This window comes from Zingiber officinale, chromosome 1A (genome assembly GCF_018446385.1).
Source record: "Zingiber officinale cultivar Zhangliang chromosome 1A, Zo_v1.1, whole genome shotgun sequence".
NCBI classification, from domain to species: Eukaryota; Viridiplantae; Streptophyta; class Magnoliopsida; order Zingiberales; family Zingiberaceae; genus Zingiber; species Zingiber officinale.
Window position 1 is genome coordinate 182102420 of NC_055987.1, and position 72089 is coordinate 182174508.

At 39.8% G+C, this 72089-nt stretch overlaps 2 protein-coding genes across 3 annotated transcripts; both read right to left on the reverse strand.

Annotated features, from left to right (window-relative positions):
* Nucleotides 1-1656: 1656 nt before the first annotated feature.
* Nucleotides 1657-5473, reverse strand: LOC122038570 (auxin-responsive protein IAA17-like). 2 transcript variants are annotated; one of them, XM_042598369.1, is made up of 5 exons: nucleotides 4899-5473; nucleotides 3926-4155; nucleotides 2810-2951; nucleotides 2446-2507; nucleotides 1657-1997 (listed from the first exon to the last, which is right to left on the reverse strand). In XM_042598369.1, exons 1-5 carry the CDS (start codon nucleotides 5357-5359, stop codon nucleotides 1966-1968), a joined length of 927 nt encoding a protein of 308 aa, XP_042454303.1. In that variant the 5' UTR covers nucleotides 5360-5473; the 3' UTR covers nucleotides 1657-1965. The 2 variants fall into 2 exon arrangements, with proteins under 2 accessions (XP_042454303.1, XP_042454304.1); XM_042598370.1 differs by having other exon boundaries at nucleotides 2433-2507.
* A 3195-nt stretch (nucleotides 5474-8668) lies between these two features.
* LOC122038571 (D-amino-acid transaminase, chloroplastic-like) lies at nucleotides 8669-30048 on the reverse strand. Its single transcript, XM_042598371.1, has 5 exons — nucleotides 29710-30048; nucleotides 29268-29323; nucleotides 28470-28648; nucleotides 9901-10574; nucleotides 8669-9011 (listed from the first exon to the last, which is right to left on the reverse strand). The coding sequence occupies exons 1-5, from the start codon at nucleotides 29912-29914 to the stop codon at nucleotides 8917-8919; spliced, it is 1209 nt and encodes a 402-aa protein (XP_042454305.1). The 5' UTR covers nucleotides 29915-30048; the 3' UTR covers nucleotides 8669-8916.
* Between the last annotated feature and the right edge of the window lie 42041 nt (nucleotides 30049-72089).

Here is a 72089-nt window from a genome sequence, read left to right on the forward strand (position 1 = left end):
GCCACCAGCGCATCACTGACCAACCGGGACGACATCGCCGGCCACGGAATACCTTCACCGGCATTCCCCGCGGCCCGAGCCCGGCTCTGATGGAAATCGTGCCCCTGTCGCGATTTTGGCGCAGTGCGCTGCTCGGCAGCGATGCTAACCCCGGTGGTGACTCGATCGGAGAGGTGCAACCCTGTCGTTGGTCTTCCACTGCTGTGATATAGTCGCCGACGCCTGTCTACTATGACACATTAACCGTGCAAACGGAGAAATCGTAAATAGGTATAATTCCTAATGCTCTGCTATCAATGAAGGAATTATATCTATTAATTATACAAAACAATTAAATATTTACAGCGATCTCCCGTAGATCTACAATCAACGACGACAAAACTTACTATCGGAAGAGTGATCATAAAGTCAAAAAGCTCCCCACAATTCTATGAACCAAATTCCATCATCACAGATATTCTTCTTCCTCCCTCATTTACAATCCTATCCCTTGGGCATGTGACTAATAATCATAGGAGAGATAGTTGTGATTTAGAGAAGATGTATAGGTTAATTTATTGGAAAGAATTTTAGGCCTAGAGTTTCGAAAGTTTGGAAGAGAGCTCGGAGTCTTGGGAGAGACAGTGGCTGCATTGTTTTTTCTGAATTTTTTTTATCATATTTACTTTTTTGAGAATAGTTAGGAGAGCCTTAAGCACTCACGTTTTGTTTAAGTTAAAATGGATTTTATATCTAAAACTTTAATAATTTTTAAGACCCTTCCCAAGTGCAATAAATTTAAATTGTTTTTAAACACATATAGCGCATATGGCTGTTGGCTTACGGATGAGGGGACTTATCAGCAACCAATTTATAATCTTATGGAAAAACTAAGGCAAAATAAAAGTTTCTTCCGAGATTATCAGCACAGTTAGGACCTTTTCTACTATCTAACGGGTGGGTGTTCACAGAAGAATCCAGGATAATTAATTTTAGCATTCAATGAACAAATAGTTGCCATAATTTGGCAGTATAATCAATCATTTATCAGGAGCTAGCAATGGCCTCAAGCAATCATCTTTTAAAGCATTCAGCCAGCCAACAGGATTTTCTGAGATCTCCTTTAGAAAAACAACAGTATGATATTAGCGCACAGAAAATGAAAGCCTAATGGAAGCAACAAGCAAGGAGCCTCAAAGAGTAAAAAGTTAAATGGCCACCAACAAGTAGATAGATCATCATGAGGAAAAGAAGTGGAGTGCATTAGAAAGCCTGATTCCCTGGGGAAGAAATAGGTAACAGCTAAACATGGAGCACAAACCCCCCACCACAATAGAATCATGGTTCATGAAAAGATAGGTAATGAATGCTTGCCCCCCACACCCGACATGGTTTATTCTAAAAGCTGCAGATTTCACCATGCATGCCTGGTTCTGAGATGTAAGAAATAAGCATGCATGACACTTTTCCCACGAACACTTGGAGCATTTGTACCCTGTTAAGAAGCAAGTCGAAACTTGAGCATGGCATAGGAAGGGCATGCAATAGGCTTCACATGAACAGTACGAGCAGTACACAATCCCCTATGGAAGTCAAACACTGATATGAACTAGTAATCTCCTTGTCCAAATTATAAATGGATAGCTAGAATTTAAATTAGAAAAAAAAACAATGAACTTTTGAACAGCATTCTCAAACAAGAGCATATATGATATAGCAGTTCCAAACAGCAAGCCTAGTGTTTACAGATGCAGTAGCAAGCTAAGAACACATACAAACACTGAATACACATTCACAGACAGCTTAGGTCACTAGAAAATCTTAGCTAACCGAGTCTTAAATACATGTAAACAGAGAGTAAAGTAGATAATTTACTAGAAATGCAGCCAATCTACCAAGAACCTTGTTAAACCTTTCAATCGCAGTCAGGGCCTAGTGATATCGTCTGGTTCACATTTGCTTTCATGAAAAAGTTGTCATTTGCCCTTAGTTCTTGCATTTCTCATATGGCCTTGGAGCTGCGAGAAATATTTAAAAATTTGGAAGAGTATACATTTATTAAGCAGTGAATTAGGAAAAGGCGAACAGGAGTTACACTATCAAACTTGCATTATAGTATTTGATCTAAAAGGTTCAAGATAATCATGCTTCACAACATACTCATGTGAGTGAATAAGTATATAAATTTTATGGTGAAATAAGTATAATAGATTAAAAGTACAAAACATGAACCTAATTATCATTGTTGAAGTTTGTTCTCTTGGTACAGTCTGCAGTAGTCTATTGTTCCATTTCATATGAGGGTAGAAAAAATCAACTTCATGAAAGATTATCAGTACTTAGGTTAATGTGGTCAAGTAACCAAAACCACAGAGCCCCTTTAAGACCATATATGTGCAATCACATATAATTTTATACAATTTGACAGATAAAAATTGTTAAATGTAACTAACAATTTATGCTCACCAAGTCCAATTGCATCTGAACCCTTCATTATCCTCAACCTTCTGCAAGAGCCAGAGAACATCCTAAAATTTCAAATCAAAGGTAAAAAGACACATTTGTCAAACAATAAGTCAAAGATGAAAGCTGGGGCAGAGAAGGGAAAAAGTAGAAAGAAAGGAGGATAATTTAGAGCAAGTTTAGGGGAAAAATGATTCTAATCAGACATCCAATAGTTAAAATAGGAAAATAATACAAATGAAAAAGTGACTTGGAACCTTAGATCAAACTATATGGATAAATGAAAAATAATCAACATTAAAATGTCAATCTTTATTATTTTGAAAAAATAGCTACTGAAATCACATTTAAGAAATTTGGCACTTACTCCCATGGCACATCCCCAACAAGCATCCAATCACCATCTTTGTCCTCATATGTGAGGACATATTCCGATTCACTCAAAATATCAGTCAACTTGCTCTCAGTTAATCCATCTTGTCCTGGTACCGCATGAGAATCATATTGGCCTGAAATAAACTCAATTTTTTTTTTTACAAAAAAAAAAGTAAGATCCTCCCACGGCAACAGAATTTGACAAGTGGAATTTTCTATTCAAGAAACTGACAAAAAAAATCAGACAAATTTTGCTTCAGCATTAAGAAATATGTTTTACATTTTTTCACCAAGTATAGCATTGTTGCTAGTCTTTCAAATAAGTACATTAAAAAGGTAACAAAATTATTGTGTAAATTTCCATTTGATTTGGACATTACTAATTAATTACCATGGTTAAATTAAATACAATTTCTTCACCATCGCACAAATGGTTTATACTCAATTTTTTTAGTTGATTTGAAGGGCTGAATACCTGAATTACCAAAAAAAAATAAAAAGGTTTATACTCATGAACATTAATAGATGGTTTGATCTATCCAAAGCTCATGCTAGAACTATTATTGACCATTTATTAAAGTTTTATCCAGATGAGGGAAAGAGAGAGCCCCAACCAACATGGAAAACAATGAAATTAAAGGATCGCTATAAATATCACTTCTACTTATATGTCAGTGATACTAAATTCATGTATGTACACATTCAATATGTCAAATAATAAGGCAAATACAAATTTGTCATGGACTTTTGACTTCATCAACTGTTTGTAAAAGTAAAATGAAGAAAGCGAAAGGTGTTCAGAAAAACAATAGATCTTTAATTGATGTAAATGATTATTTTCAAGTTAATGACACCCATATCAAAGTGTCAATATATTAGCGCTAAAAGCATGTTATGACATGAAGAAACTAATATTTAAGCAAATACAATTCAAAGACAATAGGAAATAGATGTGTTTCTTCCAACAAGGACTCGACTAATATGTTTATCAAGATATGGAACTAGGAAATGTCCAAATTAAATTAGAATGGACAGATAACCAAAGCATTATTTTTTTTTTTTTGTGAGTTAAAATGAAGAAATTGAAGAAAAAAAAGTCGAAGCGCACCGATGGTGAAGCCACTAAACATCTGCTCAAGTGCTGATGAAAATTCCTTATAGTTGCTATACAGTTTCAGATCAACTTTCCTAAGGTATGGTGCTCCATCCATGCTAACCTTCACGTAAAGGCATCCCAAGCCTTGTTTTCCTTCAGTATCTTCTTTGTTCTTTGATGGATTTGTAGCCATACTGTTCTTTCGGTAACTACGTATTGGTGGCCAACCTACAACCTGTGCCCTGTTACAGCTTATACTAATCATTTCACATTCTGGACAAATTTATACTACAGTGGCTAAGTGAAAAATCTTGTTGAGAGAGAGGCTACAAGCACAAACAGGTGATCTTTCTAAGCACAATCAGGTAGGGTAGAAAATTTTTCCAGAGTGTCTTTGTTTTTCTTTTTATATGTTTTTGGACAATGAAGCAAACAAAAGGAAGTGTGTAAACAGTGCCCTATATCATAGGAAAGTTATAAGCAGTAGTAATTCAACCGGGCTTTGAATTATTGAGAAATAAACAAAAACTAAAGCAAGTAATCAAAATGTCATTACACGAAGAAATTATGAAAACTTCAGCAAGACCAACCAATTATTTGATAAGTGCAACAAAGAAAAAAAAATTAAATTATAGAAAAAAATCAGACCAATGAAATATAAATAAAGTAGCGAAGAACAGTCACCTAAGCGTCTAGTGAAAATATCTAAAAGAAAGTTCAAAGCATACATTCGTGAAAAACTTCGTTACAAAGTACTATAAGATCTTCTTCTTTGGGGAAATCGAATAAATATAATATACATTTAATAGAGAAAAACAACATCATCGTTTCTCAACTTAAACTCAAAACATCTGCCTAAAATAAACGTAACGTTCTTGCAAGAAGTGGAACCGACAAACAGGACCGAAGAAATATGATAAAAGATTGAAAAATTCTTCTCAAATTTCTTCGATCAAAGGATCCAGTAGAAGTCCGAGACACTTACTTTGCAGCGGGGGCGACGCCACGCTCACTTCCAGCGGAATTCTCAACCTGGATGGCGTCCTTCTTCTCCAGCGCCACCGCCTTCGACACCGTGTCCTTGGCCGCATTCCCCAGTCCGGTCAGCTTTCCGCCTCCTTTCTCCCCCATGGAGGAGAAGAAGGCGCATCCTTTTCCAGCATCCACCTCGAATCCGATCCCGCCTGCGATAAGTCCCCACTTCCCGGCCCCGTTCATGGCGTCGGAGAACCCTCGCTTGGCGCCGGGTACGAAGGGCTTGGAGAGGAGTCCCGGGGTGGTGAGACCTCCGACAAAGTCCTTCCGGTCGGGGGACTCGGACCCGGGCGGACCCAACCTCAGCTCCGTCTCCTTCAAGTTGAGGACCCCATCCCCCGCGGTGGCTACCGCCGCGGATGGCTGGAGTTCCGAAAGGCCTATGTAGTTATGCTCAAGAGGCGGTGACATCAGCCTCCGGCGAGGATTCAAGCGGCGAACTTGAGAGAAAATGAGAGAGAGAGAGAGCACGAAGCGAGCATAGCGGAGAGAGTAGTGCGTGCGAGTGTGAGAAGGATCATTCTGAAGGCCGAGGAAATAAATAAATAAAAAAAGATTAGAAAGAATAAATTTGTTTTTTATTCATTTTGTATTTCATATATTTTTAATTTATTAATATTCTTTTAAAATTTTAATTAAATAATTAATAAGCTTTAATAAATTAATTATGTACTCCACATCCTATCTAAATTCATAATTAATCTTTTATGCCTATAAATTTTTATCTAAAAATTATTAATTTATGAAATTTATATATCAAATTATCACCTTAATATATCAAACAATCATATAAAATCATCCAGATTTGTTTTTCTGTATAATATGATTGAAAAACTAATGTGAGTGTGTGCTTTTGTGGGCGAATGCAATTCGCAATGCCTTAACATGTGAGCCTGTTAATATTTATTTTTTATTTTTTTTTGAAATATGTAGATATTAACGTGTTCAAACGTGTTAATACTACAGTACAATAAAAAAAATGTTACGTCAATATTAACATTCTAAGTTTAACATGAATGCATATGTTCTTATAGATAAGACGGGTAAAATCTAGATTAAATTAAAATAATCAATGAAATTAGTTTATTTTAAAATTTAATTTGATTAATTTAAAATTTTAGATTTTTTAAAAAAATTGAATATTTTAATTTACTCAGTTGATTATAAAATTTAAAATTTAAATTGAACTATCATCAAACTATACATTATTATCAATTTAATTTATAAATCAAATCAAATGTAATAAGTTTAAAATTTTATTATTGCGGTCAACTATCAGTAATATCAGTCTATTGTTAATAACAAAAAAATAAATTAATTTAATTTTGATTAATTTAATTCGATTACCCGTGGAGGATGGGTGTTGGAGTACCTCTCTTGGTGGTAGGTTAAAGGAAGAGTAATCTTGGAACCTTGACCAAAGGGGTGAAGGTGCGTTTGAAAAGGTTTTGTCTTCATGTGCTTGCTTAAATAAGAGGAGTATTCTAGCCTACCCAGGGGCAGGGTAAAATCCTCCTGTCTTCACTTCTCTTCTGCTACGGCCGTCATCAAGCTAGTGCATGTGCACGTGTTGTCGAGGCTTTACTAGCGGACCTACCGACCTCGAAAACACAAGTTTCCACTGCTTTGACACATGCCAAACTTCTACTGACCGGATTCAGTGCACACAAATGGAGCCCTACTCTCGGCGCAGTCCCACTCAAAGCACATCGCCATTTTCCTGACCATCCAGGACTCCTATATAATTAATTTCACTGATCATCTTAGCAAAAAATACAGTTGCAAAATGGTCTGTCTGTTCTGTCTGCCTGTCAATAATTTCACTCCATTTTTCAAGTGTTATTTCCCTTGTTTCAGATGCATGCATCAGCATTATTAGTTGGTGGGCAACCTATTCCATTGCACCCATCTTCAATGCCTTGGATTAATCCAACAAGACTATGATTTGCCGAGATAAAAAAATAAAAATAAAGGAAGAAAGAAAGCAAGAAGATCTAGTGAAGATTGACATTGGTAATGGACAGCAGTTGAATCTGGAGAAAGATTTGAGCTACATGATTCTGAATTGTAGGTGGAAGGGGCCCTCACCTCCCTGTTTCCAATAGTTGCTCATCGACTTGGCAATTATTCCCTTGTAGTGAACGAGATGGCTTCTGTTTGGGAACATCTTCTTCTTGGCTGATGAGATGAGACAAGGGCCAACTTCTTTAGTGTGATCAGCTGTAGCATCAGCAACCACCAATGTGTCGATAAACTTGAAGGAAGCTCATGTCTCCGGTTCTTCTCTATACAACATTTACGCCCTACCGAACGGCTGTCTTGCCTTTTCGATCATGTTAGGTGTGCTAGCTTTCGGTTCGATCGACAACCAATTGTTGGTTTAAGATGAAATGAAGTGCTCCATCATAGAGCTGAAGGATGCATACCGATCTATTTGTCCTCGGTCGGGTCCAACCTATAGCTAGTGTGGCATTTGTCATTGTTGTGGTGGGGCATCAAGAGGAGGACCACAGGAAGGGTTTGATTGAATCAAGAAGTGGAGTGCCATCATATCACATGGATTCTTAAGATGGAGGGCGAGGAAGTGGTGGCAGGGCTCCATGCTGTTGCTTCAATTGGCCTGCATTCATTGCAGTTTAGACCAATTCACCACAAAAGACTTTACAGATTTAAGAAAGCTAAAGAAGAAATGACCCCCCTCCAATTCCAGCTTTCTCATCACAATTCATTCGAGTTCGTGTCGCTTTTTCGTCGAATGATCACCTCGCACCGCTTGCCTTTATTGGCATTCTTGGTCAGATCTTCTGCATCAGTGTGCCACAATTTATTCAGGCTGAGATAGATAAACCACTGAATCCCTTTACTTGCCCACAATTATCTGAAGATTCTGAAAACAACTTAGCTGAATTTGGTGGAAGAGAAGAGCACAACCTTCTGTCGCGTCCATCGGAATGGCAATCTCATCAAAAAAGTATCGGTTATGAGGCAAATTCTATCTGATAAGTTATTAACCAAAGAAAGAAAGAAAGATGGCGAAAGGGACATTTAATTATTCAGTGGAGGAAGGATTTGGCTCCATTGCTTTCTAAGATCCTTTCACTAAGAGAGAGGTAGGATTTGGCTCCATTAACTTAATATTATTTCAATGAAGAAATCATAAGTTCTTTGAGAAACTGTGATAATATAAAAGGTAGATGCTCAGTGGGTTCCAATTTGGCTGCTAGTGCTTGTAACTTCTCATGTTTTGGTTCAAGTTACACTCGCTAAATATATCTGTCTGCAGTCTGAAGCTTGATTCATTTGAGATTGAACACTAGCAATTACATGTTTTCTACTGTGAGAGAAAAAAAAAGAAGAAAAAAACTTGTTCAAAATCAATTTGTTCATACATTCAAAATTAATTGGGTTTAATTTCATTGGTCAATTTATAGGTCTAATTAGCTTGTCCGATTCATTGCAACAAAAACCTATGCAGGTACCAACTGCGCTAATCCGTGAGGACAGCTTGTCCAATTTGTTGAATCATGCTTAGTTTGCCTAGCTTACTCAACTCGTTTAGCTCATGGAATCAATTAGCTTATCAGCATTCAACCTACCCAATTTAGTCTCCCTCTTGCTCATTTGTTCAAATGCTTTATCTACCTAGCCACACTTGAAAGGAAGGAACAAATACGAAGGATTACTAATGAATAAACAAAAATGCCATAATAATATGTCAAATTTCATCTGTAAAATTCAAACCAGCAACTTAACTATATAAGCGAACAAAACAAACCATGAGTATGTGCAGATATTACATGATTAAAGTTTATCAGATTCTGCTGTTCCACTTAATCATCCCTCCCAAATCATGCAGTCCCATCAAACAAATATACCATTCCCATTGCATTACGCAAACTATATGCCATGGTAAATAGGTTATTAGGAGCCACTGATTGGTGCATCTTGAATTTATTTCTAGTATAGTTTCAATATGGAACTGGTATCCTTACTGTAGGTGGCCCATATTTCATGTCATCCAAAATCAGTTTAAATAGAGCTTGTGCAACAGGACCTTCCTTACCTACAACAACAAAAGCAGTTTAGAGCCAGAGCTGTAGAAATGTGATGCCTGCTACCATTATAAAGCTACTGAACATGATCCAGTTGAATGAAATAAATGAAACAAAATATAAACTGAGGAAGAAGGCAAAGAGTGGAAGATTTTCAACTTGATTTTCTGAGCTTATCAAAAAGTCTATCATAAGTTAAGTCTTTCGAGTATGATTCATTGTTGTTCCTACAATGTAGCAAATGAAAACATGAGCTTCAATATAAATCCCTCAATGCTTGCATTCACAAATGACCACCAGTTGTCCAAACTCCTTCCCTAAGCATGGCATTAATCAAGTACAGTAATGAAAAAAAATCCATATGGAATTAACAGAAGCAGTCGTTAATATATCAACTCAAACATATACAGCCTTTTGATTCGTAATGGTCAATTGACCTTATGAAGGGTTGAGTCAAAGTTTACACGACAATAAAAGTTTAGTAAGTAGTTGAGGCATTAGAGTGGTATGCTATGTTGTTGGCTCTTGGGATCTAGTAGGCCAAGTTGATCCAAGACTGGTATGATGTGTTGCTAAACCTTGAGGTAGGCAAAACAAGTTTAGGTCAAAATTGATTTTCTAATGTTGTCGATCCTTGAAGTCAAATAAACTGGGCAGGTTCCAACTTGCTAGATCAGCAATAAAAAGTGAACACCCTCTAGAGCAAGTGAGCACCAATTTCGTGCGCACATAATCTTTGATGCATGACGCAGATACTAAGGCCCACGATGGCATAGAAAAGACATCACTTGCGCTTAGTCCTTTGCAAGCCATACTAGTGATATTAAGTTTCAAGCAGATATTTGCTTAGATATATAAGTGTGAAGATGCAAGCTTCTTACATAAGAAAAGAAGACTTACCAGAACCAATGGGATGTTCATCCCATTGAAGAACAGGCTTCACGAGTATTCCACTTCCAATAAGCATCATTTCATTGGCCGCCTTTCCTTCCTGGACTGTGACATTCCTTGTATTAATTGCACTTAGCCTGCCATCTGCTAGAAGTTCTTCTGCAAGAACTAATACTCTTTTGGCTGTACATCCACTGAGAATTTTGTCAAACCGAGGCATGATTAGTTCTCTGTCTTTTGTCACAAATGCCACATTCATGTTGGGACCCTCAGCAATAAAGCCTTCATCATCTAGCCAAATTGCTGCAAATGCCCCATTCTCTTCAGCTTGCATTTTTGAGAGTGCATTAGGGAGATAATTAACATTCTTCATCACAGCGAACTGAAGTGGTTTCATAGGGATGGTAGATGTTACTACTTTATCTCCGCTACAAACTGGTAAGGATGGAGCTTCAATCACGATAGCATAAAGAGCAGGATTTAAACAGCCGGATGGAGATAACTGGAAATCTCCGGGTCCTGGAGAGAGCCAATATCTTAATGACCCTTGCATGCATTTCGACACTGCTACAGTTTGTGTAAGGATATTCTTAATTGTAGGTTGATCAAAAGGAAGCTGGATTTTTGCCATTGATGCAGATTTCAAGAAACGATCTAGATGTTGATCTAGCTCATAAAGGTGCCTAAGTAGGAGAGATGAAAAGAAAAGGCGTGAGGTTGGAATTTGACCTGAAGATTGACTATATTTTTAGTTTCAACACATACAAAGTCATAAGAACCAAAAGTTTAGAATTCATTTTTAAGACTCATTTTTACTTGAATAAAGAAACAACATTAAATATGAAGGATTGTGAGAACAATCCTACTGAAAGAATTTACTGTACTTCTCACTTCTTAAAGAAAATTCAATTTATTTGTGTTGAAAACATAAAACATGAGACTTTTCAAATTTTCTTCTTGATAGACTCATTGGTGGTCAGCCGTGCCAACTTTTTTCCTGTTACAAACTGTTTGACGTGGGTATACTAGCCCAGAGAGCCTTTCAATGAACAACATGGTCATTTGAGAGTTCACAATATGGATTGCTTTGGATCCATGCACTCTCATTTTGACCATGAGTAAACAGACATATCTGACTTAGCCTACAGGCCGAAACCATACTTCTAAAAGAGGACTAGAAATTGAACCGAAAGTGGGATCACTAGTTCACTAGTCAAACTAGTGGGTCAATTGATCGAATTGCATATCAAACTAAAAATACAAGCTAACTAATCGGCTCCAATTGCATAATTATAACAATAATCCTAAATTTTTATTTACAGAAATCATATTTATATATTAGCCATCAATACAAATACATCTAGTCTACAAAAACCTTAAAAAAAAGTATTGATAAAAAGAGGTCTTTACTCATCTAATATTCAGTAGAAAACCAGGTAATCAGGTGAATGACTTGGGTTTTGGATTTTTATGCTATTGGTTATAGTTATTTCGATATTGTGAAGTGGCATCTCTACCAATATAATACTAGACTAAATAAATGAGTATTTTAGGGGTTTTAGGAGAATAACAAAATCATTTTGGTCTTGTATGTTATTGGTTCTCTATGTTTGATAAAAAAAATCAATTCCACCGTGTTTATGTAGGTCAAATGCAAATATGATTTCATTGTATTAATAGATTGGATTGGAACCTGAGTCTTAATTTTACCACACAAACTGATAGTCTGTTGAGACTGGCTAACCACAGGGTCAAGCATCATTAATAGGTTCTACATAAAGAGACACCTGTTGGTCGTATTAGCAGACCAACTATAATTGACAAAGGGCAAAAACTACTAGCCATGTCGTTCATTTCATAGTTGTTTCTTCATTTCTTGCCATTTGTTACTATCCATATGATACCCTAAAGCCCCACTTCAACCCTAGGTTCATCTCTAAACTCTACATCAATTGTACAACCGCATGATCATCCTAAATTCCAGAGCAATTCTCTGTTCTCTAAACAATCTCTCACAACTTGCTTCAGAAGAAGTTGATAGCTCAGTTAGACACAATCCATTTATGCCGAACTCAAAATACCTCGACTGAGCTAGAAGAAATTAAATCGATTTCAACTCACTCCGTGCTTCAACTGAACCTAGTTGAGCTCTTCTCACCTTAACCACCTCTAGCCTATTCTTCACCATATGAGATCCCAAAAATCTAGTAGACTTCTACATATACTGGGTTTTGACCACAACAGATTAAATTAGTGTTATCTCCAAAAAGTTGCTAGACATGGATACAAGAGGAAAGAAAGAGAAAAAATAAATCCATAACTCACCTGATTCACCAGTGACGCAAATGTTCAAACTTCTAGCTAGCCAAGGAGGGGTCGAGCTTGTAAATTTCCATATTATAAATGAAAGAATTGTTTAATTCTAGGGCCACAAGTTCAAAATTTTCATTGGACACAGTGGTGGTAGGTAAGGAAACATGAAACGATGAACTCACAAATAAAATCCAAGAAAGAGTGATTAGGAAGATATTTCTTGAGCTAATGATAGAGGAAAAGCCAAAGGTAGATGTTAGAGTGATGGAAGATTTGAGGGAGAAGTATGGCATCATTGTGGAGGAAGAATAATTTAAGCACCTAAGGGAAAAAGAAAAAATTATCTTGGTGTGAAAGAACCAACAAATGTAGAGGAGGGAAGAGTTAAGGCAACAAAAATGAGGAGTCCAAAGACTTGAACACCCTTCACTTTGAGATTCAAAAGGAGCATGCCCCAAAGAATTTTCACAAAAATGGACACTTACGATGAGAGTATAGATTGTCAGAGAATATCAATGATTTTAATTCCCATACGCCCTTTTATAAAAAATGTATGATGCACTAATGTGCCAAGTTTTTCCAACAACATTACGAGTGGCAGCACGCTGATGGTTTGCTAGTTGTCATTAGGAAAATGTCTATTTTAGAACTCCCCAATGTTTTAAGGCTTATTCTGTTAGCATTAATTGAATAATTCAAGCTGCAAATAGCCTGATAACATTGAAGAAAGGGATGAGCCACTTTCGAAAAATTTTAAATATGTTATCATGGTGACAAGGTAAATAAGTGGTTTTTATCCAACTATCCTAATGACTATCTTCAAGTTTGGCTCAATAGATTTTTATAATATTCACATTCTATATCTAAGAACTTCCAAAGGATTATGATAAAATGTTGGAGAGAGAGAGTAGATAATGGGACAATGTAATGCAAAATAAGGCCACAAAGATAAAACCCTAAAGGATTGAGCAGCTGAGGAGCTTTTGACAAGTAGTCAAGGGAGTTTAACAGACACAACCTGTAATGAGAAGGCTCAAAAGAAGAACCCAAAACACCCCACAATACAAATTACTTATGAAAATCAAAGATTAAAACCTGCAACTGCCTAAGCCACGACCAATTTGACCTTTATTCAGTAAAAAAGATAGAATGAAGCATTACTGATATCACCAGGATCATGGGCAGGACATAGACAAATGCATTCAGCTAAATTGTCAGATTGAGAAATAATCAGGAAATAGCATATCTGCAAGTTTGTCAGTCAAAAGGAGAAGGAACAGATTTAGGACACCCAGAAGCATCTCCTTTGATAGATAGAGAGTCAACTTCACGAGGTAAAAGTAGTGATAAGTCAGTCTTATGCCGGAAGGAAACCTTCATCTTTTGCTTTGCATGTAGAACATGAATACTGATGTGGGGGATAGCAGAGGCCTACACGTGGCAAGATTTGGCCTCACTGCCTGATCAAAGGTCAAGAAGAGTTGGAAGTTAAAGTGGACCTCAGCACCAGACTCCTCCGATTCAGTCTACCTTAACACCTTGGACTCGGCTCACCTGACTCCTCCGGTTTAGTCTACCTTGACACCTTGGACTTGGCTCACCTGACCCATTCGGTCCAATCTACCCCAACACCAAGGACTCGGCTCGCTTGACTCCTTCGACTCGGCTCACCCAAATTCCCTTGAATGGGAATTCACATATTACGCAGCTCATTGAGCTGTTGCTCCTAGATGCTGCGGACAACATAGTCATTTCCCTCCCAGAGGACGTGAATAACGTAAGCATTCATCTTGGAACACGTGGAGAACGTGTAGATACAACCGCAACTATATAAAAGGTTATCTGCACATGCAAGCTAAGATACGCACACACAACCAGCGACACTTTTTTGACTACTTCATTTCCTTGATCCTCCCTAGCCCCTTGGCTGACTTGAGTGTCTGAATGGTCACGCTGAGTCCATCCTCAACACTCATTCTAACCTCTTGCTGAGTGTTTGTAGGGAGCTTATGGGTCTTCCTCGCCACCGTGCCCCTGCTACCTTCCCCTCAGCAGTTTCCTTTCGCTATCAATTGGCGTCGTCTGTGGGAATGACACTTGAACTGAGATGTTGAGATGGTCAAATCCGAGAGTACGGTCAAGGGTCCTAATTCCACAAGTGACATGGCTTATAGGGAAACTGTGGCCATGCCCCGAGCAGACTTCCAAAGGCCAGTCGATCAAACGGTGCGGAGGGTTCTTCAAAGAATACCGTTGGTGAACCCGACGCTTAAAGAAGTACTTGCTCTTCAACGGAGGTGCCTCCCATTCCCCTCCATGTATCGATGGGTTTGATGGGTCCTTCCCTTGCCGCATTTGTGGCTCCACAGGCTCAACCGATGGTCCGACCCGAGGAGCACTCACTCGAATCCGAAGTGAGAGAGACCTCCGTGGAATTTGAATAAGAAAAAGAGGCCTCTGCCCATTGATAAGAAAGGGGCAAATAGTACACCTTTTGCAAAAATTATCTTGGAAGATGAGTTGCCACGTAACTTTTGAATGCCTTAGCTCGGAGAATACACCGGGTCAGCCAACCTAGAGGATCATTTTGGTCGGTTAGAGAATGTCGCTCTGCTAATACAGATGATGTCAAGTGCATAGTCTTCCTAACGACTTTGTCCGGCTCTGCCGCAAGGTAGTTTAATCGATTGTCACCCTCTTCTATCCGAGCCTTCACCGACTTCAAGGTAGCGTTCCTGCACCACTTCGCCAGCAGTACTACAAGACGTCCCTCAACCTTTTGACCTAAAACAGACAACCAAGGAAATTCTGAGAGAGTACATACAACGATTTAATGATATTGCCTTGGATATGCCCTCAACCACCTCCAAGGTGCATCAGCGCCTTCTTGCAAGGCCTATAGGAAGGAGACTTCTTCCGATCTCTAGCGAAGAAGCCTCCAACGAACTTTGATCATCTCTTGGGGTGAGCGGCGAAATACATTAATGTCGAAGAGGTTCAATCGGCAAGGAAGAAAGAAGTTGGTGCGCCGATGCATGTGGAGGCTCGACCTGAGCGCAAAGCTCCTCCCTCACCTTTGCGGCACAAGGAGTCGTTCACCAATCACCATTACCCCCAATTCTAGGCGAGTGCGAGAATGGTACAAACCGTGGAAGTAGTCCTGACATCCGACCTCTAGTCCCACATGTCGAATGGTGAGGCCCGGAGCAATATTGTGCTTTCACCACTTCACCCATGAGTGAGCAGTATGCTAGAGAAGTTCGTCAAGCCGCGGAGGAGTGCCAACCTACTCAAAGATCACCTCCAAGGTCAGCTCGATGCTCACTTGCCCAACACAGTCATGGTGAGAATTCGAAGCACCAAACCAATCGCTGAAATGACGGCTCCTCGATAAGGAGATCTCGATCCTGGTCTCGGTCTCAAGAGTCAGATCGGAGTCGGCAACAGACTCGTCCCGAGAACACTAAGGAAAATCCCCCACCCCGCGGTGACATTCACATGATCTCGAAAGACTCAACCGACAGAGACTCAAATCGAGGTCGGAAGACTCACGACCGAAGACTCGAAAGCTACAGAATCGGCACCAAATCTCGGGCGAGGACGGGTCCCTCGATTAGCTTCAGCCCTCGAGACTTGGAGGGGGTAGCTACTCCCCACGAGGATGCACTAGGGATATGGGCTGTCATGGCCAATTGCATGGCAAGGGTCTTTGTTGACATCGAGAGCTCGTTGAATGTATTGTTCAAGCAGGCCTTCGACCAAATGCAGATAGACCGACATGACTTGCAAACCATTTCTATAGCGTTGTTCAATTTTACCGGACATGAGGTCGAGCCGCTCGAATAGATCTGTCTCTCACTGTCCATGGGAGAAGAACCTCGGAAGCGAACTCGGACCACTATCTTCACAATGGTCGATGCTCTGTTCGCCTACAACGTCAACCTAGGCCATCCCACCTTGAGCTCATTCTGAGCGGTGGTGTCCACGTATCATCAAAAGATAAAGTTCCCGGTGGATGACAAAATGGGTAAGGTCAAGGGCAATCAGACAGTCGTACGAAAGTGTTATGTTGAGGTGGTGAAGGCCGACTCTCAGAAGAACAAAAGAAGTGTCGATGTCCAGCTCGTCCACGACGCCCCTACAACTCATCCAATCGAGGGACCAAAGAAGTAGCGATAGTACCCGAGTGGCTGAATCGAACTACTCGAGTGGCAACCGACCTCTCCCTTGAGTTGAAATAAAAGGTAATTACTTGTCTCTCTCGTAACCAGGATGTCTTCACTTGGTCGATAAAGGAGGTCACGGAGGTATCACCCTCAATCATGTAACACCGACCCAATACCGACCTAGAAGCTCGACCGGTCTAACAAAAGAAGCGACACTTTGGCCGAACGGAACAAAATAATCAAAGTCGAGGTCATCAAGATAATGGAGGTTGGCCATATTTTGGAGGTTCATTTCCTGATTTGACTCACTAACGTGGTGGTGGTCCCCAAGGCCAGAGGAAAATGGAGGGTCTGCGTGGATTTTCGGGAGCTCAATAAAGCATGCCCAAAGGACTGCTATGCCCTACCTTGAATCGACCAATTGGTGGACTCGACCTCCGACTGTAAGCTCATATGCATGCTGGACGCATTCCAGGCATACCATTAGATCCCCTTGATTGTCGAAGACTAAGAAAAAGTTAGCTTCGTCACCTAGATTTTTTGTTACATCGTTATGCCCTTTGGACTAAAAAATGCATAGGCAACATATTAACGATTGATGGATCACATCTTCAAGTAGCAAGTCGGGAGGAATGTTGAGGATTATGTGGACGACATTTTGATCAAGAGCACTCGGGCTGACGACCTGATTAGGGACATCATCAAGACTTGCGACACGCTATGTCGATATGGTTCAAACTAAATCCGAACAAGTACTTGTTTGGAGTAAAAAATGGTCATTTCCTTTGTTACATTGTAACCGAGTGAGGGATTGAGATTAATCTAGAGAAAGTCCAAGCGTTGCGAGATATGCCCTCCCTAAAACCTCAGGGAAGCTAATCAAGCAGATCACCGCCCTCTCTCGATTCATATCTAGATCAACTGACAAGAGCTTGCCCTTCTTCGAAGTTCTCTAGAAGTCAACTCGGTTTGAGTGGGACAATAAGTGTGAACAAGCCTTCATGGAGCTCAAGGCATACCTGACTAGTCTTCCCCTACTCTCTAAGTCTGTCAAGGGGAAACCCTCTAGCTATGTTTGGAATCGACCGAAGGAGCAACTAGCTCGGTTCTACTTCGGCAGGAGGGTGGCATCCAACACCTCATTTATTGCACCGCTCATCTTTTGAAAGACGCCGAAATTAGATATACCACCTTGGAGAAGCTAGCTTTGGCTCCGATAATGATGGCTCGAAAACTACGACCGTATTTCCTATCTCATACCATCATCGTACTCACCAACAACACTCTAGGACGGATATTAACCAACACCGAGGCTTCAGGACGACTTATCAAATGGACAACAGAACTTAGCCAGTATAATATCCAATATCAACCTAGAACGACCATCAAGGCACAGGCATTAGCCAATTTCTTAATTGAGACCCCCGGTTAAGAATTGAAGGAGATTTGGAGGGTCTTTGTAGATAGGTCATCAACAAAACTAAGCAGCGGAGTAGGGGTGTTACTGATTTTGCCCGGGGAAGAAATCTTGCAAATAATCATTCAGCTGAGCTTTTAAGCCTTCAATAATGAGGCCGAATACGAGGCGCTATTAGCCGAGCTCCGAGCTGCCAAACAAGTGGGTGCCTCTCAAGTTGTCATTCATTCCGACTCCCAATTAGCGACACAACAACTCGAATGGGCGTTTGAGACCAAAAATGAGCAACTCCGGGATTATACCGCTGCTTTTGGAAAATTAAAAGTTGAATTTCATGAAGTTGTCATCTAGAAGATACTCCAGAGCAAAAATCAAAAGGCCGATGAGCTTGCCAAAATGGAAGTGCCTGGGCTACATAGACATTGGACGACCCGGTTGCCCGAGTTTAGTTAGTTTCGCAAATAGACCAAGTACCTTTGCAAGAACCGTTAACCGACTAGAGAACTCCATTTGTTTCCTTTCTAAAGGAGGGGATCCTATCCGGATCAAACCTGACTTCTCAAAAGGCGGGCCACTCAGTTCACCCTGATTGGAGACTGTTTATACAAGAAGGTCATCCTCTGCTTAGATGCCTTGGCCCTGAAGATGTTGAGTATATTATACGTGAGATCCACGAAGGCAGTTGTGGCAATCACATGGGCAGTCGGACGCTTGCCATAAAGGTGCGGGATACTTTTGGCCAACCTTACAAGCAGACACATCTCAACTAGTTCACACTTGTGCTAGTTGCCAAAAGCATCAGAACATCTCCCAAACCTTGGCCGAATTATTGAAGGCATCTAGTACGTCCTACCCTTTTGATAATAGAGGATGGACATCATTGGCCCATTCCCAATGGGACCTAGCCAAAAGAAGTTCCTCTGGATAGTGGTTGACTATTTCTTCAAGTGGATGGAAGCTGAGCCCTTTGCCCGGATAACGGAAGAAGTTATACTAAAATTCCTATAGAAGAATATCATTTATCGATATGATCTCCCTCATAAATTGGTGTCGTCAATAGCCAGTAATTCCAACGAAGCAAGTTCAGAGAGTGGTGTGAAGACTTTAGTATTCAGCAGACCTTCACCTCTGTTACTTACCCTTAGAGTAACAAGCAAACAGAGATAACCAATCGAGAGATCATCCAAGGCCTTAAGATCAAGTTTGATCATGTCGGTGATAGTTCGGTAGAAGAGTTGTCAAATATCCTTTGGGCTTATAGAACTACTCCTCGAGAAAGTATGAGGAAGACTCCTTTTCATCTCGCATATGAAGGAGAGGTGCTCATCCCCGTCGAGATTGGCGTAGAATCTACTTGAGTACCAGCATATAATTCTAATAATCTCGACAAGCGACTACTCAAGCTGGACCTGATCACTGAAACTAGGGAGAAGGCAGCAGCACAGCTCATAGCCTATTAGCAACGAATGTGCCAAACCTACAACAAGCAGGTCAGCCCTCATGCCTTCCAAATCGGTAACTTTGTATGAAAGAAGGTTAAGTCAGTCGGTGATGTGAGGAAGTTGGAGCCAAAATGAGGAGGACCATACCGGGGTCACTCATAAGTTGAGCTTGGGAGCATTCTATTTGGAGGATTTGATTGGCAAAGAACTTGGCCGACCATGGTCGGTTGCGCATCTACGACCTTATTGCGTCTAGGGGCTCTAGGTACCTGTCATTTTCTATTTTGATGCAAGTATTTACTTTACTTTGTATCTGCCTTTTCCCTTCATCAATAAATGGTTGTCTTGCTTTTTGCAATAAATGACTCTTTATCACTCGGGCCCCTACACCAAGTCCAAGCGTGCTCCCATGCAATTGAAGGCACTCAGGCCCCAACATGTGCTCCCATACAATCGAAGACACTCGGGCCTTGACATTGAGTTTAACTGAGTCTAAGGATGTCATGTGTCGAGCATTCTCATGGATTCGAAGCTTTGCGACTCCCGCTACCCACGACTGACCAAAAACGATTCAGAGACCATTCAAAAGGGTTTGCTTTTTCATTTCATTTCAAAATTTTGTCTAAGTACACAGCTGAAGGATTACAATTCGCAGAATATAGTCAAACTATGCTAATTGGCAAGCTCCTCCTCGGGGATGTTGTTACAGACTCTTCGCATGCTTATAGTGTTCTCAAATAAATGGCAAGTGTCTGGCCTTGTGAAGCTACTTGACGGCACCACCAATCTCATATCGAACCATCTTGAGGGTGTGACTGCCTAGTAAATCATAGAATTCCTATGACCACATAAACTATTCCTTCTTAGTGGCCCAACGGTCCTCTTCTCTAGCCAGATTGCCTTCGAACTCTGCCTCCATATTCTCTAGTTGGCCCCTTTCGGCCTCCCACGTGATCTTCAGGACCTCCGTCTCAACTTTCTGAGCCTCTGATTCAGCCCTCCCGGCCTCGAGTTCGAACCTCATCCCCTCCAGCTCTACCTTCTGAGTTTCTGAATTGGCTTTTATCGCCTTCAGGGAAACCATAGCTTTCTTCTGCTATTTCCTCTCTGATGAGTCCTACAATTTCAGTTCTTTCAGGTGGGTGTCAGCTTAGCCCAATTGCCCTTGGAAGGAGGCCAAATTAGCTGAAGCTGAGTCTATCATCTCCTACGTCAAACGCAGCTGCACTGCTTGGGCGACGACTTCAAACTTCAATATGTTAGCCTCAGTCCTCGTCAATTCTCAACTAGAGGGAGTCGGCTAACTTTCTAATTCGGCCACCTGAGCTTGCATGTCTCGGAAGGATTAGAGGATAGCGGGGACTCAGGTGGACAACTCCATCATCACAACCCATAACTGCAATAAAGAGAATGTAGTGGTCACCAAAATTGAAAGTCTAACCCTGCCTTGACACGGTGAATTTTACAAATCCTTACTCTAGTTGAGTCTTGCGCCACCGACTCCGCCAGGGAACTGAAGGATTTGCGCTGCTCTTTAGTCTCGCGCCACATCGTGGTCAATCGGTGGGTTAATGTTATCACGACGGGGCTGGACTTTGGAGCGATCTCTTATCCTTGAGGCATATCCAATATAGAAGGCGAACCCCTAGCTACTCTTGGAGGTGAAGTGGTCGACTCGGGGTCTCCAGCCGACCTCATCAGAAGGTCGCCCAAAGAGATAGGGCCATGAGTTGAATGCAAAGAACTCGGGTCAGCTTGAACGGACTCTATCTCGAGGGTCAGTATCAGGAACGCTACCGGCAAAGTGGTCAATCGGAGGATCCATTGATTGGTGCCTTTTTCGAGTTACTCTAAAAGCCTCCTGCAATTCCTAGAAGGGGACAGACGTAATCGGCTCTGTGGGGCAGGGGGCGACAACTCTTTCACAGGTATGGTCGCCTCACCCGAGGAACCAAGGAGCATAGTGTCGCGTGCCTCTAGCTCAGCCTCAGCCAATTTGAGAGACTTGTTGAGGGAAGCCCTCCACATCGTTTGAGCTACACAAAGAGGCAAATCTTCAATTAGCAATCATATATGACAGTAAGTGGAAACTTTTTACCAAAGGAAGCATGGAGCTCAGCGCCAATCGAGCTTCCGAGTGGTAGAGAAGACCCTTGAGTAGGCCGGAAAGAATGTTTATGGTTGTGAGATAGGTGGCCTCTGACTTGTACCGATTCAAATTCAGCGGTCGGGGCAACTTTATTTGCCATCAAGTCGACCAAGTGAACAGAGTGGGAGGTCGGATAAACAGATAATGGGATTTTCATCCCTTATGTGAAGTCGGCATCTTGTCTAGAAAACTACTGGTGTTGGTGTTGGTGTTGCCACTGGGAGCACAACTTTTAACCCAGAATTTTGATGTACGACTAAAATTAAAGTTAGGTTAGTTGTAATCTAACAATTTGTGTCAAGTGTGCAGGTTACTTACAAGTGGTGAAGTCCTGGTTGGGTAGACAGCGACTAAGTTCTAGTGGGACTAGGCAACTGAAGACTTGATTGGGAGTCAAACATGAGCTAAGTCTTGGTTAGAACCAAGCAAAAAAGTTCTAGCCGGATGTTAGGTGAATCAAGTCCAAGTGGAGCTAGCTGGGAGCTACAAGCATGGCAAACAAAGACCAAGTGAAGTAAGCTAGGAGCTGAAGCTTAACGGACAAGACTAAGTAGAGTAAGTTGGGGGTTGAAGCTTGGCAAGCAAATCCAAGTAGAATCAACTGGGACTTTAGCTTGGCAACTCAGTCTAGATGAGTCAACTGGAGGCTAAATATATAGATCCAAAGTAAGTGCGAGTAACTTATAAATTTTTTATACTACTCATTACGTTTTTTATAAAGTGCGAGTAATAATTGAAGGCAAGTAATGTTCGACGGTTCCAGGCGACCAGAGGGAGTCTGGGGCGACTAGTTGGTGATAACTCTCGACAAGGGAATTCGAAGGTCCAAGCGATCGGAGGATACGGGTGACCGGAGCAACTTCCAGGCAACCGGGAGATAACGTTATCAATAATCCGAGCGAGTCGGGTCAAGGTTGACCCCTCTAGGCGACTTGGGGACTTCTAGGTGACAAGAGAGCTTCGTTAACATTATCTAACGGATAACAATTGCAGCCACGTCAATACCTTTCTAAGCGATTGGAGAAGGGTTATAAAAATAGCTTCGAGGTAGAGCTTGAAAATCACTCATCTACACATAATTCACTCTTGTTCTCATGATCTAAGTGCTCTCTTGCCTTCTGTGTTGCGACACGCTGCAATTATGCTTCATTTCTGATCGACAACACTTGAGTAATATTTTCATTGAGTTTTTGTGTTTGCTATATTTTTGTTTGTGTTTAACATTTTAGATTCTTTTTCTTAAGGTTTTCCCACCTCCAAAGGGTTTTTGGAAAGGGAAAATTAGAAATAAAAATCGCATTTTTATAGCTGTTGCATGTGTCTACATTTCTGATTTGGTTGATCAACTGCTTGCATATTTACATTGCATTATCTCCACTGTGCTCTATTGATTTAATTATTTCTGATATTATCTGCTCATTAAATTCATAACGTTATTCACTGAAGGGTTGACTCCTCTCTAGGCAGCATAATTTCCAAATTGCGCTTCATTTCTCTAGAGTCGAGTTCAATACTACAATTGGAAGGCTTCACTGTAAAGTAGAAGACCACAGCATCCATCTTCTTCAGATAGAAAAAGTAGTGGAAGAATCAGGGTGTGAGGGGGATTTGGTACAAGCGAAAAATGATGACTACTCCGCAGAGTAGTCCGAAAGCATTGGGATCAATTGTTGAAGGAGAATGTAGAAATATTGAGAGACTTCGACAAAGAACCTTGGAATGGGAAATCAAAAGTCACCTAACAGTTGACCCTTAAAAACAGTGATGAAACCGATAGGGGGGAGTTGAGGTTGGTTAAGAGCATTTAGGATTATTACTCGATAGTCCACAAGAATTTCATACTACAAGCGTAGTTGGTTTAAGTCCCCTCTGTTAAAATCAGACGTCATAGAGGTGTACCAGAGAGGAGAAATCGCTTCAATCGCCATGGGTGTAATGGGAGACTAAGGAAGATGGAGACGAAAGAGAAAGCAAAAGTCGGAGTACATGAAAGGTGAAGGAACTTACAAGAAAAAAGAAGTTCGTGGGGCCGCAGAAAATCGCCGCTGGAACTCGAACAAGACGACGATAAAAGTGATGTCATTCTCCCTTCATTTATCTCAGTCGTCCGATCCAGAAGCCAAAAAAGCGGGCTATTGCACGGAGCTGTTAGATCAAGCTCCTGAATCCACAGAGTCCCAATAGTCCCTCGAGTTGATATCCTCGGCATGGCATCACCACTTGCCAAGTGTCAACCTCGGACGACGAGTCAACATTGATAGCTAACGGGACGGGCTAATCGTGATCTAGATACGTCGTCACGTATATCACTCGCATTAACGACGTCTGATTCGCAGATTCCCAAGGCAAGTACAAGTGGAATGGTACGGTTCTTCGGCTACGTTAGCCCTAGAGTTAAATCGGTTGGCAGACCAAATCACGCTACAGTCCGGTCAATCGGACTCGGGCCTCCTTCGACAAGACTATGCGAGGAGGCTTGTGATGTGGGGCACAACAGAGGCCTACACGTAGCGAGGTCTACCGTTATTGCCTGATCAAAGGTCAAGCAGAGGTGGGAGTCAAAGTGGATCCGGATACCAGACTCTTCTGGTTCAATCTACCCCAACACCTTTGCCTCGGCTCGCCCGACTTCTTCGGCTCAATCTACCCCAACACCTTAGACTCGGTTTTGTAGGATCGAAATGAACGATTGGGGGGGGAGGGTGAATCTCATTTCTAAAACTTTTCTTTTTCAGCTTTAAAAACTTGTTAAAAACCAAATTGCATAGTGGAAGAAAACAATTAGCCGAAAAGCAGAAAGAAAAAGACTCATTTGTTTTTATTTGGTTCGTAGCTCTGCAATTACTACTCCAAGGCCCACGATCATTTAGACCGTTGCAATTGGACAATCTACTAAATTCTCTCTAAAAAAACCTTCGGGCAAAGAGGTCGAATACACGAATAAAGAAAGTGTAGCACACTATACTTTCTTATGCAACAACAATAATAAATAAGAAGCAACACTTTGAATTTTACCGACACTTATGTTTGATTTTTTTTTACTTGTTTAAGATGGATTTGGTATTTTATGTTTACTTTTTGTTTGTAATTGATGTAATATGATTTTCTATTCTAGGATTTTTTTAATTTTTAATTATATATATATATATATATATATAATATTTTTATACTTTTTACTTTTTAATAATCATCATATCCTAGTCGTATTGTGTCTTATCGTGTCGTGTCTGATATGATATATGTACCTGTATCCATGCAACATAGGTTGATTCGATTCAAGATGTGCGGCCTTTATCCACTTGGGGGTGCCTTCATTCGACCGAGGGTGCCTCTAGTCAGCTCTGATGCGCCTCCAATCAACCCAGGGCGCCTCCAATTGTTGAAACTTCATCCTCAAAGTTTATCTCCTCTAGAGCATCTCAATCCATCTAGGGTGCCTCCAACCCTTCACTCAAGGCGCTTTTAATCAACTGAGACACCTCGAGTACTGTTCATCCAAACTTGATTTTTTACTCTAAGATCCTACAAAACATGTTAGTCTAAAATAACAAAAATATCAAAACAGAGTTAGCACATATAATAAAATTATGAATTAGATCCTGTCTAACACAACCAGGATCTAGTCTTCAACTTAGATTTTCAAAATGGATCTAAGTTGGATCAGCGCCTATGGTCCTACTGGACTCGTTCCTAACTGGATCTTTCTGTTGGAACCCCAAGGTTGTTTTGGGTGCCCCGACCAAGGCTATAAATATAGCCTTGGTCTAGAAGCTTTAATAACGAACTCTGAATTGTAATTCCAATGCTTGTAAGCTTTAGTCTAGAGTTGAACTTCTGTTTTCTGCGCTTCAACGCTGTACGAGGCTTCTCCGCCTGAAGGAGTTTTTAGTGAGCTTAATCTTCCTTGGATTAACAACCACATCGGTTGTAACCAAGTAAATCCTTGTGCCTCACTTTTTCTTTATGCTTTTAATTTATCGGCTTACTTTATATATACAAGTGTTAGCTTAAAGAGTTCGAGGAAGGGTTGTTTTGTTTTTTATTTTACAGGACTATCCAACAACCCCCCTTCCAACCGGCCCAACGGTCCTACAATTGGTATCAGAGCCGAGGCGCTTCAGGAGGACTAACCGCCAATCGAAACAACGATATGGCCGGAGCTAACATCTATCCACCAACATTCGAGGGGGAGTTCGCATTCTAGAAGCGACGAATGGAGGTTTACTTTAAACCTGATTTCAATATGTTATTAATAATGAAGTATGGTTTTATCATGCCCAAAAGCGAAGAAGGAGAAGAACTTAAGGAGCATCAATGGACTGACGAGCAGCGCGACAAATTCATGGCAATGAAGTATGGTTTTTTTATTGATGACGAATACTTAGAAATTTTTTTAAAGTTATTTCTTGACTTAGGAATTTTTCTTAACTTAGAAATGTTTTCCAGAAAATCATTGAAATAAATTTTTATAATGTTTCTAAGTATCAACCCTTAGATTTTTCTTGCAACCCCAATTTTTTACGTGATCAAAAGGGAAGAAGAAAAAGTATAAGTCTAGGGGGAGGTAGAAATTGAAAATTGAAATTTTTGAAATTTAATTTTTTCTATCATGTTGCATGTTATTGCAATAGAAATTATTTCATTTTTCATATATATTTTTGTCCCTATCTTAACTTGGGTTGATCACATCAAAAAGGGAGAGATTGTTGGAACCCCAAGGTTGTTTTGGTGTGATTAATAAGTTAAGTTAGGTCATGTGTTGTTTTAACCTTGTGTCTAAGTGTGCAGGAGCTTAGGAGCACAGGTACTCGAGTGGAAGACGCAGCTAGCGAGAAGGGACGCAGCGTCCGAGGACGAGATCTTGCGAAGAGTACCCGGTGGGCGAGAAGGAAGCGCAGTGGTTCCGAGGGACAGCCGGAGCGGAAGATCGCTCGGGAGCAAGAGACGCACTAGCGAGAAGGCTCAAGACGGGTGCGACAGAGAGACAAGATCATGAGTCTGGTAGAAGGAAACACACAACGATTCCGAGGGATGAGAAGCCGAGCGGAAGGCCGCCCGAGAAGACCGGAAGTTCACCCAAGTAAGCGGATCCGGAGCGGAAGACCCGGACCGAGGCGGGACTGAAACGGAGCAGAGGTCCCGGACGAAAAAGTCAACCAAAGTTGACTTTCGGGGTCCGGGGCACCCGGAGCTGTCCGGGGCGCCCAGACCCCTCCGGGGCGCCCGGAACCCTTCCGGGCGCCCGGACCAGCCTTTTGACCAGGATCGAGTTTTGACTCGATCTGATCGTTGGGGAATAAAGTTTATCCCCCCAGGGCGTCCGGAACCCTTCGGGGCGCCCCGACCAAGGCTATAAATATAGCCTTGGTTCAGAAGCTTTAATAACGAACTCTGAATTGTAATTCCAATGCTTGTAAGCTTTAGTCTAGAGTTGAGCTTCTGTTTTCTGCGCTTCAATGCTGTACGAGGCTTCTCCGCCTGAAGGAGTTTTTAGTGAACTTAATCTTCCTTGGATTAACAACCACATCGGTTGTAACCAAGTAAATCCTTGTGCCTCGCTTTTTCTTTATGCTTTTAATTTATCGGCTTACTTTATATATACAAGTGTTAGCTTAAAGAGTTCGAGGAAGGTTGTTGTTTTGTTTTTTATTTTGCAGGACTATCCAACAACCCCCCTTCCAGCCGCCCAACGGTCCTACACTTTCTTCTTCTCCAATTGCTTACCTAACTTACTATTTACAAAATCACTTGACTCGATGTCTGCCCACCGAGTCTTCCTGCCAAATGCCCCATCTTGACTTCAGTCATTTGTCAGGTTCTTCCTATTAGATATCTAGTCCTCTTTGATCTATCTGGGCTTCTGATCATCCTAACCTAACTAGACTTCATCCTAGTATCTAGTCCTCTTGACCTATCAAGTCCTTCAATCTGCACACTTGGTAAACCTATTAGATCACAAGAAGACTTAATTTTGAACCTTTGACAACATCAAAACCTAGGTTTGATTTTGGTGCTCCAAACATCAACAGGCTCACTTGACTCCTCCTGCTCAGTCTACCTCGACACCTTTGATTCGGCTCATCCGACCCCTTCAGTTCAATCTACCCCGACACCTTGGACTCAGCTCACCCGACCCCTCCAGTCCAATCTACCCCAACACCAAGGACTCAGCTCGCCTGATTCCTCCAACTTGACTCACCCGAATTCTCTTGAATGGGAATTCGCATATTACCAGACTCACTGAGCTGTTGCTCTCGAAAGACATAGACAACGTAGTCGTTTCCCTCCCAGAGGACATGGGCAAAGTAGTCGTTTATCTTGAAGGACGTGGAGAATGTAAGTGTTCATCTCGGAACACATGGAGAACGTGCAAGTACAGTTGAAACTCTATAAAAGGTTGCCTGTTCACGCGGGCATAGGTATGCACACACAATCATCGACCCTTTTCGACTACTTTATTTCCTTGCTCCTCCCTAACCCTTTGGCTGACTTGAGTGTCGAAGTGGTCACGCCTGAGTCCATCCTCGGCACCTATTCTAACCTCTTGCTAAGCGTTTGTAGGGAACTCATGGGCCCTCGCCATCGTGTCCCTTGTTACCTTCCCCTCGGTAGTTTTCTTTTGTTGACTCATCAGACCACAATCTCAAACAGGAACAGATATAATTAGAATCTCAGTTCTCAAAAAAGGATATAGCTAGAATCAGGATACCCTAGTCTGCTAACTAATTGGTTAGGAAGGATTTGGTAGATACTTAAAGATGGCTATACTCGAAGTGAAAGTATAACATTGATAGGTTTTACTAGAGATGGCATAAGGACTCTCGAAACAACTGTTTTGACTCTAACTGTTGGAAAGGAGTGCCACATCAGAATTGTACAAGCCGAGTTCTTAGTAGTAAATTTATCTTCCGCATATATTGTGATTCTAGGGAACTTGGCATGTTTATGGAACTAGCCACTATGGAGGGGAGAAAGTTCTAAAGGCTTGACATGTGGTCAAACTAAAGAAATTTTTTGTTTATAAAAACAACTTATGTAAACATGTTCCATCTAGAATATTTCATAGGCATGGTAAATTTCGTAGGGAATACCCATCCATTATAGCAGCAGTATCAAAGACACCATGTCCTCGATGGACCATGTGATCATCCATTGGAATAACCATTGCTGCGAGATCTGTAGTAATTCCACCAAAAATGCTGGAGTACATGGCCAAGTAATTCTGCTTGCTGATTGAGTTTCCAAGAAATGTTGTAAGCCTTTGTACAACCTAGTCATTTGCCACATAAATACTAGTTAGAAAATTACTCTTATATAATCAACTTTAGATAAAATATATTGTAGGAGGAATAATTATTTTTTTAAGTACAATATTCAACATAATAAAGAAATAAAATATGAATAATTATTCAGTCTGATTAGCTTCATTCAAAATAAAATTTTATCCAATTATAACTTCAAATAGTCTAAGCTTCTCAATTAGAATTTAAGAGAAAGTTTGATCTTGAAGATGAAAGACATCGATGTAAATTTTTATAAGCCAAACGTGGCATACCTCAGTTGAAGGACTACAAAACAATGAAGTCTTCATTTTTTTTAATTAGCTTTACCTAGTGGTCTTCAATGATGAAGAATGCTGCTATCAGACACCAAACAATTGGCCTGCATTGTGATTATTCTAAATGGAAAACTTAGGAGAGATAGGCAGGATTACTTTGTGAAATTAACTCTCGAAACCAGCAATAACTTTAATTAAATATTGCATGAAATGGAAGCAGATAACTTGTCACTTTCATGTATACGTTAGCAATAACGATGGGCCAAAAAATCTGAACCATTCCACAAGTATACTCAATTGCTAACCAGTTTAAGGAGGGAATATAGGTTACCTCAGAACCAGACAAGACAGGAATATCAGATCTAGCGATAGAAGCCTCGATGGAATCTGATCACAAAGCAAATAAACTGTCATGACTCAACTTACCAAGTAAAAAAGATCAAATGCAAGAACTTTCTTTGAGAATGACAGAAGGTGATCCTTGCAACCATTCGAGGAGTTACTAGCTCCAAGATCTCACTAGTCACTCCTTTTTCATTCTCTCCAAATTGAGTAGCCATGCTACATTGGGGATTCGCCCAATCACTAGATCAAATGATGCTAATTCAAATTTGCAGCATTATCCAAAAGAAACCATTCATTTTCTTCTTTTTTTTCCCGTAAAAAAAACAGTGAATTTCCAACCTTCCCCAATTCGAATCAAAGTGAAAAAGACAAATCATTTGAGAGGCACCGATTTGCATGCCAAAACGGACTAAAAGGTCAACGCTTACCACCACAATCGGGGCTCCTCACAACCCTCACTGCTCCTCGCCTTTTCTCACCCGCCTGCAGCTTAAAAACCAGAAAGCAATCGCCTCTAAGCGTGAGAGTACTCCGCCTTCCAAAAGGACATGGAGCACAATGCAAAGCGGCGATCGTGGGAGCAGGAAAGTTCTCCGATAGGGGGTGATGTAGAGCTGTGGAGATGGAAGCCATGGAAAGGAGGACGGAAGGGTGTAAGCTGCCGAAAGTAGTCGCCCGGCGACAGGAACGGAGGTATCAGAGCAGGAAATCGACGCTCGGTAGTCCTCCGCAACTAAAACAGTTTGTTTCCTAGTGATTCAATGTTGTATTTACGGAAATTTGATCGAGCCGTGCACGATCATCAGGTCCGGCACAATCATGCTGAGTCCGGTTTAAAACTAAATAAGTCAGCCGGACAGTAGTGACTTGGCTCTTGGGTCGAACATGGTCCGGGTGCCGGGGTAGCACAACTACAGCGGCGTTAAGCACAATATCAATAATAGAAATCTTACAAAATTACTAAAATATTTTTAATTAAAAAACAACTTAAGCCAAAAACATTTCAGAAACTTTAATTTAGGTGTATCAAATTAATTTTAAAACATTTTAATTTTTATATGTTTCTTCAAATACCCTGAACCCAGGCAAATCCTCTTATTTAAAAATAGACTGGAAGTTACATCATTTACAATTACGGTCGAATTATAATTGCGATCTGATTATAATTAGATGTGATCCCTCTCTAGGTTTATTATCCTCCAGGTTATAGACTTATAGTTTGGGTCGGGACGGATGGTCGGAAGCCACTCGTAGGTCGTCGGAAGTGGGTAAGTGGTCTGACAGCCTAGCGCCGAGCGGGGGTGACATCCGAGTGGCTTTCCTTCACCCGTCCCAACCTAAACTATAATGAAGACGATGAACTCAGAGAAGAAACACTTATAATTATGATCAGATTATGAGCACCATCCCATCATAATTATAAATGATGCATCCCTTATTTCACTTGGTTTATGGATATCTATGTTGGTTATTATTTCTAATTGATGGATTTAATTTTAAGTTGTACATATATATGAGTACAACCGAACTCATTAAAGTGATTTAACTTAAGTTTATTAGGTTCGATTCTTGGATATAGACTTTGTATATATAGAACCTATAGTCTCGTATCTATTATCATCTATATGTTGATAATAAATGTTCAGTATATATATGGATATATAGTCCCACATATATTATTATCTATGAACTGATAATAGATGTTCACTATATATAGGATTGGTCACCAAAGGTTTAGGGTATTATCTTAACCTAGTTTCTTGTTCCCCATTGATAAAAAATTTTATGGCATTGTCATCCCCTAAACCCCTTGAAAGATCTTCCCCATTTGATTCCATTTTTTTCTTCTTCAGCGACGTTAAAAGACAAAGACATGACTCTTCACTCAGGTTCTTTGTCATTATATTATTTACTTTCTTATGTCATGTTTAATTGATGAAACTAGATCTTTTTATTCTTATATTTTTGATATATGTGTTCTTTTTATTTTAGAATTCATGCGACTTAGATTTTTACAAGAACTATCAATTGGTATCAAAGTCAAGTTTCTGTTTCTTCGTTTTTATTGGCAATAAAGTTTAAATTTTTCATCAATTTATTATTTATATGCTAGATTAAGTTTTCCTAGTATAATATAATTTTTAATCGTCGGAAATTATATAAGAGAAAATTAGGATAGACTTATTGTTTGAATTTTTCATGTTTCTGCAAAGAACATGAAGAACGGCGAAAATCGTCGTTGTTTGACTTAATTTTATATAAAATTGTGATGGTTCAATCAATTACTTTGGTTAAACAATTGATTGTTGAGTTTAAAATTTTGAACAGAAATAATTAAAATTTAAGTAATTAGCAGCCTTAACCTGATTATGTTAATTATCAATTAATTAGAATTATTTTTAATGGATTAATTACTTATTGTTTCAATTATTTTTTTTAAGAAAAGAAACGGTTTTAACGAAACAGTATTTCATTAAAAAAAACATTTCATACTGTTTCGAAATGAAACAGTGCCAAAAAAAAAGATTTTTTTTTAAAAACAGTATACTCATATTTCATGCATAATTTTTTTTTTAAACACGGTTTCAACGTGAATGTTTCATCTGAACAATAAAAAAATTAATTAATTAAATAATAATAAATAATACTATTTAATTATAAAACTTAAATGAAACTTAAACGAGAGTTCTAGATATATATAATTATGTAATCGTATACCAGTAGGTATCAATCGATTAATAAGTCTAATTTTATATTGTTAAAGCTAATTCAGTAATTTCTATTCGAATTAAGTTCTTAAAATTTTCTTTAGTCTATCCACACAACGTGCTACTAAGTTGAACTAATGTGTCGATCCAAAGGAAGACACTTTAGGTAGGTGTAGTACATTTTATGTTGGTAGACGTATATCTAGGCTAAAAGTAATCGGCCCAAAGGAATGTTACTTTTATACCAGATATATGCATAAGGTAGCTTACAACTATAGAACATAATTTACTTTGTTCAGATCATGCACAAAATATGTCAGTCCAAAGAAAGACATATTGCGTGGTAGATTAAAGTTGTTGTAAGTTATAGGCCAAAATATAATTCACATAAAGTGTCATATTATGCGAACAATGGGTCAACCCAAATGAAGGCACATTGTGTGACCAATTAAAGTTTGAATTATATCAGAGAGTATCGCTAACAAATAATGTGTCGACCCAAAGAAAGACATATTATGTTGTACTTGGTATATCATAAAGAGCCTATTTATGTGTAGGGCTATAAATGAACAAAGCGTTTGTGAACAAGCTTGGTGTTCGGCTTGCTAAGAGCTTGTTTATGTTTGTTTAATATACATAAGATTAATTAAACAAACAAGTTTGAACAGCTCGTTAAACTAAACAAACAAACTTAAACACATATGGATTCAGCTCGTTAATGTTCGTGAACAATGTTCGTGAACAATATTCGTGAACAACGTTCATGAACAATGTTCACGAACCATATTCATTAATAAAACTCTTTTCAATATGTTAAATAAATAATAAAATAAAATAAATAAATTTAAATTATCAAATTCAATAACCAATCAAACAACTAAAAGTTTCAAACAATCAAACAAGCTTGAATTTAGAGTTTGATAACATCTAAACGAACTAACCTCGAACCAAGCTCAAGCCAAGCTCAAATCAAGCTTAAGCCAAGCTTGAATTGAGAGCTTGATAACATCTAAACGAACCAAGCTCAAGTCAAGCTTCAAACAAACTCAAGCTCATAAAAAATAAACCAAGTCAAACTTGAACACTCATTTCAAAAGCTTGGTTCATTTTAAGCTCGACTCGGCTCGACTTGGTTACCTTATCAAACAAGCTTGAACACCTCAAAGCTCGGCTCAACTTGGCTTGTTTATAGCCATATTTATGTGCATTTAAAATTTTATTTTATTTACATAAATTTTATGTTACTTATATATTCTTGGCTTTAGTTAAATCATTAGTTTAAATAAATTTCTCTTTTAAATTTTAGTGCAATCTGTAACTGCCAACATTAATAACATCTCAATATTAACTGGTTCGAATTTTGCTGAATAGAAAAAATACGTGATAGTAGTCTTAGGCTGTATGAACTTAGACTATGCATTAAGGAATGATCGCCCCGCACCTCTGACTAGTGCTAGCACTATAGAGTAGAGGGCTGAATTTCAACTATGGAAGAAATCAAATCGCATGTGTCTGAGTATCATGATGCTTTCTATATCGGTACCAATAAAGGACTCAATAACAGAGGGAGGAGATACTAGGAGTTTCTTGGACCAATTAGTAGATCGATTCACATCAAATGAAAAGGTTGAGACTACCACACTTCTGACGAAGTTGGTAACTATGCGATACAATAGTAAAGGAAACATAAGGGAGTACATTATGGAGATGTTCAATATAGCGATAAGTCTGAAAGCACTAAAACTCAACATGTCTGAGGGTATGTTAGTGTATTTCATCTTGATGTCTCTGCCTGCATGGTTCATTTCATTTAAGATAAAAAGTGGGCATTGAATGAGCTCATTGCTCAATGTGTGCAAGAGGAGGGGAGACTAAAGATTGAGATATCTGAGAGTACTCACTTAGCATCTAGTTCTTAAAGTGCGAGCAAGAAGTGAAAAAGGATCAATAACAAAGGAAAAGAAAAACAAACTGCAGATTTTGGAGGTAATGGTCATAAGGAGCTCAAGAAGCAGGATAAGGAATTCACTTGTTTCTTTTGCAAGAAAAAAGATCATATGAAGAAAGACTGCCTCAAGTACGCCAACTGACGCTATTGTACCCACTTACACTTGGTGGATATATACTGGTGCTACTACTCACATAAGAGTCACTATGCAGGGTTGTCTAAAGAGCCGATTTCCGTTTGATGGTAAAAGATACATCTATACAAGAAATGGAATGAAGGCTAAAGTCAAGTGATAACCATGATTTTGCTATATTATTTTGAATCATAATACATATTTTTATTGGTCTATTCATAGCTTAATCTCACATTTACATCATATTTCATAATTACATATGATTTTGGACCTAATTGCAAATTAGCCTATTTTCATGGTATTTGATGCTAATATTTATTTATTATTTTGTAGGCATCAAAAGGGTCATGGACCCGATCAAATCAGACCACATTTTGGCTCAAATCTAGGGCTAAACGAGGTGATCAAGCTTTGGATCGATTTGGACCATTCGTTGAAGATCGGAGAGATCTGAGCCATTCGTTGAGAATCTGGTCCATCCGACCTAATGAGGAGCAAATCTCGTCCGTTGATGAAGATCCAGAGGTTTTGATCTAGATCTGAAGACATCACAACCGTTGATCAAGCCTGAGTTAATCTGGACCGTCCGATTTAATCTGAGGAGGGTTTAAAACCCGCGAGAAGCTACAGTGTGCAATGGACTCAGCGTTCACGATTTCTCCACTGTAGCTGCTTCTTCTTTGTCGTGACGTCGCAGTTCCCTTCCTCATTCCAGATCCGCGAGCTAGGCTTCTTCATTGTCGGCGATCACTGAGCATCTAGCGTTCATCATCTGAGGTTAGATTACGTGCGAGGGTGTTTCCCAGTCCGTTGGTTCAATTTTGATTCCCATCCGTAATCCAGGCAAAGGGTGTTTCCCATGCTCTAAGATTTTCATCAGCCACCGGAGCTCGAAGGGTGGTTTCCAAAAGCATCCGGATTCCATTCCATCTCCATTTTATCTGCTGAATTCGCACCGATCTGATCAATTGGCCGAGTGATGCAAATTTCCAGAGTTAAGCTACTGATCTTTGTGTGCTGTGAGTGTTATCCGATCCGTTCGCCCGAAGGATGTTTTCTAGAGGCTGTGATCGATAGGATGCACTAGTTGGAAGCTCTGTTCTTCGTTGGTGGTCACCCGAAGGGTGTTTCCTAGAGGTTACTCTACTTTTCAGCAAAATGAAGAAGATTTGCTCCGGATTGGGTTTGTGGAATGTTTAGGGTTTAGTTTTCTTGATCCTTATCTTTGATTTGTTCATCATCTTGCTCAGATCTGAAGATCTGATAGTATAGATTGCATTTTAATCTTTGTTTGCGTTTTCCATTTCAGATTTTGTATGAATTTACTTCTACAATTCCATTTTTGCATTTCCTTTGCAATTCTGTTCTTGATTGAGATCTATAATCCGAACTTTGTTTTAATTGTCTGTAATTTATGTTCATTTTAACTTGCAATTCTGATTATAGTAAGATTGTCTAGTTTCGGACATTTGTTTAATTAAACCTTGGATCTATGCATCATGATAGTTGTTTGAGCTTGATTGTTCAAGTTGATTGCAAGTATGAATTAGATGCTACCTCTGTTTAACATCAATTGGCTTGAGTTTTTGATTTTAACGAGATCTGTGAATGTAATTGAAGTGATTGAAATGGATTTACTGAATTTGATGATACATTGGTCACTAAACTTGTGAAACTTTATTTGTAGAGTTGAAGCAGATTATGTTTAGATGTAAACAACACTTCTTCGATTCCATTTTGAATTGATCTAACTAATTTTTGAGAATTAGATATGTTCAAGTTGAAATGAGAACCGAATGGAAGAGCTTAATAACTTGTTGATGTAAGAATTTGATTGGAACCAATTTTAGAATTTACATACACTCACTAGTTATCCTTGGAAAAAAATACGACTTGAGACTCCATACTACACGAGTTTACTTTAGTTAATTGAGTTTCCAATCTTTATCAATTTGGGGTGCCACGTGACATGCAAAAAGGCCAACACCAAATTTTGGCGCCGTTGCCGGGAGCAACTAACTAGTAGTGTGTGCTTATTTTAGATTGAACATTGATTGGTTTATTGTGTTAGCATCTTGATTGATTTGATTGCTTATTTTTTTTGAATTTTCATGTTGGTTTGTTCTTGAATTTTTAAGTGCTTTTACTGTTCATATTTTCATGTGATTGAAACTTTATGCTCTTGAGTCTTCTAATCTTGATTTCTAGTGTTGTAGTGAAGAACAGGAGATTTCTTTAGCATGGATCCATATTTTCAGAATTTTGGAGGTGGAATGGAAAATCAGTATTTTCAGTCTGAGTATCAATATTACCCAAACATGGATCAACAAAATAAGTATGAATCATTTCATAATGGTTTTAATGCTAATTGGATGGATAATTCATGTTTCAGGTATGAAAGTGCTCAAGGACAATTTGTGGAGTCATATCCAACCTATCAGCATTCATATGGATTAGATCACAAGCCCAGTAGCAAAGTTGTTCTAGAAGAACTTAGAGAGGACACGTCTACTTTAGTACCAATAGTACAAGATGAAGTGTAACGACCCAATTTTCCTCATTAGGAGTTTTAAAAGTTCTTAAAAATATTTAGACATGCTATAGAAATATTCTAGAGATTTTTAGAAATTTTTAGAATATTTTTATGTAATTTTTGGAGGTCGTTTGATATTTTTACTAAACGAAGGAAGTTTCGACAAAAAAAAAAATGTTCAAGTCGAGATTCGAACCGTGGACCTCGGACTTGAACCGAGCCTTAACCGAATCCAGCCAGCCAACTATTCCAGCGGGCGTTTCTTATTAAAGAAGGAGAAATATTCTATTTAAGCAGTAGTTAATGAATATAGAATAAATAGGAAGAAAAATGGTTGCAGCCGAGAATCGAAACCGCGTCCTTTTGACTCGGTTAAAACCTGACTGACCAGGTGTTCAAGCCATCGGTTTTGTTTAAAAAGGGTAGCGAATTTATTTAAAGAAGTTAACAGAGTATTGAGTTATAAGAGGAGAACTTAACTTAGGGCTTGACTACCCATGACCTAATTTCTTACCTCTCCTTCTCTTCGCGCGGCGTCGACTCCTCCTCTCGTGCGAAACCACAGCGAGGAGCTAGGGCTTCTTCGGCGGCCAGCGAGGGTCCAATCCGAGAGCTTTTCGCCTCTTCACGATCCTCTCGGCGAGGTGGACACATAGGCACAAGAAGAGGTCAGGAACTCAAGCATCTCAGTAACCCTAGAAGCCCTTTTCTCCTTCGGTAGAGAGTCTAAGAACGCGAGGTAAGTAGCTCCTCACCTGCGGTAGGAGTAGCTGTGGAGATTTTTTTTTCTTCTTGTTAGTTTTCCTTTTTTCTTTTCTATCCGAAGTGTGTTGTAAGGAACAAGCTTGAAATTTTCTGCCGTGGATTGAGGTTCCGGGTTTCTTGTTAGCTTCCTGTTTCTTTCGGAGCTTTGTTGAAAACCCTAGAGTAGTTTCGAGATTTGATTGCCCCTGTTGCTTCCCGTTCGTGCCTATGGCTCGAGTAATTCTGTGTAGATTTTGTTTGTTATGGTTTGCTGCCGTAAACCCTAAGGAAGGAGGGAAGGATTAGTTCAGTCTAAGCATGTGGGATTGATAGATTCGGAAGTTAACATATTGTTTAGTTTGTGGTTGCTCATTTCGGATTTTTGTGTTCTTGAATTTGAAGCATGCTATAAAGTTCGAAGCTTTTGATTTTGTGTTGCTGTCGTGAGGTTGTTCTGGTGCCAGGTAGTGCTATTTGGTTTTAGTTTGGGAATTTTGTGTAGCATACAAGCTTTAAACAAGTTTCATATGGTTTCAAGGTTTAGTAGATATCAGTTTAAATCCTTTCTGTTTGTTATTTTAATAAGCATGTTCGGTTTACACAGATCACGGTACATCTCAGATTTCGTTGCTAGGCAATGAACGTAAGATAGCTTGAATAAATTTTGAGCATGTAGTTAGTTTTCTTCATTGCGGTTAGATTTTAGTTTGAACAACCCCATTTCCCTTGTGTTTACAAGCAAGCATGAACAACTCTATTGAAGCTTAGAACATCCCCCTTTGGAGCTTATTCCAGTCTGAATTTCTTTTGTTATATACATGCATGAAAGGGAGTAAATAGCTTTTGTAGTAGTGTATATTTTTTGCATTCAGGAGCAGTGCAGATTTTTCATATTGTAGCATTACAGATTTTCGTTTAGTATTTCAGCTTTAGATATTATCTATAAGCACTTCCGTCGGAGTTATTATAGAGCACCTCAGTGCAGTTTCGATAAGCATTCCAGTGCAGTTTTTATTAAGCATCACGGTGCATTCTATTAAGTATCCTAATGCAGTGTGTTTAAGTATTAAGTTTTAGTTTGTTAAGTAATCAATTCCAGTTTGATAGAGCATTCAGATTTAGTTGTTTAAGTATTAAATCTTCGTTTAGCTGTGCCATGTTTTTTTTGGACACTCCGGTTTGTACCCAGCATTGTAGATTTTCTCCATGCTGCCATGTGTAGGAAGAACCTTCTAAATGGGGATGTAGTAAAATGGTTTTGTGCCTAGTAGACCTTTAGAGACTTATGGATTATTGTTTTTAGTTTAGTTTAGGTTATGTTGAAGCATGCTTTAAGAATTCAGATTTTTGTTTTCCTTTGATTTATGTCTGTTGTAGCATACTTGAAGAAGTTGGATTTGCTCCCATGCTTCAGATTTTCCGTACAGCTAGTGTGCTTTGTTTTTCTTGTTTTGGATTTCCTATACATCACTAGAATGGCTAGAAGTTTAAGAGTAGCTAGTGTGCTTTGTTTTCTTTGCTTTCGGATTACACTGTACAGCTTTGGAATAGCTAGAGATTATTGAGTAGCATGCATTCTTTGCTCTCTTTCTTTTATCTCTGTTGTAGCAAGATTTAAGGTTTTAATTCTAATAAGTTTTGGATTTAGTTTAAGCATGTATGATATGCAGATTTGATAAGTATAGTAAGCAGATTTTTGGTTTAAGCATTTCAAAGTTAGAATTTGCTTAAACATTTTAATTTCTTTTTAAAGAAGCATTCTTTTAGAAGTATTAACAAGTATAAAAAAGATAAAGAAAAGAAAGAAAAAGGTCAAGGCCTTAAGTAGATCCCAAAGTCAAGACTTTAGGGATTTTGGCACACAATGTGCTTATTAAAATGCCGAAGCATTATATATTAGAAGTATTAAAAGATAACAAGTATTTTACTTTTATCAGTGACACTGTACTGGACTCTCAGTTGTCCTTGGGTTGGGCTCCCATAGTCGTCCCTAGGTTTAGATAACCTAGTATGCAAGACTCTCAGTTGTCCTTGGGCTGGGCTCCCATAGTCGTCCCTAGGTTTAGATAACCTAGTAAACCCTACTAGATTCAGGACCAGCTATCTCGGGTCTAGTTAAGGATGCGCGCATAGCAAGTACAGTTGCCGGGCCCAAGAAGAAAGTTGATTATTATTTTGAAGTATTATAAGTATAAGTTTTTGAACAAATAAAATAAGTTTCACATAAATATAAAAGTATAAAAGAATAAGTTTAGAACAAATGAATTAAGTTTCACTTTGTTTTAAAATCAGCAAGTTTAGTTTCCTTTTATGCTAGCATGTTATTTAGATTAGCTTACTGTTCTTTGCTATTAGAAGAGCATGAGTAGCTTTACATGTTTAGCCCTTCAGTATGTTTGTTTATTTACTAGTAGATGAGCATGAGTAGTTCTCCTTTTGAGCATTCAGTTTTAGTTTTCAGCATATTCACATGCATAACGAGATTTTGTGAGTTAGATAGCGCTTACTAAGCATTTTGCTTATAGTTTGCATTTTCTCTTATTGCAGATAAAGGAAGGCGACAAGGTGGCACAGATGATGTGTGATGCCAGGACTATGGAAGTCTTGGGACTAGAAAGGAGTTCCTTTAGTCTTCTTTCCTTATTCTTTTTAGTTTCCGTATTTTAGTTATTGTAAACATTTGAGACTGTACTTTACACTCCGTATCATTCGAGTTTATTCTTGTCCTAGGTTGTATGTAGGATGAGTTCAGTTTAGTAAGTAGATATTTGTGTGTTTGATACTTATTTAACTGCGTGGGTGTTTGATAAATGTTCTAGCCGCCTGTGGCTGATGTATACTGTGTTTGTATCTTGGTCTATGGTCACCGGTACAGGGGAGACTCTGCCGAAATTTTTCGGTAGGGATTCCTCGTGGTTTTTAATTATACCGATTAAGTAGAGTTAGTAGTTAAGTAACGGTCACTCTTAGAGAGTAGTAGAGTATTAAGAAGGGTGGTCGTTACAGTTAGTATCAGAGCAGTTCCCATTCTCCAGCATCACACATCAGCACCGTCTTTGTCGTCTTCAAGTAAGAAAGTATTTAATTTTTCTTTTATGCTTATTAATTGCGGTATAGAGTATCTGCTTATATGCGGTTAAGTAAGAAGAAAATTCTTGTTTTATTTTTCTATGTTTAGATACATATGCTTAGGAAAAATAGAGATGATTTTAGTTTTGTTTCTCTCCTACATAATTAGATGTCAAGAAGAGGACATCCCCGTACCGTTCATACTGAGTACCGAGCACAGGAAGACGAAGAGCCCAGAATAGCTGAACCAAATCTCTCTGAAGTTGTTGCTCAACTCCAGAGACAAGTGGCAGAGCAGCAACAAGTGATCTCCAATCTGATGGCGAATCAGCAGCCAGTCCCTCCCACTCCTCCAATTATTAATGTGGAGACTCCAGTAGTGACTGAGGTTCCACCAGCCGCTCTGGAAGTCCCCACAGCACCTAGAAGACAAGAAGCCTACCTGATACAGTGGTTGAAGCTGAAGCCAGAAAGTTTCTCAGGCACGACTGAGCCCTGGGATGCTCAAGCTTGGTTTAAGACACTGGAAAGCACCATGGAGCTTCTTGACTGGCCAGAAGTCGAGAAGGTCAAGTGTGCCTCTTTCTGCCTATCAGGTGATGCTCGTATGTGGTGGGAGAGAGTTAAGAGCAAGAGGTTGGTCAATCAAATGAGCTGGGTTGACTTCGAGACAGAGTTTTACGAAGAATTCTTCCGTCAACGGATTACCAATAAGCATTTTGAGGAGTTTATAGAATTCAGACAAGGAGACCTGTCGGTGAAAGAAGCAGTAAAGAAATTCAATAGGATAGCCCGTCTCTGTCCAAAGCTAGTAAGTACAGAAAAGGAACGAGTCAGAATGATGCTCAGGATGCTGAGACCAGTAATAACACTTAATGTGAGTAGTGGAACTCACCAGCCCCAGACTGGCGAGGAGCTGGTCAGCAGAGCATTAGTCGCTGAGCACTATCTAGACAGCATCAAGGTGCAATGAGAGCAACACAAGTCAGTCAAGATCGAAAACAAGACAGTGGGAAGCCAGAAACCTCAGTCAAGTGATCAGAATTGGAAGGGCAAGGGTAACAAAAGGAAACGAGAGGATACAGGAGGCAGCCAAAAGGGAGGTCCAATAGACGAGCAGGTTAAGTTCCCTTCCTGCCCTAAATGCGGGAGATCGTATCCAGGAGCCTGTCTTTTAGGTATAATCGGATGCTATTCATGTGGCCAAGAAGGACATCTATCTAGAGCATGTCCTAATAAGTTTAAGGCACCTCAGCAACAGTTAGTGCAATATGAAGGCAAGCCTACACAGTTACACCACATGACAACATCACTAGAGGGACCCTATCTCGGTCAGGAAAGGTTGGAAGCCCCACCCGTTCCAATCAATGCCAGAGTATTTTCTCTCACTAACGAAGAAGTTGCCGGTACCTCCACGGTAGTCACAGGTCAAATACCTACCCTTTAGCATTTAGTTACCGTCGTATTTGATATTGGTGCTACCCACTCTTTTGTGTCAATTTCTTTTGCCAAATTTAACAAGTACCCACTGTCCAAAATTATTCTAAGTTTGAGGACGAACTTTTTATAAGGTATGGGAGATTGTAACGATCCAATTTTCCTCATTAGGAGTTTTAAAAGTTCTTAAAAATATTTAGAAATGCTATAGAAATATTCTAGAGATTTTTAGAAATTTTTAGAGTATTTTTATGTAATTTTTAGAGGTCGTTTGATATTTTTACTAAACGAAGGAAGTTTCGACAAAAAAAAAATATTCAAGTCGAGATTCGAACCGTGGACCTCAGACTTGAACCGAGCCTTAACCGAATCCAGCCAACTAACTGTTCCAGCGGGCGTTTCTTATTAAAGAAGGAGAAATATTCTATTTAAGCAGTAGTTAATGAATAGAGAATAAATAGGAAGAAAAATGGTCGCAGCTGAGAATCGAAACCGCGGCCTTTTGACTCGGTTAAAACCCGACTGACCAGGTGTTCAAGCCATCGGTTTTGTTTAAAAAGGGTAGAGAATTTATTTAAAGAAGTTAATAGAGTATTGAGTTATAAGAGGAGAACTTAACTTAGGGCTTGATTACCCGTGACCTAATTTCTTACCTCTCCTTCTCTTCACGCGGCGTCGACTCCTCCTCTCGGGCGAAACCACAGCGAGGAGCAAGGGCTTCTCCGGCGACCAACGAGGGTCCAATCCGAGAGCTTTTCGCCTCTTCACGATCCTCTCGGCGAGGTGGACGCATAGGCACAAGAAGAGGTCAGGAACTCAAGCATCTCAGCAACCCTAGAAGCCCTTTTCTCCTTCGGTAGAGAGTCTAAGAACGCGAGGTAAGTAGCTCATCACCTGCGGTAGGAGTAGCTGTGGAGATTTTTTTTCTTCTTGTTAGTTTTCTTTTTTCTTTTCTATCCGAAGTGTGTTGTAAGGAACAAGCTTGAAATTTTCTGCCGTGGATTGAGGTTCCGGGTTTCTTGTTAGCTTCTGTAATGACCCGCCTTCTAACTACTAGGCTGTAAGGCGAATCGCTACAGTTGCTGCTGTACTAACTATACTGTGCGGAAAGCTGATCTAATTTAAATTTTTGCTAAACTATTAACTTCGGATCGATCCACAGACCGATCTACTGATATTGGTACGGTAGGAAACTCCGGATCGTTCAACCGACCGATCCATAACTAGGTCAGATGCAGACGCCGGATCGGCCCGCCGATCGGCCGGTCCTCGATCGGCCGATCGGTGAGCCGCGATCCGACTCCGATCGATCCACGGATCGATCAAGGAACGAACAGAAAGTTTCTGTGAGCCACTCGATCGGTCTACCGACCGATCGTGGTCAGCCTCGATCGATCCACGGATCGATCGAATATAAACAGTTGCATTCGCGGTAGAAGTCCCGATCGGTCTGACCGATCGAGACTCTGATCGGTCTCGACCGATCAGGGGTTTCTGATTTCAGGCTGAAACTCTGATTTCAGCAGATTTCGTGCCAAAATCAGTGAAACACTCTACAAATGCTAATAACTATTCTATCATGCATTGGGTAACATTCAAGACATAATATTAAGCATGTTCACTAGTTCATACCATTAACCATACCAGGATGCGAAGCATAAGGGAAAAGAGACAAGACTTTAATAACTATACTTGCTACAAGTTCTAATGCGTAGTAAAATAAAACTAGATCCCTAGGATCTTCATTCCAGTTCCTGCCACACACATCATCCTTTGCATTGTCCTCCAGCCTCCACTGCTAGTCTATCTTTCCTTTACCTTTATCTGCAGTATAAGGAAAAGTAGAATCTGTAAGCTTAAAGCTTAGTAAGAAACCATCTACCTCACTAAATCATGTACACGATGCAGATATGATTTTAAATCATGCTGTTTGAAAAAAAACATACTGAATATGCAAGCATGGCATGACATGGTATCATACAAAACATGGCATAACATAAGCTGAACATAAGCTATCATAAGGTATAAACAAGGAAGAGCTAAACTGAAGCTAAACTGATACTGAAATCAACCTCAACTAATATAACTAATTTTGAGTTTTGAAAACTATTTCATAATAAGTGAAAATATATAATCATGCTGTTTGGGCCCGGCAACTGTACTTGCTGTGTGCGCATCCCTAACTAGACCTGGGTTTGCAAGTCCCGAATTTAGTAGGGTTAACTAGGTTATCTAAACCTGGAGTCCAACCCAATGGATATCTGATCCAGTACAGTGCCACTGAAAATAAAATACTGAATATAGCTAACTGTTCTAACTTGCTGTTTCTAGGTTATCTGAACCTAGAGCTAGGTTGTCTGAACCTAGAGGCGACTATGGGAGCCCACCCATTGGACCGTAGTCCCATATAAGCTAAAATACATTGATTTTCTGTTTTAAACGCTTCTAATGCATTTAACTGAGCTATTAAACATAACTGAGGTGGTATTTAGCTACACTAACATTTTACCGAACACTTGGTGTGCTCCAACTCTCTCCTCTAATAGGGAAGTCACCTCTAGGCACCCGACAACGTCTAGAATCTCCAACTAAAGGAGAACAACGTGTCCGGCCCGTCTAGAGATGCTCAACTAGATCCCTAATCCTCGAGGAGGGTTTAAACACACCCTAAGTGCCGAAAAACCTGCATATAGCTAAAATTAATGCGTAGGAAATCAAACGGAGCTATTATACTGCAGGTGAGGGGTTTCTTACCTCGTGTGCTAGATTTCTTACAAATCTAATCGCTAGAAATTTCGGTGGAGACGACTTCTCGACGATCCGCTCACGTCTTCGCGTTCCTCTCGCGGAGAAGAACCTTTTTCGTGTTGGAGTCGTCGCCGGAAGATGTTGCGTGAGGGTTTCGGTGGAGAGAAGGAGGAAGAGGAGAAGGGTGGCGTGAGGGTTTCGGTGGAGAGGGATGTTGCCGAACCAAAATCTAAAATAAACCAAACCCAACTTAAGTTCTTAATTTATATTAGTTGGATTATTGAACCCAACTCCAATATAAATATAATTGGTTCCTCTTTCTTTCAGCACGGCCCTGCTGGGTTCACCGGTTACTAACATTATCCCGTATACCATAGGTCTCGGGTTCGATTCCCGCCTAAGCTATTTTGCGGTTCTAATTATTTTTGCTACTTCCGATACTCGGAAAATTCCGGAAAAATATCTAAAAATTCCAGAAAAATCATAGAATAATTCTAAAATAGTTTTGAGAATTTTCGGGCGTTACAATCCCCCATACCTTATAAAAAGTTCGTCTCATGCTGGCTTCTGTTCTCCCATGTTGCCTCTTCTGCTGTGTGACTGTACCAAATGACTTTGACTAATGGTACTTCCTTGTTCCGCAATTTCTTAACTGCTCGGTCTATTATCTGAATAGGCCGACTATCATAACTGAGGTCTTCGCGGATCTGTACCGACTGGGGCTCAATCACCTGGGTATGCTTCTCAGCATGGAGACATGAAATACGTTGTGGACCGACATTTCCTGGGTAGCTCTAGCTCATATGCTACCTTGCCCACTCTTACGCTAATAAGGTATGGTCCCATATATGGGACTAAGCTTGCCCTTCTTCCCAAAACGCATCACTCCCTTCATGGGAGCTACTCCGAGGAACACTGTATCCTCGATCGAGAACTCTAAGAGTCTGTGTATCAAGATAGCTTTTGCGGCTCGGTCTCTATCCTCTGGCGGATCTGTTCGGCTGTGGTATCTGCTACTAGATCCGTCTGAAGCCTAGTTCTTCTGTTCACCACTCTCATACCCAGATTGGAGATTTACACCTCCGCCCATAGAGAGCCTCATAAGGTGCCATGCCGATAGTGGCATGATAGTTGTTGTATGCAAATTCTGTAAGCTCGGATATTTGCACCAACTTCCTTGAAGTCTAGGGCACACGCCGAGCATATCTTGATGCACGATTTACTCGCTCTGTCGACCATCCGTCTCGGATGGAATGTTGTCTTGAACTTTAACCCGTGCCCACCGATCGTTGTACACTCTCCCGAAGTGTGATGTAAACTGTCTCTGCGAAATAATGGTACGTGGGACTCCATGAAGTCGGCGATCTACAACTGAGCTAGCTTCTCCATGGAGTAGGATATCTTGATAGCTAAAAAGTGGGCTGATTTAGTCAACCTGTCGACTATTACCCAGATGGCATCAAAACCATTCGTGGTTCTGGGTAGTCCCACTATGAAGTCCATAGAGATATCCTCCCACTTCCATTCTGGAATTTGTATAGGCTGTAGAACTCCTCCTGGTCGCTGATGTTCTGCCTTGACCCTCTGACAAGTGAGGCAGATGCTAACATATCTGGCGATGTCTCGCTTCATCCCGGGCCACCAAAAACATTTCTTCAGGTCTTGATACATTTTGGTGGAACCTGGATACATCGCATAGGGAGTCTTGTGAGCCTCATCTAAAATCTGTCTCCGTAGCTCCTCCTCCGGAACACATAGTCTGCCACCAAAATACAACACCCTCTATCGGACACTCTGAATTCTCTACTTCTGACTCTGCTAACCCTTGCTTGATTTTATGAATTTCAGGGTCCTGCTCCTATGACCGAATATCACCAAGCAAGGTAGACTCTAAGGTCATAGTAGAGAGCTGTCCCACGATGAACTCGAGACCGAAATCTACGATCTCCTTAGGCGGTGACATGGCGGTAAGAGATAATAAGGTAGCACTAGATTTTCTGCTAAGTGCATCGCTACCTTATTGGCTTTCCCGGATGGTAGAGGATGTCTACATCATAGTCCTTGACCAGCGCGCTGTTGCATGTTCAGATCCTTCGAGTGAAGAAATACTTGAGACTCGATGATCAGTACACTCTGCACCGAGCTCCATATAAGTAATGTCTCCAAATTTTGAGAGCGAACACTCCTGCTGCCCAAGGTCATGAGTAGGGTAATTCTTCTCATAATCCTTGAGTTGTCTGGAGGCATAAGCGATCACCTTGCCATTTTGCATCAATATCGCTCCTAGTCCCAACTTAGAGGCATCACTATAGATGTCAAAGCCGGTGTCGTCTGGTAGAGCCAAAATGGGAGCACCGGTCAACCTCCTTTTTCTCACAGTCCTCTGCCCACTGAAATTTTCTATTCTTCCGGTAAGATGTCGGTGGGGAGGCTACCCTGGAGAAGTCCTCTACAAACTTCATGTAATATCCTAATCCCGAAAGCTCCCGATCTCTCTGGCGTTCTTAGGTCTCTTCCATTTACTTACTATCTTCTTGGGATCTACCATAATACCATCCTTTGAGATGATGTGACCCTGAAGGACACTGATCTAGCCAAAATTCACATTTCGTGAACTTGGCGTTCAGCTGAAGGGTCTGCAATACTAGTTTCGGTGCTCTGGTTCTTCCTGAGTTCCTGAGTAGATAAGAATGTCATCGATAAACACAATAACAAACTTATCTAAATACTCCCTGAATACTCTGTTCATGAGATCCATGAATGTAGCTGGAGCATTTGTCACGCCAAAAGGCATGACTACGAACTCGTAATGTCCGTATCTGGTCATGAATGCTGTCTTCGGTATATCACCCTCCTTGAACCTGACTTGGTGATATCCTGATCTGAGGTCAATCTTAGAGAACACTGCTGCTCCCTTTAACTGGTCGAACAGGTCATCTATTCTGGGAAGAGGATACCTGTTCTTGATCGTGACCTGATTCAGTGCTCTGTAGTCTATGCATAGCCGCATGCTTCCATCCTTCTTCTTCACGAATAGTACGGGCGCTCCCCATGGTGAGTGACTAGGGCGTATGAAACCCTTTGTTGGTTGCTACTCGGAAAACCTAGAGGTTCCACTGTACAAAAATTTTGTACAAAGGTCTGAACCTTTTCCTAGCTACCATGTGTTCTTTTAAATTAAATTTTGGATCGCCTGCGGAACTTAACACTTTTGATCCAAAACTTAATCTATATGTTCTTTTAGGTTTAGACTTGGATCTCCTGCGGAACTTAACACGTTCGACCCAAATCACCTTAAGTTATTAATTCCATTAAACATTAATTTCCATAATTGGTTCCCAGTACTGACGTGGCGAGGCACATGACCTTCTTGGATATGGGAGCAACCACCACCGACTAGACAAAACCTTTTATGGAAAGCTAATATTTAATTTCCTAAAATAACTTTAGGTTAACCGAAAAGAACAATCAAATCACAAGGATAAGAAAAACAAAAGAACACAACATCGAAAAACATATTCGAAATTCTAGAATCGTAAGCCTCTTGTATTTGGTATTATTTCCATAAATAACTAGCATGATGCGGAAAGGAAAAATTACTAGTTATACCTTCTAAAAGACCTCTTGATCTTCTACCGTATTCCTCTTCTAATCTCGAACGTTGTGTGGGCAACGATCTTCCGAGATGAGAACCACCAAGCACCTTCTTCTTCCTTACAAGTTTCGGCCACCACAATTCTCCAAGAGAAGTAGAGGTCCGGCCACCACCACCAAGCTCCAAGGGATGCAAGAAACAAAACCACCTTTCTCTCCTTCTTCTCCTAGCTAGAACCGGCCACCATCAAGAGCTCCAAGAGAGGTTGCCGCCGGCCATAAGAAGAAGAGAAGAGGAAGAAGCTAGGGCCGGCCACCAAGGAGAAAAGAGAGGAGAAGAATAATAGAGTTGATCACCCATGAAGGCACCTCTACCCTCTCTTTTATAATCCTTGGCCTTATCAAATAAGGAAATTTAAATAAAAATTTCCTTAATTCTTTTGCCATTGATAAGGAAAATTTATTTAATTAAAAATAATTTTTCCTATCTCAATTTACATGGCCGGCCACCATCAAGCTATAAACAAGGAGAGTTTTAATTAATTAAAACTTCCTAATTTATCTCCAGAAATTTATAAAAAATTTCTCCAATAATTTTCCCTCCATGGTGATTAATAAAAAGGAAATTTTATAAATTAAAATTCTTCTTTTAAATATGTGGATAATTTCCAAAAGGAAAGTTATCTCTAAAAATTAAAATCTCTTTTCAATCTACAAATAAGGAAAGATATCAAATCTTTTCTTAATCTTTTGTAGAAACTAATAAAAGAGAATATTTAATTTTTAAACTTCTCTTTTAAATTATTATCATGGTTAAAAAGGAAAGTTTTTCTTAAAAATAAAATCTCCTTTCAATCTACAAATAAGGAAAGACTTCAAATCTTTTCTTAATCTTTTGTAGAAAGCTTTTAAAAGGAAAGATTTAATTTTTAAACTCTCTTTTAAAACTATGATATCCACATAAAAAATCCTTTTTAATATGATGTGGCCGGCCACCTAAGCTTGGGCTCCAAGCTATTGGCCGGCCACCTTAAGGCCAACCTTTAGGCTTGGCCGGCCCTAAGCTTGAGCTTCAAGCTTAGCTTGGCCGGCCCCTATTGGTTGGGTAAGAAGGTGGGTATGTGGTGGGTATAAATCTCTATATACAAGAGGCTACGATAGGGACCGAGAGGAGGAATTGGTTTTGGTCTCCCGATAAAATTAAGCATCCCGTGCTCGCCCCGAACACACAACTTAATTTTATCAATAATAATTCATTCCACTAAAGAACTATTATTGAACTACCGCACCAATCCCAAATTACATTTTGGGCTCATTCTTATCATGAGTGTGTTAGTCTCCCTGTGTTTAAGATATCGAATGTCCACTAATTAAGTGAGTTACTGACAACTCATTTAATTAATATCTTAGTCCAAGAGTAGTACCACTCAACCTTATCATCATGTCGGACTAGGTCCACCTGCAGGGTTTAACATGACAATCCTTATGAGCTCCTCTTGAGGACATTATCAACCTAGTATCTCTAGGACACAGTTTCCTTCTATAATCAACAACACACACTATAAGTGATATCATTTCCCAACTTATCGGGCTTATTGATTCATCGAACTAAATCTCACCCATTGATAAATTAAAGAAATAAATATCAAATATATGTGCTTGTTATTATATTAGGATTAAGAGCACACACTTCCATAATAACCGAGGTCTTTGTTTCTTTATAAAATCAGTACAAAAGAAACGACCTCAAATGGTCCTACTCAATACACTCTAAGTGTACTAGTGTAATTATACAGTCAAGATAAACTGATACCTAATTACACTACGACCTTCTAATGGTTTGTTCCTTTCCATTTTGGTCGTGAGCTACTGTTTATAATTTATAAGGTACTGATAACATGATCCTCTGTGTGTGATACCACACACCATGTTATCTACAATATAAATTAATTGAACAACTACATTTATCATAAATGTAGACATTTGACCAATGTGATTCTTATTACTAGATAAATCTTTATACCAAAAGCTAGGCTTTTAGTATACACCCTAACAATCTCCCACTTATACTAAAAGACTAAGCTGCCATATCTGCTGCCATACATATGATTCCCAACCCTTCAACATGTCCATCAAAAGCTCTCGCCTTAAGGACCTTAGTGAAAAGATCTATAGGTCATCATCTGATGCATTCTAGGCGGCAACAACTTCTCCTCGTTTATACGATTTCTCGTATTAGGTGGTACTTGCGCTCTATTGTGTTTACTTGCCTTATAGACTCATGGTTTCTTCGAGTTTGTTACTGCACCATTATTATTACAATAAATTGTAATAATCTTTAGACAAACTAGAAATCATATCTAAGTCTATCTTGAGGTAATTAAGTCATTCAGCTTTTATGGCTTCCTAAGAGGCTTGCCATATACTAAGCTTCTATGGTGGAGTCCAGAAAAACACCTATGCTTATCACTCTTCCATAGTTATGACTTTACCTCCTAAAGTAAACACAAAACCCCGAGGTTGACTTATTATTGTCCCTATCCGATTGGAAGCCAAAATCCGTGTAACCCATAGGGACCAAATTAACTGCCTTGTAAGCTAGCATATAATCTCTAGCGCCTCTAAGGTACTTTAATATATGCTTTACTGCAGTCCAATGTCCTTGTCTAGGGTTACTTTGATATCTGCTAACTATGCCCTTGGCAAAACAAATTTCTGATCTCGTGCATAGCATACATTAGGCTTTCAACAGCCGTAGCATAAAGAACTGCCTTTATTTCCTTTATCTCCTTTGATGTCTACAGAGACATATCTTTAGATAAAGTTACTCCATCCTGAAAAGGTAAGAAACCTTTCTTGGAGTTTTGTATGCTTAAAACGAACAAGGATTTTTCCGATGTATGAAGCTTGGGATAAATATTCTTTTCTTGCGATCCCTTATTACTTTGATCTCAAGAATATATACATTCTCCCAAGTCCTTTATATCAAATTGTTTGGACAACCATACCCTTACTTCTGACAACATTTTGATATTGTTTCCAACTACCAAAAATGTTATCTAAGTATAGTACAAAAAATACCACCATGTTTCCATCACATCTTTTGTATACACAAGACTTATCCGGTTACTAAATCCAAAGATCTGGATTACTTTGATAAACCGGATATTCCAAGACCTTGAAGCTTTGCCTCAGTCCATAGATTGAGCTTACACACAAGATGCTCTTAGCCCTTTGCAATGAACCCTTCTGGTTGCTTTACATGGATGTTTTCTTCAAGACTTCCATTAAGGAATGCTGTCTTGACATCTACTTGCCAAATAGATAAAAGAATCCGGATAGACTTAAGCATGACTACCAGTGAAAAAGTTTCCTTTTTCATCAAGCCTTGCTTTGAAAGTTACTACCTTCCTGTCTATCCCTCTTTTCCTATTATAGACCTTTTTACACCCAATGGCTTTTACACCATTTGGTGATTCTACAAGCTTCCATATTTTATTAGAATACATATATTCTAATTCTTTTATTCATTACTCTTTGCCAAGATGCTGCATCTTTATCTTGGAGTGCTTCATCATATGACCGGAGATCAGGTTCATGTCCTGCAGGGATCGAGTCCAAAAACTCTCCCAAAACATGAACCTATTTAGGTTGCATAACAACCCTCCCACTACAACAAGACACTTTCTGTAATTGTGTATCAATTTGTGATACGTGTTGCAGTTTTCTTGTGGTATCTCATCTTATACAGTTGGTACTAGGTTAGACATGTCCTTTATTATTTCCTTAAGAACAAATTTACTTATGAGCACGTGGTTCATTATATAGTCTTGTTCTAAAAAATCAGTCATTGATGCTAACAATGACCTTCTGATTTTTAAGACTATAAACCTACTTTTGTTTATCTAGGATAACTTACAAACAAGTGAACTCCTATCCAACTTATCATTGTCTCTTTTTAACATATGTGCTGGATTACCTGAATCCGAATATGCTTCAAAATAGGTTTTCACCTATTCAGCAATTCTATATGAGTAGAGAGTTCTAACTTGGAAGGTACTATGTTCACTTTCGTTATCAGAGTTTATCCTTAAAACAAATTTAGTAATTTTCTAAATAACTCATCATCTATCTAATTATTTCATAAGAGTCCTTTACCTTCTTTCTACTACACCATTCTGTTGGGGTGTACCAGGTGCAGTTAGTTGGGATTGAATCCCTACTTTTGATAAGTGACTCCTAAATTCTCCCAAGAGGTACTTGCCACTACGATCTTACCATAGTGACATTTACTTTAACATTTCTCCGCATCAGCCTTGTACTCTTTGAACTAATCAAAGTACTTAGTCTTGCGGTACATTAAGTAAATTTATTTGTATCTTGAATAGTTGTCTATAAAATAGATGAAATATTCAATACTACCTCTTGTCTGGATAGTCATAGGATCACACAAATCAGAATGAACCGATTTCAACATATCTTTGACTCCATACCCCTTGGACTTAAAAGTTTCTTGGTTATTTTCCTTCCAAGTAAGACTCGCAGGTTGGAAAGATTTCCACTACTAATGAACCCAAAAGTTCATCAGCTACCAATGAATCCTACTTAAGTTAATATAACATAGCCTTAGATGTCAAAGATATAATTGGTTCATTTTCGAAGGTTGCTTTCTCTTAAGTTAGAAGATGTGTTATTAATTTCCATTTGTTGCATCATGGGAGTTATTGGATTATAAATTGTCAACCAACATACCAGAATAGATAACTTGCCTATTTTCTTGATAACAACTTTGTTATCAAAATAGACACAATATCTATTCTATAATAGTTTAGAAACTGAAATCAGGTTCTTTCTAAACTTAGTATGTAAAGACAATTCCTAATAATCCAAATTTTATTCCTATTAGAGAATAAACCTCTCCCACTGCAACAGCTGCTACTTTTGCAGTAGTGCCCATGTGGACGGTGTTTTTTATTTTCATTTAGTTGTCGGGTTTCCTGGAACCCTGCAATGAATTACAGACATGATCAGTGGCTCCCATATCTACACACCAGGTACCGGTAGATAACTCCACTAAACATGTATCAACTAATGAATAAAATACACCTATATTGTTCTTAGTTCTAAGAGGACAGTCTACCTTAATGTCCAAATTCTATTTCCAATCAATTATAATTGGGACCACTAAGTCTATCCTAAAGTATATCAGCTAGGGATTGACCTTCTTCCTAAGAATCACAAAAATATTTGGTTAAGACCAACTCCTTAAAAATCCCCATGAATTTTGTATGCCACGTTAGTGTGGACGTATACAAATTCAAAGAGGAAATTTTATCATTTAATTTTATTATCTCGTCAACCTTACTTTATGACGAATAAAATTAATAGTTGGTCTATCTTTAATCAAATATTTGGTCAAGACTCTAAATTTAAAATAATATTGATTCCTCTAACAATACTATTTAAATTTACCAACACCTCAAAACACCGTGAATTTTGCATGCCACGTTAGTGTGGACGTATACAAAATCAACATTTGTAAGAGGAGGTTTTACCCATTAACTATCTTGTCAACGTAACTTTATGACAAATAAAATTAACAGTTAATATTTGTATGCCACGTTAGTGTGGACGTATACAAAATCAATCATTTGTAAGAGGGGTTTTAACCCTTTAATTTTATTATCTTGTCAACCTTGTTTTATGACAAATTAATAGTTGGTTTCATTTGGTCACACAAATAATAGCAGTGACTCCGATGGGGAGGATACTATTAGATGTGTCTAAGTGTATACCATTACTTGACACTAAGTCCATTAATAAGATTATGGCCCTTCCGTTGGGGAAGATCACATGCTCTTAATTAACTTCCTATAGTCATCCAAAAATGGAAGTCTGTTCTAGTGATCCGCAAACAAGCTCATCCGTTATGGAGGAAGGCACTCAGAGCCAACGCGCAAGCTTGTTTGCATCACTTACAAACCAGTAATGGAGACCATGGGATTTACTTAAAAAACCCTCTCCCACTTAGTTATTTATTAATGAGGAATTTTAACTATGCTAGCCTACTAAACTTGTAAACTAACATGCACACACAGCACAATATAAAAGCAATAAATAGAAAAATCTAATTTTCAACTATTATGACTTTTATCTCTAGTTGTCCTCCGTGTGTTGTCATCCCAAGCTGCTGCCATATTTGGCCACCGCCACCGGGTCTAGCTGTCGCATCCATCTTGCTCCTTGTTCCGCTGCGCCTCTGGTCCTTAGAAGGTTCCACGCTTTGCAAGATTCGATCCGCGACATAAATAGAACTTTACAATTTTGATCCTATATTCCATAAAAGGAATGTACATGTATCTAGATCAAAAATAAAATTCTAATAAAACTAAATACAGCTCCTGCTGTATTTTATAATACAATCATGCACACACATATAAATGCCCTTGACATGTCCAAGGGTCCAATCACACACATAAAACTATAGGCCATAATAGTTGGATCCTGCATCCACAAAGTTAGCACATCCTACTATTATCCTGCCTAAATTATGTATGACATGTGCATAATTAAACTAATACCAAATACATAGAGGCAAAACCCTAGCTCTGATACCAATTGTTGGTTGCTACTCGGAAAACCTAGAGGTTCCACTGTACAAAAATTTTGTACAAGTGTCGAACCTTTCCTAGCTACCATGTGTTCTTTTAAATTAAATTTTGGATCGCCACGGAACTTAACACTTTGATCCAAAACTTAATCTATATGTTCTTTAGGTTTAGACTTGGATCTCTGCGGAACTTAACACGTTCGACCAAATCACCTTAAGTTATTAATTCCATTAAACATTAATTTCCATAATTGGTTCCCGATATTGACGTGGCGAGGCACATGACCTTCTTGGATATGGGAGCAACCACCACCGACTAGACAAAACCTTTTATGGAAAGCTAATATTTAATTTCCTAAAATAACTTTAGGTTAACCGAAAAGAACAATCAAATCACAAGGATAAGAAAAACAAAAGAACACAACATCGAAAAACATATTCGAAATTCTAGAATCGTAAGCCTCTTGTATTTGGTATTATTTCCATAAATAACTAGCATGATGCGGAAAGGAAAAATTACTAGTTATACCTTCTAAAAAGACCTCTTGATCTTCTACCGTATTCCTCTTCTAACCTCGGACGTTGTGTGGGCAACGATCTTCCGAGATGAGAACCACCAAGCACCTTCTTCTTCCTTACAAGTTTCGGCCACCACAATTCTCCAAGAGAAGTAGAGGTCCGGCCACCACCACCAAGCTCCAAGGGATGCAAGAAACAAAACCACCTTTCTCTCCTTCTTCTCCTAGCTAGAACCGGCCACCATCAAGAGCTCCAAGAGAGGTTGCCGCCGGCCATAAGAAGAAGAGAAGAGGAAGAAGCTAGGGCCGGCCACCAAGGAGGAAAAGAGAGGAGAAGAATAATAGAGTTGATCACCCATGAAGGCACCTCTACCCTCTCTTTTATAATCCTTGGCCTTATCAAATAAGGAAATTTAAATAAAAATTTCCTTAATTCTTTTGCCATTGATAAGGAAAATTTATTTAATTAAAAACAATTTTCCTATCTCAATTTACATGGCCGGCCACCATCAAGCTATAAACAAGGAGAGTTTTAATTAATTAAAACTTCCTAATTTGTCTCCAGAAATTTATAAAAAAAATTTCTCCAATAATTTTCCCTTCATGGTGGTTAATAAAAAGGAAATTTTATAAATTAAAATTCTTCTTTTAAACATGTGGATAATTTCCAAAAGGAAAGTTATCTCTAAAAATTAAAATCTCTTTTCAATCTACAAATAAGGAAAGATATCAAATCTTTTCTTAATCTTTTGTAGAAACTAATAAAAGAGAATATTTAATTTTTAAACTTCTCTTTTAAATTATTATCATGGTTAAAAAGGAATGTTTTTCTTAAAAATAAAATCTCCTTTCAATCTACAAATAAGGAAAGATTTCAAATCTTTTCTTAATCTTTTGTAGAAAGCTTTTAAAAGGAAAGATTTAATTTTTAAACTCTCTTTTAAAACTATGATATCCACATAAGAAATAATTTTAATAAAAAATCCTTTTTAATATGATGTGGCTAGCCACCTAAGCTTGGGCTCCAAGCTATTGGGGCCCTAAGCTTGAGCTTCAAGCTTAGCTTGGCCGGCCCCTATTGGTTGGGTAAGAAGGTGGTATGTGGTGGGTATAAATCTCTATATACAAGAGGCTACGATAGGGACCGAGAGGAGGAATTGGTTTTGGTCTCCGATAAAATTAAGCATCCCGTGCTCCCCTAACACACAACTTAATTTTATCAATAATAATTCATTCCACTAGAGAACTATTATTGAACTACCGCACCAATCCCAAATTAGATTTTGGGCTCCTTCTTATCATGAGTGTGTTAGTCTCCCTGTGTTTAAGATATCGAATGTCCACTAATTAAGTGAGTTCTTGACAACTCATTTAATTAATATCTTAGTCCAAGAGTAGTACCACTCAACCTTATCATCATGTCGGACTAGGTCCACCCGCAGGTTTAACATGACAATCCTTATGAGCTCCTCTTGAGGACATTATCAACCTAGTATCTCTAGGACACGGCTTCCTTCTATAACCAACAACACACACTACAAGTGATACCATTTCCAACTTATCGGGCTTATTGATTCATCGAACTAAATCTCACCCATTGATAAATTAAAGAAATAAATATCAAATATATGTGCTTGTTATTATATTAGGATTAAGAGCACACACTTCCATAATAACCGAGGTCTTTGTTTCTTTATAAAATCAGTACAAAAGAAACGACCTCAAATGGTCCTACTCAATACACTCTAAGTGTACTAGTGTAATTATACAGTCAAGATAAACTGATACCTAATTACACTACGACCTTCTAATGGTTTGTTCCTTTCCATTTTGGTCGTGAGCTACTGTTTATAATTTATAAGGTACTGATAACATGATCCTCTGTGTGTGACACCACACACCATGTTATCTACAATATAAATTAATTGAACAACTACATTTATCATAAATGTAGACATTTGACCAATGTGATTCTTATTACTAGATAAATCTTTATACCAAAAGCTAGGCTTTTAGTATACACCCTAACACCCTTGTCAAGCAGCTCCTGTAGTTGCTCATGAAGTTCCTTCAGTTCTGCTGGAGCCATGCGGTAAGGCGCCTTGGAAATAGGATTGGTGCCGGGGAAAAGCTCTATCTCAAATTCAATCTCCCTGACTGGTGCTAGGCCTGGTAACTCTTCAGGGAAGACTGCTGGGTAGTCACATACAACTCGGACCTCTGCTAGCTGTTGGCCCTTGTCCTGGCTGGTATTGACTACATGTGCTAGGTACCCCGTACATCCCGAATCCATCAACTTCTGTGCCTTCATTGCTGAGAGAAATTTTCTGGCTTTTCTCTTTGGTTCTCCAAGGTATTCAAACTGTATTTCTGCTTCGGGTTGGAATACGACTTTCTGTTTACGGCACTCTATGGAAGCACCGTATCTGATCAGAAAGTCCATTCCAAGGATGACGTCATAGTCAGTCATTTCTAGCAGGATCAGATCGCAAAAGAGTTCCCTGTCTGCTATAATGACCGGCACTGCTCTGAGCCAGTGCGTGGATGCCATGACCTCCCCCGAAGGTAGTGCCGTCATAAACTGATCACCGAGTACCTCTGGGGTATTTCTAATTTTTCGGAGAACATCCGACTATATATGAATGGGTTGCCCAAGATCAAATAGAACAAGAGTAACTATATTGAAAATGCTAATCGACTGTGACAACTGCCGAGGCATTAGCTACGCCCTCTCCGTGAGTGAGTAGATCTCGCATTCACCATAGCTGGAGGCTGCCCTGGCTGATATGTGGACCTTCTAGAGCGGCCCGCATCTGATACATACTGAATCTGCTGTGGCCGAGGAAGACCGGTCTTGTTCGGCCACTGCTTGGCCATGTGCCACATTCAAGCATCCTCGTGTGCCCTCGCGACAAACCCCAGGTGGAATTTCCACAAGTAGCACATTTTGGATAACGGGTCGCTTGCTAGATGGTCCTCCTTTTGGGTCACTCCACGATTTGCGCTTGCTGTTGGAGTTCCCTTTCCCCTTGCTGTTTTTGAGTGTGAGAGTTTCCTTGGACTTTGGACTCGAGGAGATTTGCTTCTGCTTTATGCTGTTCTGGTAGTGGTCAAGGCACCGCTCACTAACTCCTCCGTGGTTTGTGGCCTATGTATGCCACCCGCCACGTTCACTGCTATCTCCTCGGCATCTTGAGCACCAACCGGATTCGCTCCTTCTCTGGACTAGCTTCGGGCATAGACGAGCCAACCTGTTGAATTTCTTCACGCTTCCTCAACCGATAGGTTGCCCTGACGAAACTCGGTGAACTCGTCGTAGTGGCGGTTTGTAACCGCATATGAAAGAATTCCTCGAAGAACTCCTTCTCGAAGTCAGATGTCATCCGGTTCACTGGGCGCTCGTTACGATTCTTTCCCACCACATGCGTGCATCTCCTGTCAGGAAGGAGGCACACTTCACCTTCTCGTGTTCGGGCCAATCTCAACGTCCAGTATTTTGAACCAGGCTTGTGCATCCCATGGTTCACTAGTGCTTGAGAAGTTCTCTGTCTTGACTCGCTGCCACTGGATCAGATAGGCTTCCTTTCTTGGCTCAGCTGTTGGGGCTGCTGGTACTGGTGCTGGTGCTGGTGCTGTAGGCTGAGCTGATGGAACCTCTAAGACTACTGGAGTCGTCAAATTCGGTTCTGGGGTGACTGTGGGGGTATTCTGCTGATTAGCCTTTAAGGTGGCTATTTCCTGATGTCAGAATCGAGCCACTAGTGTCTGAAGGTCCGGAGGAGGCACTAAACCGCCTCTTCTTTGGGCTCAGTAGCTAGTGCCCTTCTAGCTGGGCGTCCTCGTGCCATTTCTAAAGACATAGAGAACATAACATAACTAAGGTAATTGCAGTTATATAACTACTGATATCATGTTAAAAGACTAGCACAAACTAACAGGCAATAGACATATAAACATAAACTGTAACTAGAAAGCAAGAAACAATAAAGAGAGTAGAGGTATCCTTACTTGGAAGCTGCAGGTACAATGCTGATGTGTGTGTAGGAAGTATGGAATACTGCTCTGATACCACTCTGTAACGACCCGCCTTCTAACTACTAGGCTGTAAGGCGAATCGCTACAGTTGCTGCTGTACTAACTATACTGTGCGGAAAGCTGATCTAATTTAAATTTTTGCTAAACTATTAACTTCGGATCGATCCACAGACCGATCTACTGATACTGGTACGGTAGGAAACTCCGGATCGTTCAACCGACCGATCCATAACTAGGTCAGCAGACGCTGCGGATCGGTCCGCCGATCGGCCGGCCCTGATCGGTCTCGCTAACCGATCGGTGAGCGCGATTCACGATCGATCCACGGATCGATCGGAGCACAAAAGTTTCGTCACAGAATTAGATCGTGATCGGTCTACCGACCGATCGAGGCTTCAGCTCGATCGATCCACGATCGATCGAATATGAACAAAGTTGTCGTCAGAATCAGTCCACGATCGGTCACCGACCGATCAGAGACTCGATTGGTCTCTCGACCGATCGTGGGTTTCGATTTCGGTCGAAACTCGATTTCAGCAGATTTCGTACAAAATCGGTGAAACACTCTACAAATGCTAATAACTATTCTATCATGCATTGGGTAACATTCAAGACATAATATTAAGCATGTTCACTAGTTCATACCATTAACCATACCAGGATGCGAAGCATAAGGGAAAAGAGACAAGACTTTAATAACTATACTTGCTACAAGTTCTAATGCGTAGTAAAATAAAACTAGATCCCTAGGATCTTCATTCCAGTTCCTGCCACACACACCATCCTTTGCATTGTCCTCCAGCCTCCACTGCTAGTCCATCTTTCCTTTACCTTTATCTGCAGTATAAGGAAAAGTAGAATCTGTAAGCTTAAAGCTTAGTAAGAAACCATCTACCTCACTAAATCATGTACACGATGCAGATATGATTTTAAATCATGCTGTTTGAAAAAAAACATACTAAATATGCAAGCATGGCATGGCATGGTATCATACAAAGCATGGCATAACATAAGCTGAACATAAGCTATCATAAGGTATAAACAAGGAAGAGCTAAACTGAAGCTAAACTGATACTGAAATCAACCTCAACTAATATAACTAATTTTGAGTTTTGAAAACTATTTCATAATAAGTGAAAATACATAATCATGCTGTTTGGGCCCGGCAACTGTACTTGCTGTGCGCGCATCCCTAACTAGACCTGGGTTTGCAAGTCCCGAATTTAGTAGGGTTAACTAGGTTATCTAAACCTAGGGACGACTGTGGGAGTCCAACCCAATGGATATCTGATCCAGTACAGTGCCACTGAAAATAAAATACTGAATATAGCTAACTGTTCTAACTTGCTGTTTCTAGGTTATCTGAACCTAGAGCTAGGTTGTCTGAACCTAGAGGCGACTATGGGAGCCCACCCATTGGACCGTAGTCCCATATAAGCTAAAATACACTGATTTACTGTTTTAAACGCTTCTAATGCATTTAACTGAGCTATTAAACATAACTGAGGTGGTATTTAGCTACACTAACATTTTACCGAACACTTGGTGTGCTCCAACTCTCTCCTCTAATAGGGAGGTCACCTCTAGGCACCTGACAACGTCTAGAATCTCTAACTAAAGGAGAACAACATGTCCGGCCCGTCTAGAGGTGCTCAACTAGATCCCTAATCCCCGAGGAGGGTTTAAACACACCCTAAGTGCCGAAAAACCTGCATATAGCTAAAACTAATGCGTAGGAAATCAAACGGAGCTATTATACTGCAGGTGAGGGGTTTCTTACCTCGTGTGCTAGATTTCTTACAAATCTAATCGCTAGAAATTCCGGTGGAGACGACTTCTCGACGATCCGCTCACGTCTTCGTGTTCCTCTCGCGGAGAAGAACCTCTTTCGTGTTGGAGTCGTCGCCGGAAGATGTTCCCTTGACCCTAGGGATGGAACCCTAGTGTTGGCTTGGTGTGGCGCCGAGAGAAGGAGGAAGAGGAGAAGGGTGGCGTGAGGGTTTCGGTGGAGAGGGATGTTGCCGAACCAAAATCTAAAATAAACCAAACCCAACTTAAGTTCTTAATTTATATTAGTTGGATTATTGAATCCAACTCCAATATAAATATAATTGGTTCCTCTTTCTTTAAGCACGGCCCTGCTGGGTTCACCGGTTACTAACATTATCCCGTATACCATAGGTCTCGGGTTCGATTCCCGCCTAAGCTATTTTGCGGTTCTAATTATTTTTGCTACTTCCGATACTCGGAAAATTCCGGAAAAATATCTAAAAATTTCAGAAAAATCATAGAATAATTCTAAAATAGTTTTGAGAATTTTTGGGTGTTACAGCTTCCTATTTCTTTTGGAGCTTTGTTGAAAACCCTAGAGTAGTTTCGAGATTTGATTGCCCCTGTTGCTTCCCGTTCGTGCCTATGGCTCGAGTAATTCGATGTAGATTTTGTTTGTTATGGTTTGTTGCCGTAAACCCTAAGGAAGGAGGGAAGGATTAGTTCAGTCCAAGCATGTGGGATTGTTAGATTCGGAAGTTAACAGATTGTTTAGTTTGTGGTTGCTCATTTTGGATTTTTGTGTTCTTGAATTTGAAGCATGCTGTAAAGTTCGAAGCTTTTTGATTTTGTGTTGCTGTCGTGAGGTTGTTCTGGTGCCAGGTAGTGCTATTTGGTTTTAGTTTGGGAATTTTGTGTAGCATACAAGCTTTGAACAAGTTTCATATAGGTTTCAAGGTTTAGTAGATATCAGTTTAAATCCTTTCTATTTGTTATTTTAATAAGCATGTTCGGTTTACACAGAGCACGGTACATCTCAGATTTCGTTGCTAGGCAATGAACATAATATAGCTTGAATAAATTTTGAGCATGTAGTTAGTTTTCTTCATTGCGGTTAGATTTTAGTTTGAACAACCCCATTTCCCTTGTGTTTACAAGCAAGCATGAACAACTCTATTGAAGCTTAGAACAGCCCCCTTTGGAGCTTATTCCAGTCCGAATTTCTTTTGTTATATACATGCATGAAAGGGAGTAAATAGCTTTTGTAGTAGTGCAGAGTTTTGCATTTAGGAGCAGTGCAGATTTTTCATATTGTAGCATTATAGATTTTCGTTTAGTATTTCATCTTCAGATATTATCTATAAGCACTTCCGTCGGAGTTCTTATAGAGCACCTCAGTGCAGTTTCGATAAGCATTCCAGTGCAGTTTTTATTAAGCATCACGGTGCATTCTATTAAGTATCCTAATGCAGTGTGTTTAAGTATTAAGTTTTAGTTTGTTAAGTAATCAATTCCAGTTTGATAGAGCATTCAGATTTAGTTGTTTAAGTATTAAATCTTCGTTTAGCTGTGCCATGTTTTTTTTGGACACTCCGGTTTGTACCCAGCATTGTAGATTTTCTCCATGCTGCCATGTGTAGGAAGAACCTTCTAAATGGGGATGTAGTAAAATGGTTTTGTGCCTAGTAGACCTTTAGAGACTTATGGATTATTGTTTTTAGTTTAGTTTAGGTTATGTTGAAGCATGCTTTAAGAATTCAGATTTTTGTTTTCCTTTGATTTATGTCTGTTGTAGCATACTTGAAGAAGTTGGATTTGGTCCCATGCTTTGGATTTTCCATACAGTTAGTGTGCTTTGTTTTTCTTGTTTTGGATTTCCTATACAACACTAGAACGGCTAGAAGTTTAAGAGTTGCTAGTGTGCTTTGTTTTCTTTGCTTTCGGATTACACTGTACAACTTTGGAATAGCTAGAGATTATTGAGTAGCATGCATTCTTTGCTCTCTTTCTTTTATCTCTGTTGTAGCAAGATTTAAGGTTTTAATTCTAATAAGTTTTGGATTTAGTTTAAGCATGTATGATATGCAGATTTGATAAGTATAGTAAGCAGATTTTTGGTTTAAGCATTTCAAAGTTAGAATTTGCTTAAACATTTTAATTTCTTTTTAAAGAAGCATTCTTTTAGAAGTATTAACAAGTATAAAATGTTGGTGCAACATCCCTCAGGTCAAGGTTGACCTGGTTGACCAAGCTTGAGTCTTGGTTTGAGTTTCGATGTTTGACAATGCAAGGTTGATTGAAGAAGAGTCAAATAGGTCAAGGATGACCGGATACTTGACTGGGAAGTCCTAACTGGGATGTTAGGCAGAAGGAAGTCCTAGTGAGTGAAGCTAGGCAGAATGAAAGTCCTGGTGAGTGAAGCCAGGCAGAAGGAAAATCCTGGTGAGTGAAGCCAGGTGAAAGTCCTAGTGAGTGAAGCTAGGCAGTATGAAAGTCCTGGTGAGTGAAGCTAGGCAGATGGAAAACCCTAGTGAGTGAAGCTAGGTGGAAGCCCTGGTGAGTGAAGCCAGGCAAGGGAAAATCCAGATGGATCAAGGATTGATCGGACATCTGGTGTTGAGAAGTCCAAGTAGGTCAAAGGATTGACTGGATACTTGGCACGAGGAAATCCAGATGGGCCAAAGGGATTGACCAGACATCTGGTGGAAGTCCTAGTAGGTCAAGGAAGTGACCGGATACTTGGCACGACGAGAAAAGTCCAAGTGGGTCAAAGGGATTGACCGGACACTTGGTGGGAAGTCCTGGCAGGTCAAGGGAGTGACCAGATGCTAGGCATGATGTACCAACAGATCAAGGTTGACCGGATGTTGGTTTGGGAGTCTTGGAACTTGGTTTTGGGCAAAACCAAGTTGGATCGATCAGGATCGATCCAGGCTGGATCGATCGCTGGATCGATCCGACCCAATAAGCCTCGGATCGATCCGTGGATCGATCCGATGTCCCAATCGATCAGTGAATCGGCTGCTTCGCGCGATAAGCGCTGGATCGATCCGTGGATCGATCCAGCGTTTTCCAGGCCTCTGATCAATCCATGGATCGATCCAAAGCCTCCCGATCGATTGGGAACATTCGGATCGATCGGGATCCGACCGTGCGATGGCTGCGGCAGAATTACACCGATTCATTTCAGATCTTCACCAGCTCCTCCACAACTCTTCTCAAGCTCGAGATCGCCAGTTCTTGAAGGTTCTTGGAGGCTCTTCCAAGTCAAGAGGCGGATCAAAGCAAGAAGAAGAAACTAGGGTTAGGGTTTGTGCACTCATTGTAAGCTTGTAAGCTTGTATTTCTTTACTACCCTTTCTTCTTCTTGTATTGAGTCTTGTAGGGCTTCTCCGCCCTTGGTAGTTACCATAAAGGAGTATTAGTCATAGTGGAGGGTGTGTGTGTTGGTGTGGATCCTTGGATTAGTCACCTCTTGTGAGGTGGATACCAAGTAAACCAACCGTGTTAGCGTTGTGTGATTGTTTCTTTGTATTTCCGCTGCACATCTTTGAAGGAACAAGCACCGCCGAGCACCGAGCGAACGCGACGAGCTATTCACCCCCCCTCTAGCTACTTTTGGTCCTAAAAAGTGGTATCAGAGCGAGGTTGCTCTTCACCGGAATCATCGCCGGAAGGGTCAAGCATATCAAGAAAAGCTAGAGGGTGAAGAAGTTGGAGCAAATTCTTCAAGTTCAAGACTTTATCAAGTTCAACTTCAAGATGCAATTCCAAGATGGGCTTGGATTTGACACAAGGGTGGCTCCACCATACACTTCTACGAGTTTCGATTCTTGGAAATCAAGAATCGAAAATTTTCTTATGATGGAGATAGAGCAATGGTTTACTCTAATGGAAGGCTTCAAGGCTCCAAGAAATTCAAAGGGCAAAGTTCTAAAGAAAAGCAAATGGAGCCCGGAGCAAGTCCAAAGGTGCGAGGCAAATGACAAAGTGACCAAACTTTTGGTCAATTTATTGCCAAGCACCATCCTTTGCAAAATTGGAAAATGTGAAGATGCAAAGGAACTTTGGAGCAAATTGGCAACAATCCATGAAGAACCCTCCACTGTACCGAATCAAGAGGAATCCAAAGAGGGCGACTCATTGGAGCAAGATCAAGAGGAGGACTCCGAAGTTGAGAGATGCTCAACTTCCGAAGAAAAGGAAGTCCAAGAAGATTCATCCTCAAAAGAGTGCAATCAAAAGAGCAAGGAAGGAGCATATTCCTTGTTTCATGTACAAGAGGATGAAGAAGAAGGTGAAGCCTCCACCTCTAGGATTGAGGGGGAGCAATCTTCATTGACACCAGAGCAAGAGCAAGAAGAATCCTCCACATCCGGGTCAAGAGAAGATGAGGATGAAGAAGCTTCCACCTCCGCAAGTCAAGCAAAATCGAATGGAGGAATATCTTCGGATCAAGAGGAAGCTTCTACCTCCGGATCAAAAGGAGAAGATGCCACCCCTACAAGCAAAGGTATAAACATATCAATTAATAATAAAAATCATATCATATGCTTTTAATGTAGGGAACATGGGCATTACAAAAGTAAATGCCCTAAATTGGCCAAGAAGAAGGGCCAAGTGGCACAAAAGGGCAAGGAGAAGCCCAAGGAGACCATCCCCGGAACAAAGAAGAGCAGGGAGCACATTGTGTGCTTCTCTTGCAATCAAAAGGGGCATTACCGAAGTCAATGTTCTAAGGGGAAGAAGGTGGTCAAGGCTCATGGAGGAAGCTCTAGTCAAGGGGGAGCCTCTAAGGTAAAGAAGAAGGTAACATTTATTGAGCCTACTCCTTTACATTATGGTAAAAAGCATGATAGTTCTAATTTTTATCATTTTAATACGATTTACCATAAGAATAGAGAGCATGGTAAAATTAAGGAAAATCATGTGGCTCTCCATGCTAAGACTACCACACCTAAGGTTAGGGAGGTAGATAGAAATCTAGGCAATCACACTAAGGGTTGTAGTTATAAGCGTAGAAATAAAAATGCTCATGGGTGTAATGAAAAATCAAAATTTAATGATTTAATGATAGAAAATCAAGTCTTGAGGTCAAGGCTTGATAAAATGGAAAAGACCCTAAAAAGGATGGAAAATATCCTAAAAGGGCAAAATGAGCATAGCCTAGGTCTAGGAGCACATAGGTCATCTAATGGCAATAAAGGTTTGGGATACAAATCCAAGGCTAAGAAGGATGTGCCCTCTTACCATAGGGTTCCATATAGTTATGGAACAAACCCTAGGTCCAGTGGTCAAGTCAAAAATATTAGGGAAGTCATCCCTAAGAGTATTTTTGCAACAAATGTGACTAAGACTTCTAAGAAGTCAAAGAAGGTCACAAAGAAGGTCACAAGGGAAGAAATCCCTAGGGTTGACCTAGAAAAAGTGACCAAGGCTTCTAAGAAGCCAAACAAGGTCACTAGAAAGGTATCTAGGGAAGTTATCCCTAGTGAATACCTAGAGCATCCAAGGAGCACCAATAGGTTTTGGGTTCCTAGGAGCATTTTCTCTACCCCATAAATGGGTTAGAGAGTGTCAACTCCGATTAGAAGGGTAGTTAACCCAACTTTGAGGAAATTGACACTCAAGGAGCATTTTCAAGGTTTTGTGAACCTTTGAAAATGAAATAGAATTATTATTTACTCCTTGAAAGAGTAAAATGTGCCTAATGGTGGAAGAATTAATTTTAATCTTAAATGACACATATTGGGAAATTCATAAGAACTACCAAGTTGGGATTTTGGTATGTTCTTAGGAAATTTAAGGCAATCCGGGCCTTACTTTAAAAGTGCTACTCTTGTGGAAAAAAAAAATGAAATATGCCAACATTTGAGGATATGCTTAATTTCGACTGGCATAAATTAATCAAGGGAATTAGAAATGCCAATTTAGGCTTTTGCATTTTCTTGAAGCACTTTAGGGCAATCTAGGTTTAAGTTGTAAGTTTAGCTAAGGTTTTAAGGATACTTAGATAGTTAATCTAGGTATATTTTATTTATACTAAATCTTGCCATGATTGTTTGCCCATCATATGCCATGACATCATGTCTATTTTTGCATTCATATTTTATTATGAAAAATACAAAAATACCATGTCATTACATTCATACATCATATAGTTATAGGATATTTTCTTTTGAAAAGTATTTCATTTTGATGTATGCCATAACATTATCATGCATTAAGTTTAATTCCTTAAAAATTAAGGACAAATGGCATTTAGCAACACTTATTAACAAGGGACATCCTAGGTGGATGTTTAATATCTCCAAAATGCCTAGATAGATATGCATGATCCCTAGATTAGGGCAATACCAAAATCTACATCTCACAAAGACCTATAAGATGACTTGTATGTAATTTTAGTACACATTAGATACAAGTGAGATGTTAGGATGATGAACAAAACTCAAGATGTTGACTTAGTGCATTCTTTTGAGTTTTAGGTTCATCAAAACACATAGTTATGTGTTTTCCCATCATTGGGAAAGCTAATGTACAAGTCATGTGCATTATGCCCAAGGAACATGATGGGATATTGGTTTTGAAAATGTTTTTAAATGTTTTTGGAAAACCTTGGTGAAGGCTATCTTTTGATAGTAATCACCATTGAATAATTAGACACAAACTTGAAGAAAACACTAAAGTTTGTGCAAGTTTTCAAGTTTGTGTCAATCTTTGAAAATATGAAGTATTTTCATAGAAAACTATTTTTCCATGATTAAGCATGCCCTAAATAATGTCTACACGAAATTTCATGAATTTTGGATTTTTGTAGAATTTTCTAGGGGTTTCTGAAGTTGACTGAAATGGAATTTCAGCAACTATCAGAGCTCCGATCGATCCATGGATCGATTGGAGTGCCTGAATCGATCCGTGGATCGATTCAGAAGGCAATTCTCGCAAGCAGTAGCTCGCTGGATCGATCAGCCGATCGATCCACAAGGACTGAATCGATCAATGGATCGATTCAGCCAGGTTCAATTGATTGGAACCCAACTCCAATCGATCCAGATTGCTGATTTTGGCTGGGAAGGCCTGATTTCAGCATCTTTGAACCATGGTTAGTCTATGTAACCATTCCAAACCCTTAAAAATACATTTGTATACACAAACCGGGTGTTTTCGTGTTGAAAACAAGGATGGAATGGTTAAGGAAGACTTCGTTGAAGTTTAGGTTGAGGTTTGTTTCAAATTTTGAATATTTGAATCTCAAAACTTCTAAAATTTGGGTTTCCTAAAGTTTTAGGGATTCCAAGTCATTGTTGGTGCAATGACAGAAGTTACCACCATGTCTTTAGGGGGAGGGACTCTTTAAAGACATGAAAATTATTTTTCATGAACCTTGGAAGGTGGTCAACCTTCCGTTAAGAACATGCTCAAGGTTGAGCGTTTGAACTTTAATGGGGAGTGGATATCCTCATTGTTCAAGTGTCTTCAAGTGGATAATGCTCAAGGATGGGCATTTGCCTACATTGGGGGAGAATGTAGGGTTAAGGTTAATGAAGGGTATGGGACCTTCATTATCGTGTTGGTCAAAACGAGTGAAGTTGTGAACAACGATGAGCAACTCTTCAGGGGGAGAGTTTTCAACAATGGGGCATTTGTTGAAGAGTGCCAAAAATTGAGGCACGGGTTAATGGGTGCTCAAAGATGGTTTGATGTGTGTCAATAGGGGGAGAATGAAAGGGAGTAAGTTAGGCTTTCATTACCTAGAGGGAGTTTGCCCTCTTAGGGGGAAAATGAAAGGCTTAACTTATGTATTCATTACCTAGTGGCATGAAGAAGGTTCAGGCTATGGGATTAGCCTAACTTACATGTGGTATTGTAAGTGATAGTGTTGGTATTGTCAAACATCAAAAAGGGGGAGATTGTTGGTGCAACATCCCTCAGGTCAAGGTTGACCTGGTTGACCAAGCTTGAGTCTTGGTTTGGGTTTCGATGTTTGACAATGCAAGGTTGATTGAAGAAGAGTCAAGTAGGTCAAGGATGACCGGATACTTGACTGGGAAGTCCTAACTGGGATGTTAGGCAGAAGGAAGTCCTAGTGAGTGAAGCTAGGCAGTATGAAAGTCCTGGTGAGTGAAGCCAGGCAGATGGAAAACCCTAGTGAGTGAAGCTAGGCAGTATGAAAGTCCTGGTGAGTGAAGCCAGGCAGATGGAAAACCCTAGTGAGTGAAGCTAGGTGGAAGCCCTGGTGAGTGAAGCCAGGCAAGGGAAAATCCAGATGGATCAAGGATTGATCGGACATCTGGTGTTGAGAAGTCCAAGTAGGTCAAAGGATTGACTGGATACTTGGCACGAGGAAATCCAGATGGGCCAAAGGGATTGACCAGACATCTGGTGGAAGTCCTAGTAGGTCAAGGAAGTGACCGAATACTTGGCACGATGAGAAAAGTCCAAGTGGGTCAAAGGGATTGACCGGACACTTGGTGGGAAGTCCTGGCAGGTCAAGGGAGTGACCAGATGCTAGGCATGATGTACCAACAGGTCAAGGTTGACCGGATGTTGGTTTGGGAGTCTTGGAACTTGGTTTTGGGCAAAAAACCAAGGATTGATGGATCGAATCAGAAGCTCGGATCGATCGGTGGATCGATCCAGCTCCAATCAGAAGCTCGGATCGATCCGTGGATCGATTCAGATGTCCCAATCGATCGCTGGATCGATTGGGACGCGGCTTGGAATAGCCGGATCGATCCGTGGATCGATCCAGCGTGTCCCAGAATAGGCGCCGGATCAATCCATGGATCGATCCAAAGCCTCCCCGATCGATTGGGAACATTCGGATCGATCGGGATCCGACCGTTGGCGTCGTTTATAGCTGCAGGCGTGCGGTGGCTGCGGCAGAATTACACCGATTCATTTCAGATCTTCACCAGCTCCTCCACAACTCTTCTCAAGCTCGAGATCGCCAGTTCTTGAAGGTTCTTGGAGGCTCTTCCAAGTCAAGAGGCGGATCAAAGCAAGAAGAAGAAACTAGGGTTAGGGTTTGTGCACTCATTGTAAGCTTGTAAGCTTGTATTTCTTTACTACCCTTTCTTCTTCTTGTATTGAGTTTTGTAGGGCTTCTCCGCCCTTGGTAGTTACCATAAAGGAGTGTTATTCATAGTGGAGGGTGTGTGTATTGGTGTGGATCCTTGGATTAGTCACCTCTTGTGAGGTGGATACCAAGTAAACCAACCGTGTTAGCGTTGTGTGATTGTTTCTTTGTATTTCCGCTGCACATCTTTGAAGGAACAAGCACCGCCGAGCACCGAGCGAACGCGACGAGCTATTCCCCCCCCCCCCCCCCCTCTAGCTACTTTTGGTCCTAACATAAAAAAGATAAAGAAAAGAAAGAAAAAGGCCAAGGCCTTAAGTAGATCCCAAAGTCAAGACTTTAGGGATTTTGGCACACAATGTGCTTATTAAAATGCCGAAGCATTATATATTAGAAGTATTAAAAGATAACAAGTATTTTACTTTTATCAGTGACACTGTACTGGACTCTCAGTTGTCCTTGGGTTGGGCTCCCATAGTCGTCCCTAGGTTTAGATAACCTAGTATGCAGGACTCTCAGTTGTCCTTGGGCTGGGCTCCCATAGTCGTCCCTAGGTTTAGATAACCTAGTAAACCCTACTAGATTCAGGACCAGCTATCTCGGGTCTAGTAAAAGTACAGTTGCCGGGCCCAAGAAGAAAGTTGATTATTATTTTGAAGTATTATAAGTATAAGTTTTTGAACAAATAAAATAAGTTTCACATAAATATAAAAGTATAAAAGAATAAGTTTAGAACAAATGAATTAAGTTTCACTTTGTTTTAAAATCAGCAAGTTTAGTTTCCTTTTATGCTAGCATGTTATTTAGATTAGCTTACTGTTCTTTGCTATTAGAAGAGCATGAGTAGCTTTACATATTTAGCCCTTCAGTATGTTTGTTTATTTACTAGTAGATGAGCATGAGTAGTTCTCTTTTTGAGCATTCAGTTTTAGTTTTCAGCATATTCACATGCATAACGAGATTTTGTGAGTTAGATAGCGCTTACTAAGCATTTTGCTTATAGTTTGCATTTTCTCTTACTGCAGATAAAGGAAGGCGACAAGGTGGCGCAGATGATGTGTGATGCTAGGACTATGGAAGTCTTGGGACTATAAAGGAGTTCCTTTAGTCTTCTTTCCTTATTCTTTTTAGTTTCCGCATTTTAGTTATTGTAAACATTTGAGACTGTACTTTACACTCCGTGTCATTCGAGTTTATTCTTGTCCTAGGTTGTATGTAGGATGAGTTCAGTTTAGTAAGTAAATATTTGTGTGTTTGATACTTATTTAACTGCGTGGGTATTTGATAAATGTTCCAACCGCCTGTGGCTGATGTATACTTGTTAGAGTATATACTGAAAGCCTAAGCTTTTGTAGACATTTATTTTGAATTAAGAATCACATTTGATCAAATTATCTATATTTGTTTGTAGTTGTTCAATTAATTTATATTGTAGATAACATAGTATGTAGTGTCACATATAGAAGATGATGTTATCAGTACCTTATAAATTATAAACAGCAGTTCACGACCAAAATGGAAAGGAACAAACCTTTGGAAGGTCGTAGTGTAATTAGGAATTAGTTTATCTTGACTATATAATTACACTAGTACAATTAGAGTGTATTGAGTAGGACCATTAGAGGTCGTTTCTTTTATACTGACTTTATAAAGGAACAAAGACCTCAGTTATTATGGAAGTGTGTACTCTTAATCCTAATATAATAACAAGCACATATATTTGATATTTATTTCTTTAAATTATCAATGGGTGAGATTTAGTTCTATAAATCAATAAGCCCGATAAGTTGGAAAATGATATCACTTATAGTGTGTGTTGTTGATTATAGAAGGAAACTGTGTCCTAGTGATCTAGGTTGATAATTTCCCCAAGAAGAGC

Coding starts and splice junctions, on each gene's coding strand:
- LOC122038570 (XM_042598369.1), bottom strand. CDS start 5,359: ATGTCACCGCCTCTTGAGCATAACTACATAGGCCTTTCGGAACTCCAG. Junction 4,156..4,898: donor GGCGTCGCCCCCGCTGCAAA/GTAAGTGTCTCG, acceptor AAGCTGTAACAG/GGCACAGGTTGTAGGTTGGC. Junction 1,998..2,445: donor TTCAGATGCAATTGGACTTG/GTGAGCATAAAT, acceptor TATTTCTCGCAG/CTCCAAGGCCATATGAGAAA.
- LOC122038571 (XM_042598371.1), bottom strand. CDS start 29,914: ATGGCTTCCATCTCCACAGCTCTACATCACCCCCTATCGGAGAACTTT. Junction 29,324..29,709: donor GAGGAGCCCCGATTGTGGTG/GTAAGCGTTGAC, acceptor CTTTGTGATCAG/ATTCCATCGAGGCTTCTATC. Junction 28,649..29,267: donor CTGTCTTGTCTGGTTCTGAG/GTAACCTATATT, acceptor GCAAATGACTAG/GTTGTACAAAGGCTTACAAC.